Consider the following 55,000-nt stretch of genomic DNA (forward strand, 5'->3'; position numbering starts at 1 on the left):
TAGAGATTCATCACCATTATAAACCTCTCAATAACAAACCAGAGATTCATCACCATTATAAACCTCTCAATAACCAGCTAGAGATGCATCACCATTATAAACCTCTCAATAACAAACTAGAGATTCATCACCATTATAAACCTCTCAATAACAAACTAGAGATTCATCACCATTATAAACCTCTCAATAACAAACTAGAGATTCATCACCATTATAAACCTCTCAATAACAAACTAGAGATTCATCACCATTATAAACCTCTCAATAACAAACTAGAGATTCATCACCATTATAAACCTCTCAATAACAAACTAGAGATTCATCACCATTATAAACCTCTCAATAACAAACTAGAGATTCATCACCATTATAAACCTCTCAATAACAAACTAGAGATTCATCACCATTATAAACCTCTCAATAACAAACTACAGATTCATCACCATTATAAACCCCTCAATAACAAACTAGAGATTAATCACCATTATAAACCCCTCAATTACAAACTGGAGATTAATTACCATTATAAATATCTCAATAACAAACTAAAGTTAATCCTAGACAGTATCTTGTCATCCTAGACAGGGTTTTAATACATAATTTCCCTCTCCCAGTTTCAGCTGTTTCCCCTGCAGACCCTCCTGCCAACCCCTCTGCCCCCCCTGGTAGAGCCTTCATCAGAAGACACAGGATGGCTCTAGAGACTCGCCTGGGACTCTTACAGCCCATATTCCTGCGTCTCCAGGATCATGGAGTTCTGATTCACGAGGAGAGGGAGGAGGTGGACAGCAAATCCACCAAGACCCTACAGAACCAAGCCCTGCTGGACATGGTGGTAAGGAAGGGGTCTCGCGCCCAGGAACACTTCTACCAGGTCCTGAAGGAAGTAGATCCCTGCCTGGTCGAAGACCTGGAAGAGCAGACAGTCTGAGAGGTAACCATGGATACAACAGCATCAGGATATATTATATCACTATACTAATACATGCTCTGAAAGAGACAGACAGTCTGAGACAGGTAGCCATGGATACAACCTCACAACCTCAGAAGATATCAAAACATTTATCAGAGACAGAGAGCAGCACTTTGAGGAGGAGCCATCCTGATCAGAGGTGGTTGGTGTGTAACGTGATTGGACACCATTCTCACCAGCACTCCCATCAGCCTGTAGTTTACTATACAAGCCCCAGGTCTCAGGCAAGATGACATCACTGTGAGGCTACTGTCTACCAGACAACCTACCTGTGTTACTCTGGTACACTGGCTATAAACAACAAGATTTTTGAATTTCTATCTGGAACATGGTGAATGTTGAATCATCTTGGACAGGTCTCGGACAACAACATGTGAGACTTAACATCTACCAGACAACTGACTCGTACTGGACAGCTGTACTGGCTGAACACAAGATATATCTCTGTTTAGAAATAGTGTATACAGTGGGGCAAAAAAGTATTTAGTCAGCCACCAATTGTGCAAGTTCTCCCACTTAAAAAGATGAGAGAGGCCTTCATCATAGGTACACTTCAACTATGACAGACAAAATGAGAAGAAAAAAAATCCAGAAAATCACATTGTAGGATTTTTTATGAATTTATTTGCAAATTATGGTGGAAAATAAGTATTTGGTCAATAACAAAAGTTTATCTCAATACTTTGTTATATACCATTTGTTGGCAATGACAGAGGTCAAACGTTTTCTGTAAGTCTTCACAAGGTTTTCACACACTGTTGCTTGTATTTTTGCCCATTCCTCCATACAGATCTCCTCTAGAGCAGTGATGTTTTGGGGCTGTTGCCGGGCAACACAGACTTTCAACTCCCTCCAAAGATTTTCTATGGGGTTGAGATCTGGAGACTGGCTAGGCCACTCCAGGACCTTGAAATGCTTCTTACGAAGCCACTCCTTCGTTGCCCGGGCGGTGTGTTTGGGATCATTGTCATGCTGAAAGACCCATCCACATTTCATCTTCAATGCCCTTGCTGATGGAAGGAGGTTTTCACTCAAAATCTCACGATACATGGCCCCATTCATTCTTTCCTTTACACTGGTCAGTCGTCCTGGTCCCTTTGCAGAAAAACAGCCCCAAAACATGATGTTTCCACCCCCATGCTTCACAGGAGGTATGTTGTTCTTTGGATGCAACTCTTTGTCCTCCAAACACGACAAGTTGAGTTTTTACCAAAAAGTTATATTTTGGTTTCATCTGACCATATGACATTCTCCCAATCTTCTTCTGGATCATCCAAATGCTCTCTAGCAAACTTCAGACGGGACTGGACATGTACTGGCTTAAGCAGGGGGACACGTCTGGCACTGCAGGATTTGAGTCCCTGGCGGCGTAGTGTGTTACTGATGGTAGGCTTTGTTACTTTGGTCCCAGCTCTCTGCAGGTCATTCACTAGGTCCCCCCGTGTGGTTCTGGGATTTTTGCTCACCGTTCTTGTGATCATTTTGACCCCACGGGGTGAGATCTTGTGGAGCCCCAGATCGAGGGAGATTATCAGTGGTCTTGTATGTCTTCCATTTCCTAATAATTGCTCCCACAGTTGATTTCTTCAAACCAAGCTGCTTACCTATTGCAGATTCAGTCTTCCCAGCCTGGTGCAGGTCTACAATTTTGTTTCTGGTGTCCTTTGACAGCTCTTTGGTCTTGGCCATAGTGGAGTTTGGAGTGTGACTGTTTGAGGTTGTGGACAGGTGTCTTTTATACTGATAACAAGTTCAAACAGGTGCCATTAATACAGGTAACGAGTGGAGGACAGAGGAGCCTCTTAAAGAAGAAGTTACAGGTCTGTGAGAGCCAGAAATCTTTCTACTGCCAAGTTTACACCATCACTATTGCACTGAAATGTTTTGATCGGGAAGTTGTCTAAATGGGTTATCATTTTTTGTTAGCGAGTGAAGGAAAAGCAGCCAACAAGTGCTCAGTATATGTGGGAACTCCTTCAAGACGGTTGGAAAAGCATTCCTCATGAAGCTGGTTGAGGGAATGCCAAGAGTGTGCAAAGCTGTCATCAAGGCAAAGAGTTGCTACTTTGAAGAATCTCAAATATAAAATGTATTTTATGTTTAACACTTTTTTGGTTACTACATGATTCCATATTTTTTATTTCATTGTTTTGATGTCTTCACTATTATTCTACAATGTAGAAAATAGTACAAATAAAGAAACCCTGGAATGAGTAGGTGTGTCCAAACCTTTGACTGGTACTGTATATGACATGAGCTTCAGAGATGGTGACTGTTACATTTAGGAACTGTCATCATAATTGTATTGCTGTAGTAGTAGTAGTGTTGTTGATTTAATTGAATTATGATACAATTGATTATTTCACCATAGTAGATCACCATCTTTTAATCCACAGCCTCACCAACAGAAGTGAAGTCTGCAGGTAACTGGTCTCATCAAAACCTTATACTTTGGGGCGGCAGGTAACCTAGTGGTTAGAGGGTTGGACTAGTAACCGAAAGGTTACAAGATCGAATCCCCGAGCTGACAAGGTAAAAATCTGTCGTTCAAGGCAGTTAACCCACTGTTCATTGGCCGTCATCGAAAATAAGAACTTGTTCTTATTAACCGACTTGCCTAGTTAAATAAAGGTTAAATTTAAAATAAAAATACTTGTCTTAGTCTCATCAACTCAAAATCATAAGCAATAATAATAATATGAGGAATTAAATTGTGAAGTACTCATATTCTCCTCATGGTTCTGTGTTGTAAAATAAATTGTGTGTGCTCCATGTGTCACGGCCGTCGAAAGAAGTGGACCAAGGTGCAGCGTGGTGAGCGTACATTTTCCTTTTCATTAGATAATGTCACCAACAAACGAAAAACAACTGTGAAGGTTACAGGGCAAAGTGCCACTAACAAAGACAACTACCCACAAACACAGGTGGGAAAAATGGCTGCCTAAGTTTGGTTCCCAATCAGGGACAACGATAGATAGCTGTCCCTGATTGAGAATCATACCCGGCCAAAACAAAGAAATACAAAAACATAGAAAATGGAACATAGAATGCCCACCCCACATCACACCCTGACCTAACCAAATAGAGAAATAAAACGTCTCTCTAAGGTCAGGGCGTGACACCATGTTGATTCTACCTGCAGTTTAACCTAGCTCATAAACTGCACCACAAACTGTAACTACTATATTCTTTATGGTCTGGCACTTAATCAAGTGACTTCTTTTGTTGAAGGTCCTGCACAGTCAAAATCATGTTTTTCATGAAATGTGACAATATTTGGATTAAATCAGATCAGAAGTATGAAAAATTACTGTTGCTTCTGCATTGATAAAGTTGTATCATAAAGTCCCCTCTCCTTTGTCCACCATTTGGATTCAGGAGCTGTGGGTATATTAATGGCTTTTTGTGACATCGCAAAATCCTCAAATTTGAATACACCAATGGTAACATCTCATTTTCTTACCTAATTTAAATAACTACCGCCTTGTAACCAACATCGCAGAATGGTGTGGTTTACATAGCAGAATGGTGTGGTTTACATAGCAGAACGGTGTGGTTTACGTAGCAGAACGGTGTGGTTTACGTAGCAGAACGGTGTGGTTTACATAGCAGAACGGTGTGGTTTACGTAGCAGAACGGTGTGGTTTACATGGCAGAATGGTGTGGTTTACGTAGCAGAATGGTGTGGTTGACGTAGCAGAATGGTGTGGTTTACGTAGCAGAACGGTGTGGTTTACGTAGCAGAATGGTGTGGTTTACGTAGCAGAACGGTGTGGTTTAAATAGCAGAATGGTGTGGTTTACGTAGCAGAATGGTGTGGTTTACGTAGCAGAATGGTGTGGTTTACGTAGCAGAATGGTGTGGTTTACATAGCAGAATGGTGTGGTTTACGTAGCAGAATGGTGTGGTTTACATAGCAGAATGGTGTGGTTTACATAGCAGAATGGTGTGGTTTACATAGCAGAATGGTGTGGTTTACGTAGCAGAATGGTGTGGTTTACATAGCAGAATGGTGTGGTTTACTTAGCAGAATGGTGTGGTTTACATAGCAGAACGGTGTGGTTTACACGGCAGAACAGTGTGGTTCACGTAGCAGAATGGTGTGGTTTACGTAGCAGAATGGTGTGGTTTACGTAGCAGAACGGTGTGGTTTACGTAGCAGAACGGTGTGGTTTACGTATCAGAACGGTGTGGTTTACATAGCAGAATGGTGTAGTTTACATAGCAGAACGGTGTGGTTTACATAGCAGAATGGTGTGGTTTACATAGCAGAATGGTGTGGTTTACATGGCAGAATGGTGTGGTTTACGTAGCAGAACAGTGTGGTTTACATAGCAGAATGGTGTGGTTTACATGTCAGAATGGTGTGGTTTACATAGCAGAACAGTGTGGTTTACATAGCAGAACGGTGTGGTTTACATAGCAGAACGGTGTGGTTTACATGGCAGAACGGTGTGGTTTACATAGCAGAATGGTGTGGTTTACATGGCAGAACGGTGTGGTTTACATAGCAGAATGGTGTGGTTTACATGGCAGAACGGTGTGGTTTACATAGCAGAACGGTGTGGTTTACATAGCAGAACGGTGTGGTTTACATAGCAGAACGGTGTGGTTTACATAGCAGAATGGTGTGGTTTACATAGCAGAATGGTGTGGTTTACATAGCAGAACGGTGTGGTTTACATAGCAACGTGTTTGATGAATAGGGGGAACCTGTATATATATTTTCTAAGGCAAATATACTTATAGGTTTCCGCTTTCATCTGGGTCTGGTGTTAGCTAGTTACTGGCTAGCTAGGTTTTTCACCAGCATGAAACAAACGTGGGGGAAGGGTTGCCCAAAACTCAGACTAATTGTCAGGTCATTACATCAAGAGACACGCCAAACATGAGATTCATACAAACTTCTTGACATCATCGATGGTCATGATATATGAACGTTGTCTGACAGTCAATACACTGAGTGGACAAAACACCGGCTCTTTCCATGACAGACTGACCAGGTGAAAGCTACGATCGCTTATCAATGGCACTTGTTAAATCAACTTAAAACAGTGTAGATGAAGGGGAGGCTTGAGACATTTGAGACATGGATTGTGAATGTGTGCCATTCAGAGGGTGTTTCCTATGTGTATCAACAGTGGTCCACCACCCAAAGAACATTCAGCCAATTTGACACAACTGTGGGAAGCATTGGAGTCAACATGGACCAGCATCCCTGCGGAACGCTTTCCACACCTTGTAGAGTCCATACCCCCAACGAATTGACATTGTTCTAAGGGGGGTGCTTCTCAATATTAGGAAGGTGTTCTTAAATGTTTTCTACACTCAGTGTGTTTATACGTAAGGTACCCAGACCTCACCCTGTAAAGTTTCAACAAAAATTGTCCAAGATGATCTAGCTAGCTAAATTCCATTTGGGTTAGCTAGCTAAATTCCATTTGGGTTAGCTAGCTAAATTCCATTTGGGCTAGCTAGCTAAATCCCATTTGGGCTAGCTAGCTAAATTATATAGCCATCATTACTTCTTTATTGATGCTGTTACAATAACCAAACCATTTGTGAAACCATGCTATGAGTTGCTTTGTCTATCAGCAAATTTTCTTGATATAATCTCATCGCAACACTGCCTCCATGTTGCTTGACATAGGCGGTTCCCAAGGTGAGCTCCCCAGCCTCTCCTATAAGCCTGCGGTAAACACAGTCTTTATCAGCAAATGTCACTTTTTGTCAATTTGTGGACATTTATGTAATAATAAAAAACACATAAAGCATAAAGGCGTCATAATTCATAAAGTTAATGTTGACTGACTGATATTATCTCATAGAACAACATTTATAAGATCTCCAAAACCTGCGTTAACCTCGGGCTTATTTGGGGGTTTTATCCCAAAAAACTCTATTCATACCCCGTAGGGATGGTTGAAAGAACTAGAGGTAACTCATTTCCGGGTTTTTGGACTACAAGCTGGCGAGCTCTATTGCGGTAAAAATGCTGTGCCTGGTGACGTAGTGCACATATAAATAACTTGGCGTAGTGCACATAAAAATAAATTCCCATGTACTGAATGGAAAATCTAAGTTAAATGGGTTTCCATAGCATTTTCAGCTCTACTGATGATTTTGTCACAACAACTGTTGCGTTAAATAACAAATGTTCCCACTCTGGTCTTGGCAAGTGCGCTCTCGTCAACAGCTCACAGATAAAGTGGGGTTAGGACACCTACATTATGAGATAATTTGTATTAGTCAAACGGCAGCCAATCATAGATCAACATGCCCCCAGAATAAGACCCTCGATATTTATTGGAAATGAGCATAAAGCTTCACCATGCACATTCACCACCCTGTGAACTTTATCATACTTGATTTCATCTGAAGCCTAATAAACTGCGTGCTTTCCCGAGTCATAATGGAAGGACCACACAACATATCGCGTGACTACAAGTTTACCTTGATAAAATGGTTATTATATCAATATTTGCGCATAAAGGCGTTTTCCACCGCCAATTCTCACAATTAATTTTATCTACACAAAAAGAGCCCGCCATGTCGAAAGAACGTATTGTCTGTCGGCATTTATCAGTGTACGAGCATTTCCTGTTTCCATCAGCCCGGTCGTGACTATCTTTCATGCGTCAGGTAATTAATCCGCATGAAATGGTTGGATGGAGACCTGGTTACTCAAAATGCTATTTTACAGACTCAGAATGACTGTTCGGGACCTTTGGCAAGTGTAAACAAGTTATATTTTTATCCACAGTTACACCAGAAGATGGCGCTACAGCGGGTAAATATATATTTCCTGTCTTCACCGGGAGATTTAGTTAAGAGTTCCTTAATTTAATGCCTGATTATTGCAGCGAACACAATCGTGTATTTTATTTTTTGAATCCTAAACACGAGAAATAAAACATCAGTTACTAGATATAGTGTACATAGCCAAGTGCTCTGATATAGCAATATAAATACATTCATGTAGATATATTCACCTGACTAAGGTGCAGTCTCCCACTACAGAGACAACCATACTCACCACCTCGACATAGCCATGGCACAAACTGCTAACAGGAAGTCAGTGTGTTGGCACAATCTACAAAACCATAAACATTTTGAATGTCTTCAATTACAAGTATTTAATGTAGACTCATCACACACAACAGGGAACTTGTTGTTTCCATACATCAACATAAAAGGTGACATCACCGTGAAAATATCGTCTTATCAAACAACGTTACTGTGCTACACATGGGTAACGATGCTTCGAGGGTGACTGTTGTTTATGTGTGCAGAGGGTCCCTGGTTCAAGCCCGGGTCGAGCAAGGGGGACGGACTAAAGTTATACTGTTACATTGTCTCATCTGGGGTGCCAGCCGTGGCATTTGTGGAGCGATGGGTAACGATGCTTCGTGGGTGACAGTTGTTGATGTGTGTAGAGGGTCCCTGGTTCGAGCCCAGGTTGGGACGGAAGCAATACTGTTACATTGGTGACATCACCGTGAGAATGTCGTCTTATCAAACTACGTGACTGTGTTACTATGGTACACTGGCAGCTGACTGTTTTAATGTTGTGACCCAAACATTTTTATATATGTATATAGTGCAGAAGCTTATATAATGGTATTTCTAAGCTTTAAATTTTTTTTTTAAATGTCATATTTTTTTTTACATAAAAACTGTTGATGGATTGTCGATGATACCAATGAATTTATGTTTGCCGATTACAAGATCAACGACTGATATTTGAATGATCTTCTACTGTGACATGATACTTCTACTGTGACATGATACTTCTACTGTGACATGATACTTCTACTGTGACATACAGCATAGGCTAGCATTTGTATTGTTAATACATTAGTAGTTATTAATTAATGAATCTACATTTTCTTATTATGTACACTAGATGACCAAAGGTATGTGGACACCTGCTCGTCCAACATCTCATCACAAATTCATGGGCATTAATATGGATTTAGTCCCCCCTTTGCTGCTATAACAGCCTCCGCTCTTCTGGGAAGGCTGTCCACTAGATGTTGGAACATTGATGCAGGGACTTACTTACATTCAACCACAAGAGCATTAGTGAGGTCGGGTACTGATGTTGTGCGATTAGGCCTGGCTCACAGTCAGCATTCCAATTCATCCCAAAGGTGTTTGATGGGGTTGAGGTCAGGGCTCTGTGCAGGCCAATCATGTTCTTCCACAACGATCTCAACAAACCAGTTCTGCATGGGACTCGCTTTGTGCACAGGGGCAGTGTTATGATTAAACAGGAATCATCTAGAACTTAATTTTAGCGTTAAGATCTCCCTTCACTGGAACTAAGGGGCCTAGCACCGAACCATGAAAAACATCCTCATACCATTTTTCCTCTTCCACCAAACCTTACAGTTGGCGCTATGCATTGTGGCAGGTAGCGTTCTCCAAACCCAGATTTGTCCGTCAGACTGCCAGATGGTGAAGCGTGATTCATCACAGTTCTTATGCGGACGTTGCTTCCAGAGGCAGTTTGGAACTAGGTAGAGTGTTGCAACCGAGGACAAACGATTTATACGCGCTACGCACTTCAGCACTCCCATTCTGTGAGCTTGTGTGGCTTACCACTTCACAGCTGAGCCGTTGTTGCTCCTAGACGTTTCCACTTCACAATAACAGCACTTACAGTTGACCAAGGCAGATCTAGCAGGGAACACATTTGATGAACTGATTTATTGGAAAGGTGGCATCCTATGACGATGCCCATGTTGAAAGTCACTGAGCTCTTCAGTAAGGCCATTCTACTGCCAATGTTTGTCTATGGAGATTGCATGGCTGTGCGCTCAATTTTATACACCTGTCAGCAACGGGTGTGGTTGAAATAGCCGAATCCACTCATTTTAAGGGTTGTCCACATACTTTTGTATATATAGTGTATGTAATGCATATTGATCGTCCAACCCTCCGTAATAAAATGAGACAGCAGACGGAGCTTAATAATTGACATACAATGTATTTATTCATTTTTGGTTATTTTCTGCCATTTAGAACTTTCCGTTGTGTACATTTTGTCTCTGTAGCAACTGTTTTTTTAAAAAGTCTAAAAAGGAAAAGGAAAAATACAATCGTTGCTAAACACCTAAAAGGGACGACATGCATGGAAGACGAGAAACAGTAGATTTTTTTTTTTTTTTTTTTTTTGTTATGCATTTTTTTATTCTTCTTCTTCTTCTTTTTGAGTAACATGATGCGTCCACGTCAGGCTCCAACACACGCGGCTGGTGCTGCTTTGTGAAACAGTATTAGAAAAAAAAAAAACTACATGTGACTAAATTATCTTCTTTTTTTTAAACGAGAGAAAAATAAGTGGTTATAAAAATAAAGAAAAAGACTTGATGTCAGACGATGGAGGAAGAGAGAGAGGAGAGAGGTGTAGAGAAAGAGGAGAGAGAGAGGAGAGAGAGAGAGAGGAGGAGAGAGAGGAGGAGAGAGAGAGGAGAGAGAGAGGAGAGAGAGAGAGGAGGAGAGAGAGAGGAGAGAGAGAGGAGGAGAGAGAGAGGAGGAGAGAGGAGGAGAGAGGAGGAGAGAGGAGAGAGAGGAGGAGAGAGGAGAGAGAGAGAGGAGGAGAGAGAGGAGGAGAGAGAGAGGAGAGAGAGAGGAGGAGAGAGAGGAGGAGAGAGAGAGGAGAGAGAGAGGAGAGAGAGAGGAGGAGAGAGATAGAGGAGAGAGAGAGGAGGAGAGAGGAGGAGAGAGGAGAGAGAGAGGAGAGAGGAGAGAGAGAGAGGAGGAGAGAGAGAGAGGAGGAGAGAGAGGAGGAGAGAGAGAGGAGAGAGAGAGGAGAGAGAGAGGAGGAGAGAGATAGAGGAGAGAGAGAGGAGGAGAGAGAGAGGAGGAGAGAGGAGAGATAGAGAGGAGGAGAGAGAGGAGAGAGAGAGGAGAGAGAGAGGAGGAAGAGAGAGGAGGAGAGAGGTGTAGAGAAAGAGGAGAGAGAGAGGAGAGAGAGAGAGGAGGAGAGAGAGGAGGAGAGAGAGAGGAGAGAGAGAGGAGGAGAGAGATAGAGGAGAGAGAGAGGAGGAGAGAGAGAGGAGGAGAGAGGAGGAGAGAGGAGAGAGAGAGGAGAGAGGAGGAGAGAGAGAGGAGGAGAGAGGAGGAGAGAGAGAGAGGAGGAGAGAGAGGAGGAGAGGAGGAGAGAGAGAGGAGGAGAGAGGAGGAGAGAGAGAGGGGGATGGGGGAGGGAGGGAGAGGAGGAGAGAGAGGGATGGGGGGAGGGAGAGGAGGGGGGGAGAGAGAGGAGGGAAGAGCTAGGGGGTTATGTTGCATCGGGAGTGGAGGGGGGGAGGATGGGGGAAGAGAGAGGAGGGAAGAGCTAGGGGGTTATGTTGCATCGGGACTGGAGGGGGAGAGGGATGGGGGAGAGGAGGGGGGAGGATGGTGTGGAGGGAGAGGAGGGGGATGCTCAGGTACAGGTAAAGCAGGGGGAAGTTGTTTCAGTTTGAGGTACGACTGATATGTGGGGGGGGGGGGGGGGGTAGAGGGGTGGCTGTGTGAGGGTGGAGGAAGTGGAATTTGAAGGGTAGAGGGGTGGGGGGCGTTTGGGGTGAGTGTGTGTCTCAGTTTGAGGTGTCCGAGTGCACGCTGCCCGGTGCCCCGTGAGGGGGGGTGAGGGAGGGGGGGTCGGTGCTGTCCTGCCATCCACTATCAACCTGGAGAGAGAGAGAGAGAGAAAGGGAAGCGAGGAGGGAGAGAGAAAGAGAAGCGAGGAGGGAGAGAGAAAGAGAAGGAGAGAGAGAGATGAAAAGAGGGAGGGAAAATATTTTATAAAAGACATCAATTGAAGGTATTCACATGAGTTGGTCACCCACCTACAATATCTGTTTTAAAAAACTGGCATAGACAGTGGTGGTAAACAGAGTGTTACCATAGATACTGACATGAAGACAGTGGTGGTAAACAGAGTGTTACCATAAATACTGACATGAAGACAGTGCTTGTAAACATAGTGTTACCATAGATACTGACATGAAGACAGTGGTGGTAAACAGAGTGTTACCATAGATACTCACATGGAGACAGTGGGGAGGAAACAGAGTTCCTCCAGGCAGCTCCTCATAACATCCCGTCAGGAGTGTAGCACGGTGCTGGGTATCCACCTGGAGGAACAGACCAGCAGGGGGTGCTTTACACACTAGTACAGACTAATACTACATTTATACACACACTGGTACACACTAATACTACATTTATAAACACTAATACTACATTTATACACACTAACACTACATTTATACACACACTGGTACACACCAATACTACATTTATACACACTAACACTACATTTATACACACATTGGTACACACTAATACTACATTTATACACACACTGGTACACACTAATACTACATTTATACACACACTGGTACACACTAATATTACATTTATACACACTAATACTACATTTATACACACAAACACTACATTTATACACACACTGGTACACACTAATACTACATTTATACACACTAACACTACATTTATACACACTAACACTACATTTATACACACACTGGTACACACCAATACTACATTTATACACACTAACACTACATTTATACACACATTGGTACACACTAATACTAAATTTATACACACACTGGTACACACTAATACTATATTTATACACACACTGGTACACACTAATACTACATTTATACACACACTGGTACACACTAATACTACATTTATACACACTAACACTACATTTATACACACACTGGTACACACTAATACTACATTTATACACACTAACACTACATTTATACACACACTGGTACACACTAATACTACATTTATACACCCACTAATACTACATTTATACACACTAATACTACATTTATACACACTAATACTACATTTATACACAAACTGGTACACACACTAATGCTACATTTATACACACTAATACTACATTTATACACACACACTAATACTACATTTATACACACTAATACTACATTTATACACAAACTGGTACACATACTAATACATTTATACACACACTAACACACAGACTGTTGCACATTAACACTGCAAACTCAAACACTAATACACTAACACACACAGATACACACACAGATACACACACAGATACACACACACACACACACACACTACTAAAAGGTACAACTGAACAGGGGTCAGAGGGGCTCTATAGGGGCTGGGGGGTTGGTAGCTGATACTACTAAAAGATACAACTGAACAGGGGTCAGAGGGGCTCTATAGGGGCTGGGGGGTTGGTAGCTGATACTACTAAAAGGTACAACTGAACAGGGGTCAGAGGGGCTCTATAGGGGCTGGGGGGGTTGGTAGCTGATACTACTAAAAGGTACAACTGAACAGGGGTCAGAGGGGCTCTATAGGGGCTGGGGGGTTGGTAGCTGATACTAAGGGGTACCAATGATACCACCGGGAACACAGGTGGCAGTTTGGGGGGATTGAGGGGGGGCAGGAGAGAGGAACAAGCAGCTATAACAGGGGAACCATTTTGGGGAGGGGGATCAGGGGGGTCTTACTGCAGGCCTACCTGAGGCTGCAGAGGAGGGTTGAGAAATAACCCCTCCCCATTGGTCGGGTGTAAACCGGGGTGGGCGTGGCCTGTGTTGGGCCGACTGTACGACCCTGGCGAGCCTGCGGAATGTCATAACCAGCCAATCAGGAGAGAGGCTTTTGTGGCAGGGAGCGGTTGATTGGTGGGGCGGGTAATAAGAGGCGGGTTTAAACTTTGTTAGAAGGGAGACTATGGAAGAGGTAATTGTGTGAAAAAGATGTGGCTGGTCTTGGTGGTGCCGCTGTGTGTGTTTGTATGCGGGCGAGCGCGTGAAATGCACCCCCACGTGGTCTACGACTGTGTGTGTTTGTATGCGGGCGAGCGCGTGAAATGCACCCCCACGTGGTCTACGACTGTGTGTGTTTGTATGCGAGCGAGCGCGTGAAATGCACCCCCACGTGGTCTACGACTGTGTGTGTTTGTATGCGAGCGAGCGCGTGAAATGCACCCCCACGTGGTCTACGACTGTGTGTGTTTGTATGCGGGCGAGCGCGTGAAATGCACCCCCACGTGGTCTACGACTGTGTGTGTTTGTATGCGGGCGAGCGCGTGAAATGCACCCCCACGTGGTCTACGACTGTGTGTGTTTGTATGCGGGCGAGCGCGTGAAATGCACCCCCACGTGGTCTACGACTGTGTGTGTTTGTATGCGAGCGAGCGCGTGAAATGCACCCCCACGTGGTCTACGACTGTGTGTGTTTGTATGCGAGCGAGCGCGTGAAATGCACCCCCACGTGGTCTACGACTGTGTGTGTTTGTATGCGAGCGAGCGCGTGAAATGCACCCCCACGTGGTCTACGACTGTGTGTGTTTGTATGCGGGCGAGCGCGTGAAATGCACCCCCACGTGGTCTACGACTGTGTGTGTTTGTATGCGGGCGAGCGCGTGAAATGCACCCCCACGTGGTCTACGACTGTGTGTGTTTGTATGCGGGCGAGCGCGTGAAATGCACCCCCACGTGGTCTACGACTGTGTGTGTTTGTATGCGGGCGAGCGCGTGAAATGCACCCCCACGTGGTCTACGACTGTGTGTGTTTGTATGCGGGCGAGCGCGTGAAATGCACCCCCACGTGGTCTACGACTGTGTGTGTTTGTATGCGGGCGAGCGCGTGAAATGCACCCCCACGTGGTCTACGACTGTGTGTGTTTGTATGCGGGCGAGCGCGTGAAATGCACCCACACGTGGTCTACGACTGTGTGTGTTTGTATGCGAGCGAGCGCGTGAAATGCACCCCCACGTGGTCTACGACTGTGTGTGTTTGTATGCGAGCGAGCGCGTGAAATGCACCCCCACGTGGTCTACGACTGTGTGTGTTTGTATGCGGGCGAGCGCGTGAAATGCACCCCCACGTGGTCTACGACTGTGTGTGTTTGTATGCGGGCGAGCGCGTGAAATGCACCCCCACGTGGTCTACGACTGTGTGTGTTTGTATGCGGGCGAGCGCGTGAAATGCACCCCCACGTGGTCTACGACTGTGTGTGTTTGTATGCGGGCGAGCGCGTGAAATGCACCCCCACGTGGTTTACGACTGTGTGTGTTTGTATGCGAGCGAGCGCGTGAAATGCACCCCCACGTGGTCTACGACTGTGTGTGTTTGTATGCGGGCGAGCGCGTGAAATGCACCCCCACGTGGTCTACGACTGTGTGTGTTTGTATGCGAGCGAGCGCGTGAAATGCACCCCCACGTGGTCTACGACTGTGTGTGTTTGTATGCGGGCGAGCGCGTGAAATGCACCCCCACGTGGTCTACGACTGTGTGTGTTTGTATGCGGGCGAGCGCGTGAAATGCACCCCCACGTGGTCTACGACTGTGTGTGTTTGTATGCGGGCGAGCGCGTGAAATGCACCCCCACGTGGTCTACGACTGTGTGTGTTTGTATGCGGGCGAGCGCGTGAAATGCACCCCCACGTGGTCTACGACTGTGTGTGTTTGTATGCGGGCGAGCGCGTGAAATGCACCCCCACGTGGTCTACGACTGTGTGTGTTTGTATGCGGGCGAGCGCGTGAAATGCACCCCCACGTGGTCTACGACTGTGTGTGTTTGTATGCGAGCGAGCGCGTGAAATGCACCCCCACGTGGTCTACGACTGTGTGTGTTTGTATGCGAGCGAGCGCGTGAAATGCACCCCCACGTGGTCTACGACTGTGTGTGTTTGTATGCGAGCGAGCGCGTGAAATGCACCCCCACGTGGTCTACGACTGTGTGTGTTTGTATGCGAGCGAGCGCGTGAAATGCACCCCCACGTGGTCTACGACTGTGTGTGTTTGTATGCGAGCGAGCGCGTGAAATGCACCCCCACGTGGTCTACGACTGTGTGTGTTTGTATGCGAGCGAGCACGTGAAATGCACCCCCACGTGGTCTACGACGGTGTGTGTTTGTATGCTAGCGAGCGCGTGAAATGCACCCCCACGTGGTCTACGACTGTGTGTGTTTGTATGCGAGCGAGCGCGTGAAATGCACCCCCACGTGGTCTACGACTGTGTGTGTTTGATGTCCAAATGTGTGTGATGTCCGAGCGTGAGTGATCCTGGCGCGGACGCACACGTATGTGTGTGTGTGTGTGATGTCCGAGTGTGTACCTGAGTTGGGCGTGGCGGGGGAGTTGGCCTGGCTGGCCTGTGAGGAGACGCTGGCTGCATCTACAGCTGTTTTCACAGCATACAGGTTCGCTTCCTCCTGGAACTTCCCTATGTTCTTCTTGTACCTGATCCTCTTGTTCCCAAACCAGTTAGACACCTGAAAGAGAGAAGTAGAGGGGAGGGGGAGTAGAGGGGGAGAGAGAGAGAGAGAGAGAGAGAGAGAAGTAGAGGGGGAGGGCAGGGAGAGAGACGTAGGGGGGGCAGTGAGAGAAGTAGGGGGGAGAGAGGGGGGGAGACGTAGGGGGGACAGGGAGAGAGAAACGTAGGGGGGCAGGAAGAGAAGTAGGGGGGGAGAGGGAGAAGTAGGGGGGGGAGAGAGAGAGAGAGAGAGGGAAGTAGGGGGCAGGGGAGGGAGAGAGGGGGGGGCAGGGGAGGGAGAGAGGGGCGGGCAGGGAGAGAAGTAGGGGGGGGGGAGAAGTAGGAAAGGGAGAGAGAGAGAGAGAGAGAGAGAGAGAGGGAAGTAGGGGGCAGGGGAGGGAGAGAGGGGGGGGCAGGGAGCAAAATAGAGGAACGTAGGGGGCAAGGAGAGGGAGGGGGGAGAAGGAGGGATGGGAACAGTAGTGACAATATGAACAGCAGTATTAATATCTCCTATAACCCCCTACCCTGACCTCAGACATTGACCCCTGTCACCCCTGTGTGACCCCAGTTTGACCCTTATGTAGCAGACATGAGCCGGGCTCACATTCTCGTGATGAGGTAGCAATGCCTGCAACTTCAAAATCATTGTCACCAAGGGGGAATTTCCTCTTGGGCTAACAGTCAAGTCGTTGGTTTCTCCCATGGGAGACCAGGGTTCAGATCCTACCTCCCACAACCCTCTACCCTAATATTAACAGTAGTATTAATACCTCCCATAACCCTCTACCATAATATTAATACCTCCCACAACCCTCTACCATAATATTAATACCTCCCATAACCCTCTACCATAATATTAATACCTCCCATAACCCTATACCATAATATTAATACCTCCTATAACCCTCTACCATAATATTAATACCTCCTATAACCCTCTACCATAATATTAATACCTCCTATAACCCTCTACCATAATATTAACAGTAGTATTAATACCTCCCATAACCCTCTACCATAATATTAATACCTCCCATAACCCTCTACCATAATATTAATACCTCCCATAACCCTCTACCATAATATTAATACCTCCTATAACCCTCTACCATAATATTAATACCTCCTATAACCCTCTACCATAATATTAATACCTCCTATAACCCTCTACCATAATATTAATACCTCCTATAACCCTCTACCATAATATTAATACCTCCTATAACCCTCTACCATAATAGTAATACCTCCTATAACCCTCTACCATAATATTAATACCTCCTATAACCCTCTACCATAATATTAATACCTCCCAGAACCCTCTACCATAATATTAACAGTAGTATTAATACCTCCTATAACCCTCTACCATAATATTAATACCTCCCATAACCCTCTACCATAATATTAACAGTAGTATTATTACCTCCTATAACCCTCTACCATAATATTAATACCTCCTATAACCCTCTACCATAATATTAACAGTAGTATTAATACCTCCCATAACCCTCTACCATAATATTAACAGTAGTATTAATACCTCCCATAACCCTCTACCATAATATTAATACCTCCCATAACCCTCTACCATAATATTAATACCTCCCATAACCCTCTACCATAATATTAATACCTCCCATAACCCTCTACCATAATATTAATACCTCCCATTACCCTCTACCATAATATTAATACCTCCCATAACCCTCTACCATAATATTAATACCTCCTATAACCCTCTACCATAATATTAATACCTCCCATAACCCTCTACCATAATATTAATACCTCCTATAACCCTCTACCATAATATTAATACCTCCCATAACCCTCTACCATAATATTAATACCTCCTATAACCCTCTACCATAATATTAACAGTAGTATTAATACCTCCTATAACCCTCTACCATAATATTAATACCTCCTATAACCCTCTACCATAATATTAATACCTCCTATAACCCTCTACCATAATATTAATACCTCCTATAACCCTCTACCATAATATTAATACCTCCTATAACCCTCTACCATAATATTAACAGTAGTATTAATACATCCCATAACCCTCTACCATAATATTAATACCTCCTATAACCCTCTACCATAATATTAATACCTCCTATAACCTTCTACCATAATATTAACAGTAGTATTAATACCTCCCATAACCCTCTACCATAATATTAACAGTAGTATTAATACCTCCTATAACCCTCTACCATAATATTAATACCTCCTATAACCCTCTACCATAATATTAATACCTCCCATAACCCTCTACCATAATATTAATACCTCCCATAACCCTCTACCATAATATTAATACCTCCCATAACCCTCTACCATAATATTAATACCTCCCATAACCCTCTACCATAATATTAATACCTTCTATAACCCTCTACCATAATATTAACAGTAGTATTAATACCTCCCATAACCCTCTACCATAATATTAATACCTCCTATAACCCTCTACCATAATATTAATACCTCCCATAACCCTCTACCATAATATTAATACCTCCCATAACCCTCTACCATAATATTAATACCTCCTATAACCCTCTACCATAATATTAACAGTAATATTAACACCTCCTATAACCAAAGGTCAAGACGTTGGTTTCTCCCATGGGAGACCAGGGTTCAGATCCCGCCCGTGATACTTCTGTGACCCTAGTTTGACCCCTATTTGACCTCTGACCTGAGAGACGGTGATGGCACACTTCTTGGCCAGTTCCTCCTTGGCCTCCTCACTGGGGTAGGGGTTAGACAGGTGGGAGTAGAAGTACTCATTCAGCACCTCAGTAGCCTGCTTGTTGAAGTTACGTCTCTTCCGTCTGACCAGAGAGAGAGAGAGAGAGGGAGGTCAGAGAGAGCGAGAGAGAGAGGGGAGGTGAGAGAGACACAGAGAGAGGTGAGACAGATGGAGAGAGTGAGAGACACAGAGAGAGTGAGAGACACAGAGAGAGAGAGATTTTATTTTATTAGGATCTCTTTTAGTCCCCATTTGGACTAATCTTCCAAGAGTCCTTAACATTAAAATACAATTTATAATACAAACACACTTTCACATATAACACACTATTACAAACAGACATAATACACTAGCATAATGACCCAATAAATACTCAATCTAGAAAATAAAAAATATTTTTAAAAAAATATACAAAAAACTCTAGTCCCACAACATTTCTATATACTATATTTAAATTGTTTTTAAATAATGTTTAAACTTTAGGTTTCTAGTTTCCTCAGTTAATTTATTGCATTTCTTTATTGCTCTAAATGGAAATGTTATTTTGCCCATTTCTTTTTTCTGTCTGGATAACGCATAGATGGTGGACAATCTATTCCTAGTATTTACGGAGAGAGAGAGAGAGAGAGAGACAGAGAGAGAGAGAGAGAGAGAGAGACACAGAGAGAGAGAGAGAGAGACAGAGAGAGAGAGAGAGAGACACAGAGAGAGAGAGAGAGACAGAGAGAGAGAGAGAGACAGAGAGAGAGAGAGAGAGACAGAGAGAGAGAGGAGGGGGGAGGTGAGCGAGAGAGACAGAGAGAGAGAGTGAGAGACACAGAGAGAGAGAGAGAGAGACAGAGAGAGAGAGAGAGACAGAGAGAGAGAGAGAGAGACAGAGAGAGAGAGGAGGGGGGAGGTGAGAGAGAGAGAGAGAGAGAGAGACAGAGAGAGAGAGAGACACAGAGAGAGAGAGAGAGAGAGAAAGAGAGACAGAGAGAGAGAGGAGGGGGGAGGTGAGAGAGAGAGACACCCACAAACACACACACACATCCACACTGTCTCTCTCCGTCTCTCTCACCTGGCGTCGAGGAATCTGGAGCGCAGGATCATGACGGCCTCACAAGTGCTCTGTTTGAGCTGCATCTGAATGGAGCTGAACTTGCGGTGGATGATCCCCACCATGCGCTCGATCTCCTTGGGAGAGATGGGCCGCGTGCGACTCTGCTCCCTCAGCAGGTTCATCACGTGGTTGGTGAACTCACTGCACGCCTGGGGAGGGTGGAGAGGAGAGGAGAGGAGAGGAGAGGAGAAGGAGGAGAGGAGGAGGGAGGGGAGAGGAGGGAGAGGAGGAGGAGGGGAGAGGAGGAGGAGAGGAGAGGGAGGGGAGAGGAGAGGAGAGGAGAGGAGAGGAGAGGAGAGGAGAGGAGAAGGAGGAGAGGAGGAGGGAGGGGAGAGGAGGGAGAGGAGGAGGAGGGGAGAGGAGAGGTAGGGGAGAGGAGAGGAGAGGAGGAGAGGAGAGGAGAGGAGAGGAGAGGAGAGGAGAGGAGAGGAGGAGGGAGGGGAGAGGAGGAGGGGGAGAGGAGGAGGAGGGGAGAGGAGGAGGAGGAGGAGGGGAAAGGAGGAGGAGGAGAGGAGAGGAGGAGGAGGAGAAGGAGGAGAGGAGGAGGGAGGAGGAGGGGATGAAGGAAGGAGGAGAGGAGGAGGAAGGAGGAGAGGAGGGAGGAAGGAGAGGAGGAGGAAGGAGATGTCATTTTTTTCTGAAGGGGAGGTACTGGTCGTGTCTGAATACCCATACTGAGTTCTAAATAGTAGTCTGTGAAATCTCTAAATGCCAGGAGGTCATCAAGCTTTTCATCTCCTAGAATTCACTGCACCCTACTCAGGAAGAGACGGATCCTTTCATCTAGTAGAATTCACTGCACCCTACTCAGGAAGAGACGGATCCTTTCATCTCGTAGAATTCACTGCACCCTACTCAGGAAGAGACGGATCCTTTCATCTAGTAGAATTCACTGCACACTACTCAGGAAGAGAATGATCTTTTCATCTAGTAGAATTCACTGCACACTACTCAGGAAGAGACGGATCCTTTCATCTAGTAGAATTCACTGCACCCTACTCAGGAAGAGACGGATCTTTTCATCTAGTAGAATTCACTGCACCCTACTCAGGAAGAGACGGATCCTTTCATCTCGTAGAATTCACTGCACACCACTCAGGAAGAGACGGATCCTTTCATCTAGTAGAATTCACTGCACACCACTCAGGAAGAGACGGATCCTTTCATCTAGTAGAATTCACTGCACACTACTCAGGAAGAGACGGATCCTTTCATCTAGTAGAATTCACTGCACCCTACTCAGGAAGAGACGGATCTTTTCATCTAGTAGAATTCACTGCACCCTACTCAGGAAGAGACGGATCCTTTCATCTAGTAGAATTCACTGCACACTACTCAGGAAGAGAATGATCTTTTCATCTAGTAGAATTCACTGCACACTACTCAGGAAGAGACGGATCCTTTCATCTCGTAGAATTCACTGCACCCTACTCAGGAAGAGACGGATCTTTTCATCTAGTAGAATTCACTGCACCCTACTCAGGAAGAGACGGATCCTTTCATCTAGTAGAATTCACTGCACCCTACTCAGGAAGAGACGGATCCTTTCATCTAGTAGAATTCACTGCACCCTACTCAGGAAGAGACGGATCCTTTCATCTAGTTGTCACATTCTGACCATCGTTCGTGTGTGTTTTCCTTGTTTTAGTGTTGGTCAGGACGTGAGCTGGGTGGGCATTCTATGTTGGATGTCTGGTTTGTCTATTTCTATGTTTGGCCTGATATGGTTCTCAATCAGAGGCAGGTGTTAGTCATTGTCTCTGATTGGGAACCATATTTAGGTAGCCTGGGTTTCACTGTGTGTTTGTGGGTGATTGTCCTTAGTGTCCTGATGTCATTGTTCTGTGTTAGGTTACACAAGTATAGGCTGTTTCGGTTTTCGTTAAGTTTATTGTTTTGATAGTGTTTGTGTTTAGTGTGTTACTTCATTAAACATGGATTGCAATAGACACGCCGCATTTTGGTCCGACTCTCCTTCTCAAACAGAAAACCGTTACAGAATCACCCACCACAAAAGGACCAAGCAGCGTGTCAACAGGCAGGAGCAGCGCGAGGAGATGCGCAATAAGGATTTCTGGACATGGGAGGAAATCCTCGACGGGAGAGGACCCTTATTGGGGGGGGGGCTAACAGGGAGTATGGCTACGCCAGGTAGGAGACCTGGGCAGACTCCCTGTGCTTACCGGGGGGCTAGAGAGACCGGACAGGCACCGTGTTATGCAGTGGTGCGCACGGTGTCCCCAGTGCGGGTGCATAGCCCGGTGCGGTATATTCCAGCTCCGCGTGTCGGCCGGGCTAGATTGAGCGTCGAGCCTAATGCCATGAAGCCGGCTCTACGCAGCTGGTCCCCAGTGCGTCTCCTTGGGCCGGCTTACATGGCACCAGCCTTGCGCTCGGTGTCTCCGGTTCGCCTGCATAGCCCAGTGCGGGCTATTCCACCTCGCCGCACTGGCAGGGCGACCGTGTGCATTCAACCAGGTAAGGTTGGGCAGGCTCGGTGCTCAAGAGCTCCAGTGCGCCTGCACGGTCCGGTTTTTCCAGTACCACCTCCACACCCCAGCCCTCCGGTAGCAGCTCCCCGCACCAGGCTTCCTGTGCGTGTCCTCGGCCCAGTACCACCAGTGCCAGCACCACGCATCAGGCCTACAGTGCGCCTCGCCTGTCCAGCGCTGTCGGAGCCCTCCTCCTCTCCAGCGCTGTCGGAGTCTCCCGCCTGTTTAGCGCTGTTAGAGCCTTCCTCCTCTCCAGCGCTGTCGGAGTCTCCCGCCTGTTTAGCGCTGTTAGAGCCTTCCTTCTCTACAGCGCTGCAGGAGTCTCCCGCCTGTTCAGAACTGCCAGTCTGCACAGAGCTGCCAGTTTGCAAGGAGCTGCCAGTCTGCAAGGAGCTGCCAGTCTGCAAGGAGCCGCCAGCGCTGCCTGTCTGCAGGATGCCGCCAGAGCTGCCAGTCTGCAAGGAGCCGCCAGAGCTGCCAGTCTGCAAGGAGCCGCCAGAGCTGCCAGTCTGCAAGGAGCCGCCAGAGCTGCCAGTCAGCATGGAGCAGCCAGGGCCGCCAGTCAGCATGGAGCAGCCAGGGCCGCCAGTCAGCATGGAGCAGCCAGGGCCGCCAGTCAGTAGGGAGCAGCCAGGGCCGCCAGTCAGTATGGAGCAGCCAGGGCCGCCAGTCAGTATGGAGCAGCCAGGGCCGCCAGTCAGTATGGAGCAGCCAGGGCCGCCAGTCAGTATGGAGCAGCCAGGGCCGCCAGTCAGCATGGAGCAGCCAGGGCCGCCAGTCAGCATGGAGCAGCCAGAGCTGCCAGTCAGCATGGAGCAGCCAGTCAGCATGGAGCAGCCAGAGCTGCCAGTCAGCATGGAGCAGCCAGTCAGCATGGAGCAGCCAGATCTGCCAGTCGACCAGACTCTTCCAGATCTGCCAGTCGACCAGACTCTTCCAGATCTGCCAGTCGACCAGACTCTTCCAGATCTGCCAGTCGACCAGACTCTTCCAGATCTGCCAGTCGACCAGACTCTTCCAGATCTGCCAGTCGACCAGACTCTTCCAGATCTGCCAGTCGACCAGACTCTTCCAGATCTGCCAGTCGACCAGACTCTTCCAGATCTGCCAGTCGACCAGACTCTTCCAGATCTGCCAGTCGACCAGACTCTTCTAGATCTGCCAGTCGACCAGACTCTTCCAGATCTGCCAGTCGACCAGACTCTTCCAGATCCGCCAGTCGACCAGACTCTTCCGGATCCGCCAGTCAGCCATGATCTGGCGGATCCAACCACCTGCCTGAACTTCCTCTCAGTGCTGAGCTTCCTCTCAGTGCTGAGCTACCCATCAGTCCCGAGCTACCTCTGTCCCGAGCTGTCCTTCTGTTCCGAGCTTCCCCTCTGTCCCGAGCTGTCTCTTAGGAGGGTCACCTATCTAGGGACGCTAAGGAGGTGGACAAAGACTATTATGGAGTGGGGTCCACGTCCAGCGCCAGAGCCGCCACCGCGGACAGATGCCCACCCACACCCTCCCCTATAGGTTTAAGTTGTGCGTCCGGAGTCCGCACCTTGGAGGGGGGGTACTGTCACGTTCTGACCATCGTTCGTGTGTGTTTTCCTTGTTTTAGTGTTGGTCAGGACGTGAGCTGGGTGGGCATTCTATGTTGGATGTCTTGTTTGTCTATTTCTATGTCTGGCCTGATATGGTTCTCAATCAGAGGCAGGTGTTAGTCATTGTCTCTGATTGGGAACCATATTTAGGTAGCCTGGGTTTCACTGTGTGTTTGTGGGTGATTGTCCTTAGTGTCCTGATGTCATTGTTCTGTGTTAGGTTACACAAGTATAGGCTGTTTCGGTTTTCGTTAAGTTTATTGTTTTGATAGTGTTTGTGTTTAGTGTGTTACTTCATTAAACATGGATTGCAATAGACACGCCGCATTTTGGTCCGACTCTCCTTCTCAAACAGAAAACCGTTACACTAGTAGAATTCACTGCACACCACTCAGGAAGAGACGGATCCTTTCATCTCGTAGAATTCACTGCACCCTACTCAGGAAGAGACGGATCCTTTCATCTAGTAGAATTCACTGCACACTACTCAGGAAGAGACGGATCCTTTCATCTAGTAGAATTCACTGCACCCTACTCAGGAAGAGAATGATCTTTTCATCTAGTAGAATTCACTGCACACTACTCAGGAAGAGAATGATCTTTTCATCTAGTAGAATTCACTGCACACTACTCAGGAAGAGAATGATCTTTTCATCTAGTAGAATTCACTGCACACTACTCAGGAAGAGAAGGATTTTTTCATCTGTTTGAAAACAGCTGATTATCAGATTAGGGGAGGAGCAACGAATGGCGAGGAACAAGCGTGATTGGATGATGCCTTCTCAGTATGGAGTAGTATGTTGATATTTCAGGATTCCTGCATTCGTTGTCACAAAACAGTATCTTCTAAATGGTATGTAGTACTACTAATACACAGTATGTAGTTTTAGTAAGTAGTAGGCAAGACAGATTTCAGAGACGCCCCCTCCACCCCCCTCCACCTCTCAGCTGTTTTTGGATAGTGTGTGTTCCCTCCTACCTGTTCATATTTCTCCAGTTCAGAGTGGTATATTCCTCTGATCTGAGTCAGCTTGGCCCTGTAGTCTGAGTGTTCTATACTGCCGTCGTTAGGGGAACCGCCTGCGGCCGCCGCCGCCACAGCCGCTGCCGCCGCCGAGGCCCCGCCCTTCTCTGGGCCGGACACGCCCTCTGCCAGCAACATGTTGTCCAATCGCATGATCTGAGGATCTGGTGGATCCTCATCCTGGATGCCACGGATACTGAGGACTGGAGAGGAGAGAGAGAGACAAGCACAAGGGTTAGAAAGATGAATAGAGAGAGAGATGGAGAGAGAGAGAGAGACAAGCACAAGGGTTAGAAAGACGAATAGAGAGAGAAACAAGCACAAGGGTTAGAAAGATGAATAGAGAGAGAGACAAGCACAAGGGTTAGAAAGACCAATAGAGAGAGAGACAAGCACAGGGGTTTGAAAGATGAATAGAGAGAGAGACAAGTACAAGGGTTAGAAAGACGAATAGAGAGAGAGACAAGCACAGGGGTTAGAAAGATGAATAGAGAGAGAGACAAGTACAAGGGTTAGAAAGATGAATAGAGAGAGAGACAAGCACAAGGGTTAGAAAGATGAATAGAGAGAGAGACAAGCACAAGGGTTAGAAAGACCAATAGAGAGAGAGACAAGTACAAGGGTTAGAAAGATGAATAGAGAGAGAGACAAGCACAGGGGTTAGAAAGATGAATAGAGAGAGAGACAAGTACAAGGGTTAGAAAGATGAATAGAGAGAGAGACAAGCACAGGGGTTAGAAAGATGAATAGAGAGAGAGACAAGCACAAGGGTTAGAAAGATGAATAGAGAGAGAGACAAGCACAAGGGTTAGAAAAACGAATAGAGAGAGAGCGAGGGAGGGAGGGAGAAAAAGATGATTAGAGAGATGAACGTGGGGGTGAGAGATGGAGAGAGAGAGAGGTTAGAGAGATGAACAGAGAGGTGAGGGAGAGAGTAGAAATCGACAAAGAGGGAGAGAGCACATTTCTTCAGTGAAAACAATGTACTGAGCAAATGTTGAATTGGCTTTTTACCAAATTACTGTACGACAGACCACGTATTCACCCTGCACACTAGACGTCGACCGATTAATCGTAATGGCCGGTTAATTTGGGCCGATTTCAAGTTTTCATAAAAATATAAAAAAATGACACCTTTATTTTATCTTTATTTAACTAGGCAAATCAGTTAAGAACACATTCTTATTTTCAATGACAGCCTAGGAACCGCGGGTTAACTGCCTGTTCAGGGGCAGAACGACAGATTTTCACCTTGTCAGCTCAGGGGATTCAATCTTGCAACCTTACGGTTAACTAGTCCAACGCTCTAACCACCTGCCTCTCATTGCACTGTTATGCGAATGCAGTAAGCCAAGGTAAATTGCTAGCAAGCATTAAACTAATCCCATAAAAAACAATCAATCAATCAATTATAATCACTAGTTAACTACACATGGTTGATGATATTACTAGTTTATCTAGCGTGTCCTGCGTTGCATATAATCGATGTGGTGCGTATCGTTGCTCCAATGTTTACCTAACCATAAACATCAATGCCTTTCTTAAAATCAATACACAGAAGTATATATTCTTAAACCTGCATATTTAGCTAAAATAAATCCAGGTTAGCAGGCAATATTAACCAGGTGAAATTGTGTCACTTCTCTTGTGTTCATTGCACCCAGAGTCAGGGTATATGCAACAGTTTGGGGCGCCTAATTTGCCAGAATTGTACATATTTATGACATAACATTGAAGGTTGCAATGTAACAGGAATATTTAGACTGAGGGATGCCACCCATTAGATAAAATACAGAACGGTTCCATATTTCACTGAAAGAATAAACATTTTGTTTTCGAGATGATAGTTTCCGGATTCGGCCATATTAATGACCTAAGGCTCGTATTTCTGTGTGTCATTATGTTATAACTAAGTCTATGATTTGATAGAGCAGTCTGACTGAGCGGTGGTAGGCACCAGCAGGCTCGTAAGCATTAATTCAAACAGCACCTTCATGCGTTTTGCCAGCAGCTCTTCGTTGTGCGTCAAGCATTGCGCTGTTTATGACTTCAAGCCTATCAACTCCCGAGATCAGGCTGGTGTAACCGATGTGAAATGGCTAGCTAGTTAGCGGGGTGCGCGCTAATAACGTTTCAAACGTCCCCCGCTCTGAGACTTGGAGTAGTTATTCCCCTTGCTCTGCTCAATATTGTTGTAATTGTCATTATTACAAATACATTTTTAAAAATCGTCTGATTAATTGGTAAATGGCGTTGAAAAATCATAATCGGTCGACCTCTAGTACCAGCCCATCTACTGAACACCCTAATTGACAAACAAAACAAAGGCAAAGTCTTCTCATGCATTGTTGATTTCCAAAAAGCTTTCGACTTGGGGGAAAAACAACATAATATCAATGTACATCAACAACAAGTGTGAAGCTTGAGGATGCAGCTTGAGCCCCACCCTCTTCAACATATATATCAATGAATTGGCGAGGGCACTAGAACAGTCTGCAGCACCCGGCCTTGGAATCTGAAGTCAAACGTGTCTCCTGTTTGGTGATCTGGTGCTTCTGTCCCCAAACAAGTAGGGCCTACAGCAGCACCTAGATCTTCTGCACAGATTCTGTCAGACCTGGGCCCTGACAGACCTGGGCCCTGTCAGACCTGGGCCCTGACAGACCTGGGCCCTGTCAGACCTGGGCCCTGTCAGACCTGGGCCCTGTCAGACCTGGGCCCTGACAGACCTGGGCCCTGTCAGACCTGGGCCCTGACAGACCTGGGCCCTGACAGACCTGGGCCCTGTCAGACCTGGGCCCTGTCAGACCTGGGCCCTGTCAGACCTGGGCCCTGACAGACCTGGGCCCTGACAGACCTGGGCCCTGTCAGAGCTGGGCCCTGACAGTAAATCTCAGTAAGACAAAAATAATGGTGTTCCAAAAAAGATCCAGTTGCCAGGACCACAAATACAAATTCCACCTAGACACCGTTGCCCTAGAGCACACAGAAAACTATACATACCTCGGCCTAAGCATCAGCGCCACAGGTAACTTCCACAAAGCTGTGAACGATCTGAGATACAAGACAAGATGGGCCTTCTACACCATCAAAAGGAACATTACTTTTTTTTAACTTGAATCAGTTATAGAACCCATTGCCCTTCATGGTTGTGAGGTCTGGGGTCCGCTCACCAACCAAGAATTCACAAAATTGATACTCTGCAGACAGACAGGCAGACAGTTGTAGTCCCAGCTGTGACCAGCAGAGTGCACCCTTCCCCTGTTTCTAGCCCACTAGTGAGCAGACATAAGGGCCACTATAGAAGCCAGTATTGTTTCCTCCTCCATGCTCTTACATTCAGGCCTCATAACCAGTTACCAGGCTGGAAACTAATTAAGACAACTGATTGTGGGCTGATTCACCTGGTCAAGGGCTTGATCTAGCTCACCTGGTTCACCTGGTTAAGGGCTTGAACTAGCTCACCTGGTTCACCTGGTCAAGGGCTTGATCTAGCTCCCCTGGTTCACCTGGTCAAGGGCTTGATCTAGCTCCCCTGGTTCACCTGATCAAGGGCTTGAACTAGCTCGCCTGGTTCACCTGGTCAAGGGCTTGATCTAGCTCACCTGGTTCACCTGGTCAAGGGCTTGATCTAGCTCACCTGATTCACCTGGTCAAGGGCTTGATCTAGCTACCCTGGTTCACCTGGTCATGGGCTTGAACCAGCTCGCCTGGTTCACCTGGTCAAGGGCTTGATCTAGCTACCCTGGTTCACCTGGTCATGGGCTTGAACTAGCTCGCCTGGTTCACCTGGTCAAGGGCTTGATCTAGCTCACCTGATTCATCTAGTCATGGGCTTTAACTAGCTCACCTGGTTCACCTGGTCAAGGGCTTTAACTAGCTCACCTGGTTCACCTGGTCAAGGGCTTTAACTAGCTCACCTGGTTCACCTGGTCAAGGGCTTTAACTAGCTCACCTGGTTCACCTGGTCAAGGGCATAAACTAGCTGACCTGGTTCACCTGGTCAAGGGCTTTATCAGTAGTTAACAAGTTGAATCAGATGTGTTTGCTCTGGAATAGCTACAATACATGGAATGACTGGCGGGCCCCGTGGAGAGGTTTGAGAACCACTCGTCTGATAGGTGTAGTAACGCTGTAGGAGTTAGTGGTCTCTTGGTGCGTCCCAAATGGTACTCTATTCCCCCTAGACCCATAGGGTTCTGGTCTGAATGGTACTCTATTCCCCCTAGGCCCATAGGGTTCTGGTCTGAATGGTACTCTATTCCCCCTAGACCCATAGGGTTCTGGTCTGAATGGTACTCTATTCCCCCTAGGCCCATAGGGTTCTGGTCTGAATGGTACTCTATTCCCCCTAGACCCATAGGGTTCTGGTCTGAATGTTTAATGTGTCTTACTGACTGGTGAATGACCGGTATGCTGTCTAAATATATGTCTGTCTGGTGGTTTAATGTGTCTGTCAGTCTGGTGTATTGCTGATTACTGATTGGTTCTCAAAAAGGCTTCTGTCAGACTGGTGTATTGCTGGTTACTGATTGGCTCTCAGAAAGGCTTCTGTCAGACTGGTGTATTGCTGGTTACTGATTGGTTCTCAGAAAGGCTTCTGTCAGTCTGGACCCGTCAGACATATTTAGACAACTAGCCAGTAATACACCAGTCTGACAGGGTACTTGGTTAGGGTCCAGACTGACAGGGTACTGGTTAGGGTCCAGTCTGACAGGGTACTGGTTAGGGTCCAGACTGACAGGGTACTGGTTAGGGTCCAGACTGACAGGGTACTGGTTAGGGTCCAGACTGACAGGGTACTGGTTAGGGTCCAGACTGACAGGATACTGGTTAGGGTCCAGACTGACAGGGTACTGGTTAGGGTCCAGTCTGACAGGGTACTGGTTAGGGTCCAGTCTGACAGGGTACTGGTTAGGGTCCAGACTGACAGGGTACTGGTTAGGTTCCTGACTGACAGGGTACTGGTTAGGGTCCAGACTGAGAGGGTACTGGTTAGGGTCCAGTCTGACAGGGTACTGGTTAGGGTCCAGTCTGACAGGGTACTGGTTAGGGTCCAGTCTGACAGGGTCCAGTCTGACAGGGTACTGGTTAGGGTCCAGTCTGACAGGGTACTGGTTAGGGTCCAGACTGACAGGGTACTGGTTAGGTTCCTGACTGACAGGGTACTGGTTAGGGTCCAGTCTGACAGGGTACTGGTTAGGGTCTAGTCTGACAGGGTACTGGTTAGGGTCCAGTCTGACAGAAGCGGTTCTGAGAATCAGTCTTACAGGGTACTGGTTAGGGTCCAGTCTGACAGGGTACTGGTTAGGGTCCAGTCTGACAGGGTACTGGTTAGGGTCCAGACTGACAGAAGCGGTTCTGAGAATCAGTCTTACAGGGTACTGGTTAGGGTCCAGTCTGACAGGGTACTGGTTAGGGTCTAGTCTGACAGGGTACTGGTTAGGGTCCAGTCTGACAGAAGCGGTTCTGAGAATCAGTCTTACAGGGTACTGGTTAGGGTCCAGACTGACAGGGTACTGGTTAGGGTCCAGTCTGACAGGGTACTGGTTAGGGTCCAGACTGACAGAAGCGGTTCTGAGAATCAGTCTTACAGGGTACTGGTTAGGGTCCAGACTGACAGGGTACTGGTTAGGGTCCAGACTGACAGGGTACTGGTTAGGTTCCAGACTGACAGAAGCGGTTCTGAGAATCAGTCTTACAGGGTACTGGTTAGGGTCCAGACTGACAGGGTACTGGTTAGGGTCCAGTCTGACAGGGTACTGGTTAGGGTCCAGACTGACAGGGTACTGGTTAGGGTCCAGACTGACAGAAGCGGTTCTGAGAATCAGTCTTACAGGGTACTGGTTCACAGAGAATTCACCCAACAAAGGACAACATAAGAAACTTAACCATATCCTTCTTTACTGTGTGTGTGTGTGTGTGTGTGTGTGTGTGTGTGTGTGTGTGTGTGTGTGTGTGTGTGTGTGTGTGTGTGTGTGTGTGTGTGTGTAAGCCTTTGGTTGTAAGAAGATCAGGTTTAAGTAGCATCTGTTAGTATTTACTGAAGATTGACACGCACACATTCTGAGATGGAGATGAGACAGGGATAGAGAGACAGAGCGAGAGAGAGACAGACAGAGCAAGAGAGAGACAGAGCGAGAGAGCGAGTCAGAGAGAGCGAGAGAGACAGAGCGAGAGAGAGACCGAGCGAGAGAGACAGAGAGAGAGAGAGAGAGAGAGAGAGAGACAGAGTGAGAGAGAGAGAGAGCGAGAGAGACAGAGAGACAGAGAGAGCGAGAGACAGACAGAGCGAGAGAGAGAGACAGAGCGAGAGAGCGAGAGAGACAGAGAGAGCGAGAGAGACAGAGAGAGCCAGAGAGAGCGAGAGAGACAGAGAGAAGCGAGAGAGACAGAGAGAGCCAGAGAGAGCGAGAGAGACAGAGAGAGCGAGAAAGACAGAGAGAGACAGAGAGAGTAGCAGTGGTTTGTGTGGCTGTTGCTATGGTAGCATTGCCAGCTTTCCCTGGCATCCCCTTACTGCCAAAACAACTGATACGACACACACACACACACTCTCTCCCTCACACACACACACAGAGGCGTTAATTAGGGCGTCTCTTAAGGAGCCACTAAAGACCCTGTGAAAAATGAATGCTCATTTGAGAGGTCATTAATTTGCACAGTTATGCAAATTAGGTGGCAATTACAGCGTAGTTCCCTGGATCAGCTCACATTTATAATCACACAATGAGGGATATGACAGCATCCACATCTGGCAACCGGCCAGTCTACAATACACACACACAGACACACACAGTCGACAATACACACACACAGACACACACAGTCTACAATACACACACACACAGTCTACAATACACAGACAGACAGACAGACAGACAGACAGACAGACAGACAGACAGACAGACAGACAGTACGAGCTAACCTCTGCTGGTTGCTGACCCAACCTGGCAATTAACAGAAAACAGCCCAATATGATAAATGACAATACTGTTACTGTAATTGTATAGGTCTTGGTGCTGAGTTACAGTTACTGTAATTGTTTAGGCCTTAGTGCTGAGTTAGTTACTGTAATTGTATAGGTCTTAGTGCCGAGTTGGTTACTGTAATTGTATAGGCCTTAGTGCTGAGTTAGTTACTGTAATTGTATAGGCCTTAGTGCTGAGTTAGTTACTGTAATTGTTTTGGTCTTGGTGCTGAGTTACAGTTACTGTAATTATAGGCCTTAGTGCGGAGTTAGTTACTGTAATTATAGGCCTTAGTGCCGAGTTGGTTACTGTAATTGTATAGGCCTTAGTGCTGAGTTACAGTTACTGTAATTGTATAGGCCTTAGTGCTGAGTTAGTTATTGTAATTGTATAGGCCTTAGTGCTGAGTTAGTTATTGTAATTGTATAGGTCTTGGTGCTGAGTTACAGTTACTGTAATTATAGGCCTCAGTGCGGAGTTAGTTATTGTAATTATAGGCCTTAGTGCGGAGTTAGTTACTGTAATTGTATAGGTCTTGGTGCTGAGTTACAGTTACTGTAATTATAGGCCTCAGTGCGGAGTTAGTTATTGTAATTATAGGCCTTAGTGCTGAGTTAGTTACTGTAATTGTATAGGTCTTGGTGCTGAGTTACAGTTACTGTAATTATAGGCCTCAGTGCGGAGTTAGTTATTGTAATTATAGGCCTTAGTGCTGAGTTACAGTTACTGTAATTGTATAGGCCTTAGTGCTGAGTTAGTTACTGTAATTGTATAGGTCTTGGTGCTGAGTTACAGTTACTGTAATTATAGGCCTCAGTGCGGAGTTAGTTATTGTAATTATAGGCCTTAGTGCGGAGTTAGTTACTGTAATTGTATAGGTCTTGGTGCTAAGTTACAGTTACTGTAATTGTATAGGCCTTAGTGCGGAGTTAGTTACTGTAATTATAGGCCTTAGTGCGGAGTTAGTTACTGTAATTGTATAGGTCTTGGTGCTGAGTTACAGTTACTGTAATTGTATAGGCCTTAGTGCGGAGTTAGTTACTGTAATTATAGGCCTTAGTGCAGAGGTACAGTTACTGAAATTGTATAGGTCTTGGTGCTGAGTTAGAGTTACTGTAATTGTATAGGCCTTAGTGCGGAGTTAGTTACTGTAATTGTATAGGCCTTAGTGCGGAGTTAGTTACTGTAATTGTATATGTCTTAATGCTGAGCAATTAACCCACATTTGTCATTTGTCGTTTTTTAAAGAACTAATTGACTGATGTCGGTTCAATTATTTCAATTACAGTCTGTTTTTTGTTTTTTTAAATGTAAACTCAATGAGCAGTTTCTCTAGCAAAAAGAATAAGATGAAGCCCAAACTGTGCGATGTAGCAGGGAGTTGTAGTTTCCGAACAGGCCAATATTCTACATAGTTTAGCGCATAAAACATGGTAATTAACTACAATGACCATAACCCATTGCGCATCTACGTGTCCGGTCCGTGTTCGTTTTACGCCTGCTACGTCAGGTTAGTGTGGACACCGAGACAGAGAAGAGATGGGCGACTCACAGGGATAGAGAGCAGTTTCTTCACAAGGTTTCTCTCTACTTGATCTAAGTGATTGATAGTTGCTATTCAGCAGTCACAAAAGTATACCTTAATAACGTCGAAGAACTACTAAAATAGTGATTTTGTCAGACAGCACAGGCAGCAGGTCTATAGAGATGAGATGATGACTCGGAATGAAATAAAGTCATTAAATAAATAAAATATACACAACAATTTCAATATTGTATTAAAGTAATGTGAACAAATGATGGTTAATACGTGATAAGCAGTAATGGGGAGGCAGGGTAGCCTAGTGGTTAGAGGCAGGGTAGCCTAGTGGTTAGAGGCAGGGTAGCCTAGTGGTTAGAGGCAGGGTAGCCTAGTGGTTAGAGGCAGGGTAGCCTAGTGGTTAGAGGCAGGGTAGCCTAGTGGTTAGAGGCAGGTTAGCCTAGTGGTTAGAGGCAGGGTAGCCTAGTGGTTAGAGGCAGGGTAGCCTAGTGGTTAGAGGCAGGGTAGCCTAGTGGTTAGAGGCAGGGTAGCCTAGTGTTTAGAGGCAGGGTAGCCTAGTGTTTAGAGACAGGGTAGCCTAGTGGTTAGAGGCAGGGTAGCCTAGTGGTTAGAGGCAGGGTAGCCTAGTGGTTAGAGCGTTGGACTAGTAACAGAAAGGTTGCAAGTTCAAACCCCCGAGCTGACAAGGTACAAATCTGTCGTTCTGTCCCCGAACAGGCAGTTAACCCACTCCTAGGCCGTTTAAAAAATAAGAATGTATTCTTTACTTGCCTAGTAACCGAAAGGTTAAAAAATAAATAAAATGGGCAGTCACTGCCCTCATGGGACTTTTATCAGCGGTTTCATTCTGTTACAGCATTCAATGTAGAAAATAATTATCAAAACAAAAAACAACTTCAAAAAGCTCTAATCGCTCAGCACTAGTGGGCCTATTTCTGAAACTGGCAACCAAACACAGTTACTACTACATCTTTCCCCAACTGAAACTCTGCTGAAACTGGGAACACCCAGGAAATTCAACTGGATCAGGAACTGAAACTGGGAACACCCAAGAAATTCAACTAGATCAGGAACTGAAACTCTGCTGAAACTGGGAACACCCAGGAAATTCAACTGTATCAGAAACTGAAACTCTGCTGAAACTGGGAACACCCAGGAAATTCAACTGGATCAGGAACTGAAACTCTGCTGAAACTGGGAACACCCAGGAAATTCAACTGGATCAGGAACTGAAACTGGGAACACCCAGGAAATTCAACTGGATCAGAAACTGAAACTCTGCTGAAACTGGGAACACCCAGGAAATTCAACTGGATCAGGGACTGAAACTCTGCTGAAACTGGGAACACCCAGGAAATTCAACTGGATCAGGAACTGAAACTCTGCTGAAACTGGGAACACCTAGGAAATTCAACTGGATCAGGAACTGAAACTGGGAACACCCAGGAAATTTAACTGGATCAGGAACTGAAACTCTGCTTAAACTGGGAACACCCAGGAAATTCAACTGGATCAGGAACTGAAACTCTGCTTAAACTGGGAACACCCAGGAAATTCAACTGGATCAGGAACTGAAACTCTGCTTAAACTGGGAACACCCAGGAAATTCAACTGGATCAGGAACTGAAACTCTGCTTAAACTGGGAACACCCAGGAAATTCAACTGGATCAGGAACTGAAACTCTGCTTAAACTGGGAACACCCAGGAAATTCAACTGGATCAGGAACTGAAACTCTGCTGAAACTGGGAACACCTAGGAAATTCAACTGGATCAGGAACTGAAACTGGGAACACCCAGGAAATTTAACTGGATCAGGAACTGAAACTCTGCTTAAACTGGGAACACCCAGGAAATTCAACTGGATCAGGAACTGAAACTCTGCTTAAACTGGGAACACCCAGGAAATTCAACTGGATCAGGGACTGAAACTCTGCTGAAACTGGGAACACCCAGGAAATTCAACTGGATCAGGAACTGAAACTCTGCTGAAACTGGGAACACCTAGGAAATTCAACTGGATCAGGAACTGAAACTGGGAACACCCAGGAAATTTAACTGGATCAGGAACTGAAACTCTGCTTAAACTGGGAACACCCAGGAAATTCAACTGGATCAGGAACTGAAACTCTGCTTAAACTGGGAACACCCAGGAAATTCAACTGGATCAGGAACTGAAACTCTGCTTAAACTGGGAACACCCAGGAAATTCAACTGGATCAGGGACTGAAACTCTGCTGAAACTGGGAACACCCAGGAAATTCAACTGGATCAGGAACTGAAACTCTGCTGAAACTGGGAACACCTAGGAAATTCAACTGGATCAGGAACTGAAACTGGGAACACCCAGGAAATTTAACTGGATCAGAAACTGAAACTCTGCTGAAACTGGGAACACCCAGGAAAATCAACTGGATCAGAAACTGTAGTATCTTTATATCTAATTAGGTACAACATGTCTAACCCCATCCATCCTTTCCCCAACATCCCAAACCATACTCACACTGCTCTTCGCACACAAGTAACATCAACAAATGTGTGATGTGCAAACGACAACCCCAGACAAACACTCACCAGCACACACACAAGGCAGTCAAGGCCATTAGTCTGAGACAGCAAAGCTATGTTGTATGTATTATACATGTAGCAGCTCATTATTACCACTGCACTATGATGCATTACAACATCTAAACATGTATTGACAATTACCGTGGCCATCTGCATGACAATTAAACGTTACTCAAAAATGTCAATGGTCACAGCCCTACCCCACACACCTTTTGACAGATTAACTAGATTACTATACAATCCAACAACGCAATCCAAAGAAACACCTGTACATTAACTCACAAACATACAGGGACGTGCGTGCACACGCACACACACACAAGTATGGGGCCTCCCGAGAGGCGCAGTGGTCTAAGGCACTACATCGCAGTTGCTAGCTGTGCCACTAGAGATCCTGGTTCGAGTCCAGGCTCTGTCGCAGCCGGCCACGACCCAGAGACCCATGGGCCAGGTGTACGGTGTTTCCTTCCGACACATTGGTGTGGCTGGCTTCCGGGTTAAGTTGGCATTGTGTCAAGAAGCAATGCGGCTTGGCTGGGTTGACCCTCGCCTCTCCCGAGTCCATACTGGAGTTGCAGCGATGAGACAAGACTGTAACTACCAATTGGATTCCACGAAATTGGGGAGACAAAGGATTATTTTTTTAAAAGTAACTTAAAAAGAATGTAAATACATCTAAGTAATATCAGTACCGTAACGTCTGCAGTGATTGGATGTTAGTGTGTGGATGTGCGTTTACAAGGATATGAAATGGAGGTGAGGGTGTGATATGGTTTATCAGGGTGTGTGTGTCACATGGCTCAACTTAACAGACAGGAGGATTAGAGCTTACACAGAAATCCCCTCCATTCTTTCCGTCCTCTCTTACGCCCTGTCACTCGGATCATTCCATCATTCAGTTGATCATAATCCCACTCTGCTAATAACTCAGGTAGAGAAAGAAAGAGACGAGAGGAAAGGTCAGAGAGAGATGGAGGATAGACACTAACAGATGTGTTGCTGAGACAGAGAGAGGGAGGATAGACACTAACAGACATGTTGCTGAGACAGAAAGGGAGGGAGGATAGACACTAACAGACATGTTGCTGAGACAGAGAGAGGGAGGATAGACACTAACAGACGTGTTGCTGAGACAGAAAGGGAGGATGTGTTGCTGAGACAGAGAGGGAGGGAGGATAGACACTAACAGACATGTTGCTGAGACAGAAAGGGAGGGAGGATAGACACTAACAGACATGTTGCTGAGACAGAGAGAGGGAGGATAGACACTAACAGACATGTTGCTGAGACAGAGAGAGAGGGAGGATAGACACTAACAGTAATGTTGCTGAGACAGAGAGAGGGAGGATAGACACTAACAGACATGTTGCTGAGACAGAGAGAGAGGGAGGATAGACACTAACAGACGTGTTGCTGAGACAGAGAGGGAGGATGTGTTGCTGAGACAGAGAGGGAGGGAGGATAGACACTAACAGACATGTTGCTGAGACAGAGAGAGGGAGGATAGACACTAACAGATGTGTTGCTGAGACAGAGAGAGGGAGGATAGACACTAACAGACATGTTGCTGAGACAGAGAGAGGGGGGATAGACACTAACAGACGTGTTGCTGAGACAGAGAGAGGGAGGATAGACACCAACAGACGTGTTGCTGAGACAGAGAGAGGGGGGATAGACACTAACAGACGTGTTGCTGAGACAGAGAGAGGGGGGATAGACACTAACAGACATGTTGCTGAGATGAGGAAAGGTCAGAGAGAGAGGGAGGATAGACACTAACAGACGTGTTGCTGAGACAGAGAGAGGGGGGATAGACACTAATAGACGTGTTGCTGAGACAGAGAGAGGGGGGATAGACACTAACAGACATGTTGCTGAGATGAGGAAAGGTCAGAGAGAGAGGGAGGATAGACACTAACAGACGTGTTGCTGAGACAGAGAGAGGGAGGATAGACACTAACAGACATGTTGCTGAGACAGAGAGAGGGGGGATAGACACTAACAGACATGTTGCTGAGATGAGGAAAGGTCAGAGAGAGAGGGATGATAGACACTAACAGACGTGTTGCTGAGACAGAGAGAGGGAGGATAGACACTAACAGATGTGTTGATTTGACAGAGAGAGAGGACAGACACTAACAGACGTGTTGCTGAGATGAGGAAAGGTCAGAGAGAGAGGGAGGATAGACACTAACAGACGTGTTGCTGAGACAGAGAGAGGGAGGATAGACACTAACAGACGTGTTGCTGAGACAGAGAGAGGGGGGATAGACACTAACAGACGTGTTGATTTGAAAGAGAGAGAGGACAGACACTAACAGACGTGTTGCTGAGATGAGAAAAGGTCAGAGAGAGAGAGGGAGGATAGACACTAACAGACGTGTTGCTGAGACAGAGAGAGGGAGGATAGACACTAACAGACGTGTTGCTGAGACAGAGAGAGGGAGGATAGACACTAACAGACGTGTTGCTGAGACAGAGAGAGGGACGATAGACACCAACAGACGTGTTGCTGAGACAGAGAGAGGGAGGATAGACACTAACAGACATGTTGCTGAGACAGAGAGAGGGAGGATAGACACTAACAGATGTGTTGCTGAGACAGAAAGGGAGGATGTATTGCTGAGACAGAGAGAGGGGGGATAGACACTAACAGACGTGTTGCTGAGACAGAGAGGGGGGATAGACACTAACAGATGTGTTGCTGAGACAGAGAGAGGGAGGATAGACACTAACAGATGTGTTGCTGAGACAGAAAGGGAGGATGTATTGCTGAGACAGAGAGAGGGGGGATAGACACTAACAGACGTGTTGCTGAGACAGAGAGGGGGGATAGACACTAACAGACGTGTTGCTGAGACAGAGAGAGGGAGGATAGACACTAACAGACGTGTTGCTGAGACAGAGAGAGGGAGGATAGACACAAACAGACGTGTTGATTTGACAGAGAGAGGGAGGATAGACACTAACAGATGTGTTGCTGAGGAGAGAGATAGAGGGAGCGAGGTGGGGAGAGGAAGAGAGATCAACCAGTAGTCTACATGCAGCCCAGTGAGTAGTCTACACGCAGCCCAGTGAGTAGTCTACACGCAGCCCAGTGAGTAGTCTGCACGCAGCCCAGTGAGTAGTCTACACGCAGCCCAGTGAGTAGTCTACACGCAGCCCAGTGAGTAGTCTGCACGCAGCCCAGTGAGTAGTCTACACGCAGCCCAGTGAGTAGTCTACACGCAGCCCAGTGAGTAGTCTGCACGCAGCCCAGTGAGTAGTCTACAGGCAGCCCAGTGAATAGTCTACACGCAGCCCAGTGAGTAGTCTACACGCAGCCCAGTGAGTAGTCTACACGCAGCCCAGTGAGTAGTCTACACGCAGCCCAGTGAGTAGTCTACACGCAGCCCAGTGAGTAGTCTGCACGCAGCCCAGTGAGTAGTCTACGCGCAGCCCAGTGAGTAGTCTACGCGCAGCCCAGTGAGTAGTCTACGCGCAGCCCAGTGAGTAGTCTACACGCAGCCCAGTGAGTAGTCTACACGCAGCCCAGTGAGTAGTCTACACGCAGCCCAGTGAGTAGTCTACGCGCAGCCCAGTGAGTAGTCTACACGCAGCCCAGTGAGTAGTCTACACGCAGCCCAGTGAGTAGTCTACACGCAGCCCAGTGAGTAGTCTACACGCAGCCCAGTGAGTAGTCTACACGCAGCCCAGTGAGTAGTCTACAGGCAGCCCAGTGAATAGTCTACACGCAGCCCAGTGAGTAGTCTACACGCAGCCCAGTGAGTAGTCTACACGCAGCCCAGTGAGTAGTCTACACGCAGCCCAGTGAGTAGTCTACACGCAGCCCAGTGAGTAGTCTACACGCAGCCCAGTGAGTAGTCTACACACAGCCCAGTGAGTAGTCTGCACGCAGCCCAGTGAGTAGTCTGCACGCAGCCCAGTGAGTAGTCTACACGCAACCCAGTGAGTAGTCTACACGCAGCCCAGTGAGTAGTCTACACGCAGCCCAGTGAGTAGTCTACACGCAGCCCAGTAAATAGTCTACAGGCAGCCCAGTGAGTAGTCTACACACAGCCAGTGAGTAGTCTACACGCAGCACAAAAAGGAAGAAGGAAAAAGGAGAGAAAACTTGCAAAAAGGAGAGAGACAGAAAGGAGAAAACGGAAACAGAGAGAGAGAGAGAGAGAGAGAGAGAGGAGGATGAAAGAGAAACAGAGAGAGGGACAGAAAGAGAGGATGGGGAACCAGGTCCCATTAGTTTTAATTAATCCTTAATTAGTATGGATTATGGTCCAGCCTCCCAGACTGCCCACCACACACACGTCTATGTTTCAGACAGATACCTCTACGTTTCAGACAGACACGTCTACGTTTCAGACAGACAGACACCTCTACGTTTCAGACAGACAGACACATCTACGTTTCAGACAGACACCTCTACGTTTCAGACAGACACGTCTACATTTCAGACAGACAGACACCTCTACGTTTCAGACAGACACACACGTCTACGTTTCAGACAGACAGACACGTCTACATTTCAGACAGACAGACACCTCTACGTTTCAGACAGACACGTCTACGTTTCAGACAGACAGACACCTCTACGTTTCAGACAGATACCTCTACGTTTCAGACAGACACGTCTACGTTTCAGACAGACAGACACCTCTACGTTTCAGACAGACACGTCTACGTTTCAGACAGACACGTCTACATTTCAGACAGACAGACACGTCTACGTTTCAGACAGACAGGTCTACGTTTCAGACAGACACGTCTACGTTTCAGACCGACACGTCTGCGTTTCAGACAGACACGTCTACGTTTCAGACAGACACGTCTACATTTCAGACAGACAGACACGTCTACGTTTCAGACAGACAGACACGTCTACGTTTCAGACAGACAGACACGTCTACGTTTCAGACAGACACGTCTACGTTTCAGACAGATACGTCTACATTTCAGACAGATACGTCTACATTTCAGACAGACAGAAACGTCTACGTTTCAGACAGACACGTCTACATTTCAGACAGACAGACACCTCTACGTTTCAGACAGACAGACAAGTCTACGTTTCAGACAGACACGTCTACGTTTCAGACAGACACCTCTACGTTTCAGACAGACACCTCTACGTTTCAGACAGACACCTCTACGTTTCAGACAGACAGACACCTCTACGTTTCAGACAGACAGACACGTCTACGTTTCAGGCACCCCATATTGTGCGAACACATTCACACACACATTTGTACCTCTCTAATACACAGGCTGCCACTGTACAACACACACACACTCCTGCTTACAGACATGCTGAGTTAATAACCCCACTTTATTACTTTTTTATAAACCAGCTTCATGCCACTGTGATCCAGCAGAGTAGGCTATTACCAGATACCACCAGGTGTAGGCCAAAGCCAGGGCAGCGGGTGAGCCACCCCCCCCCCCCCCCCCCCCCCAGTGAGAGTGAGTGTTGGTGGGGAGGAGGCCAGGCTGACAGGGGTCTGGAGCATATCACCAGTCTGCCAATCCACAGACACAGTCATTACTGCCTCTCCCTCCATCTCATCAATCAATCTGTCGCCCTCTTTCTCTCCCTCCCTCTCTTTCTGTCCATTTTCTTTTATTTCCCCCTTCTCTCCATTGCTCTTATTTCCCTTTGTCTAATTCCAAATGCCTTTTCTTATTTTACTCTCTCTCTCTCTCTCTCTCTCTCTCTCTCTCTCTCTCAGGAAAGGGCAGGAAACCAGATGATATAGTCAGAAGGAGAGAGATCAACAGAGATCCTGTGCTGTGGTTATTTATACTAGTTCTAACGTGGGACAGAAAGGGAGGGAAGGAGAGAAGGTCTATGGGGAGAGAGGAAAAGAGAAAGAGGACAATGGCAAGAGACATGGTGAAACCAGAGGTGAAAAGGGGAGGAATACAGATAAATATTTAGGACATTATGAAATCCGAAAGCAAGAGTGTGACAGAATGAGAAGATAAAGGGGATGAAAGAATGAAAATAAATGAAAGATAGCAGGAATGGAGAGTACCTGGCATGTGTTTCAGATGATAATGATTACACTAAAATACCCCCCACTAACACTATCATTACCTAGATCTACCAACCCCCCTCTCATCTCTCTCTCTCTCCCTTCCTACCTACCTCCCTCCCTCCCCCTCTCTCTCTCTCTCTCTCTCTGGACACAGAGTGCAAATGTGAAAATCAAAGTGAATGACATTAGGTAAATAAGACAGCTAGTTGCCTTGACAACCATAACCCCTTACTCTGCCTCGGGCCTCCCCCTTTCCCCCCCTGGACCAATCGGGAACAAGCAACACCGGGTGATTGACATATCGTCATGGCAGCCAGCAGAGGATGCCTCTCATAATGTTTTCCATCATGAGAAGAGGGGAGAGGGAGCGAGAGAGAGAGAGAGAGGGGGAGAGAGAGAGGGAGGGGGGATGCGTGAATGAAAGAAGAGGAAGAGGACAGTAAAGAGGACTAAAATGAAAAGATAAGACCAGTTTTAGTGTCAGTTTCATTCAATGCAGTCATATGGCTATTGTTGATAGGGCCAGGTGGAGGGCTGACTCTAGATCAGTGCTTAGGGAAACTCTGTACTACCATGTAAACAACGTCAACCCCTTGGAGGAATAGCAGAGAAGAGTCAACCAAAACACGAGACACCACTACAGACACCCTGGTTCGAATCAAGACTGTATCACAAACGGCCGTGATTGGGAGTCCCATTGGGCGGTGCACAATTGGCCCAGCATCGTCCAGGTTTGGCCGGTGTCGGCCATCATTGTCAATAAGAAATTCTTCTTAACTGACTTACCGAGTTAAATAAAGGTTAAATAAAAAATGTCATAAAAGTCCCGAGACAAGAGTCAGATAGTAATGTATAGTGTAGAGCAGTTATAATGCTCTGTTGTGTTGAAAAAAGGCTCTATACATTACATTTCTATCTGCGACGTTCAAAACATTTCTGAGTATAACTCAAGACATCAGTGGTAGAACAGAGAATGGGATTGGCCAATCATAGAGGAAGTCAGGAACTGATTGGCTGACTGGCTCACCTGTCTTTTCTTTGATCTCACACAGCACACTGAAGAGGGCGGGCTTCATTCTGTGGCAGTTTAACGCATGTTTCCTGTGTGAGAGAGAGAGAGGGAGAGAGAAAGAGAGAGAGAAGGGGGAGAGAGAGAGAAGGGGAGAGAAGGGGTGAGAGAGAGAAGGGGAGAAAGAGAGAGAGAGAGACAGAGACAGAGAGAAGGGGAGAGAGAAAGAAGTGAGAGAGAGAGAGAGAGAGAGAAGGGGAGAGAGAGAGAGAAAGAAGTGAGCGAGAGAGAGAGAGAGACAGAGAGAGAGAGACAGAGAGAGAGAGAGACAGAGAGAGAGAGACAGAGAGAGAGAGAGGCAGAGAGAGAGAGAGGCAGAGAGAGAGAGGCAGAGAGAGAGAGAGAGAGAGAGAGAGAGAGAGAGAGAGACGGGGAGAGAGAGAGAGAGAGAGAAAGAAGTGAGAGAGAGGGGGGAGAGAGAGAGAGAGAGTAGGGGGAGGAGAGATTCATTAGCTACAAGACAGAACCAAAACTATGATAGGAGCACAGCTGTCAATCTTCCACTGAACCAGGGTTAAAAGTGCACCTTCTCAACACACACACACAAACAGACACACGCGCGCACACACACACACACAGACAGACACACGCACGCACACACACACACAAACAGACACACGCGCGCACACACACACAGACACACGCACGCACACACACACAGACACACGCGAGCACACACACACAGACACACGCACGCACACACACACACAAACAGACACACGCGCGCACACACACACACATTCTGGAGGGAATTCCAGCTGACATGTGACCACAAGGAACATTCTTTCAGCTGGCATTCTTTTCTTTAACTCAGAGAGGAAAGAAAGAAAGAGATCTTACTAGATAAGCTTAATTACAGAACAATAATATTTAATCAAAACACCTTTTAAAACACACACACAGCCACTGTGGTTTAGCCATCACAGAGTACGTGGTCTGACCAACCAGTTAGTACTGTGTTTCAGTCGTCTGAGACAGTGTGGTCTGACCAACCAGTTAGTAATGTTACTGTGTTTCACAGTCGTCTGAGACAGTGTGGTCTGACCAACCAGTTAGTACTGTGTTTCACAGTCGTCTGAGACAGTGTGGTCTGACCAACCAGTTAGTGAAGTTACTGTGCTTCACAGTCGTCTGAGACAGTGTGGTCTGACCAACCAGTTAGTAATGTTACTGTGTTTCACAGTCGTCTGAGACAGTGTGGTCTGACCAACCAGTTAGTACTGTGTTTCACAGTCGTCTGAGACAGTGTGGTCTGACCAACCAGTTAGTGAAGTTACTGTGCTTCACAGTCGTCTGAGACAGTGTGGTCTGACCAACCAGTTAGTACTGTGTTTCACAGTCGTCTGAGACAGTGTGGTCTGACCAACCAGTTAGTACTGTGTTTCACAGTCGTCTGAGACAGTGTGGTCTGACCAACCAGTTAGTGAAGTTACTGTGTTTCAGTCGTCTGAGACAATGTGGTCTGACCAACCAGTTAGTGAAGTTACTGTGTTTCAGTCGTCTGAGACAGTGTGGTCTGACCAACCAGTTAGTACTGTGTTTCAGTCGTCTGAGACAGTGTGGTCTGACCAACCAGTTAGTGAAGTTACTGTGTTTCACAGGAGAGGAAGAGATGAGGGAGGAGAGAGAGGAGTGAGGCTGGAGACCTATGACATCTGCCTCAACTCAGAAGAGAGAGGGAGGAGAAAAAGGAGGCGAGGGAGGAGTAGGAATAGAGAGGAGCGAGGAGAAAACCAAACTGTCCGGAGCTCCTCCATTACCAGAGTATGGGGACAGAGCGAGTTTCCCAAAGGCTGGAGCGTCGGCCTTCTCACCCGCTCCAATTACGCTCAGTGCACTTCACGAGCTCAGGGCTTGCCTGGCCCAGCATGCATCTGTAGTCTACTGGTGTGCTGCTATAGTCCCTAAGCTTTAGCTACTGACATGGAGTTCACTAAATATTTTCATAAAGAAACTGATAACACACACAGGTGCAAAATCAAGATGACTTACAAAGATGAGGAGGACCAAGAGAGGGAGTGTGGTGACGTAGTGTCCAGAACCAAACGGTAGGTCCAGGTAGTCACCCAAATAGATGGGTGTTGGTTAAATGGGGATTTTAATGAATGGAGCCAATTTGGAGCGCCAGTTTTTTATTTTTTGTGAGCGCGGAGCGTTTTTCCCCGTGAGGCGGTGGGCGGTGGAATATCAGTAGAGCGCCGGAGAGATGAGCGGAATTTCCGACCGCTCAACTTTGCTCACATACTCTGCTTCTTACATAATCTATGCGAGAGAAACCAGAGAAACCAGAGGGACGAGAGAAACCAGAGAAACCAGAGGGACGAGAGAAACCAGAGAAACCAGAGGGACGAGAGAAACCAGAGGGACGAGAGAAACCAGAGGGACGAGAGAAACCAGAGAAAACAGAGAAACCAGAGGGACGAGAGAAACCAGAGGGACGAGAGAAACCAGAGGGACGAGAGAAACCAGAGAAAACAGAGAAAACAGAGAAACCAGAGGGACGAGAGAAACCAGAGAAACCAGAGGTACGAGAGAAACCAGAGAAACCAGAGGTACGAGAGAAACCAGAGAAACCAGAGGGACGGGAGAAACCAGAGAAACCAGAGAAACCAGAGGGACAAGAGAAACCAGAGGGACGAGAGAAACCAGAGAAACCAGAGAAACCAGAGGGACGAGAGAAACCAGAGGGACGAGAGAAACCAGAGAAACCAGAGAAACCAGAGGGACGAGAGAAACCAGAGAAAACAGAGAAAACATAGAAACCAGAGGGACGAGAGAAACCAGAGGGACGAGAGAAACCAGAGGGACGAGAGAAACCAGAGAAAACAGAGAAAACAGAGAAACCAGAGGGACGAGAGAAACCAGAGAAACCAGAGGTACGAGAGAAACCAGAGAAACTAGAGGTACGAGAGAAACCAGAGAAACCAGAGGGACGAGAGAAACCAGAGAAACCAGAGAAACCAGAGGGACAAGAGAAACCAGAGGGACGAGAGAAACCAGAGAAACCAGAGAAACCAGAGAAACCAGAGAAACCAGAGGGACGAGAGAAACCAGAGGGACGAGAGAAACCAGAGAAACCAGAGAAACCAGAGGGACGAGAGAGCATGGAAAAGAAGAAGAAAAAGGGAGCATAAATAAACTGACCAGCCTGTACAGCCTCTACTGTCACCACTGACCAGCCTGTACAGCCTCTACTGTCACCACTGACCAGCCTGTATAGCCTATACTGTCACCACTGACCAGCCTGTATAGCCTATACTGTCACCACTGACCAGCCTGTACAGCCTCTACTGTCACCACTGACCAGCCTGTATAGCCTCTACTGTCACCACTGACCAGCCTGTACAGCCTCTACTGTCACCACTGACCAGCCTGTACAGCCTATACTGTCACCACTGACCAGCCTGTACAGCCTCTACTGTCACCACAGACCAGCCTGCACAGCCTATACTGTCACCACTGACCAGCCTGTACAGCCTCTACTGTTACCACAGACCAGCCTGTACAGCCTATACTGTCACCACTGACCAGCCTGTACAGCCTATACTGTCACCACTGACCAGCCTGTACAGCCTATACTGTCACCACTGACCAGCCTGTACAGCCTATACTGTCACCACTGACCAGCCTATACTGTCACCACTGACCAGCCTGTACAGCCTATACTGTCACCACTGACCAGCCTGTACAGCCTATACTGTCACCACTGACCAGCCTGTACAGCCTATACTGTCACCACTGACCAGCCTGTACAGCCTATACTGTCACCACTGACCAGCCTGTACAGCCTATACTGTCACCACTGACCAGCCTGTACAGCCTCTACTGTCACCACTGACCAGCCTGTACAGCCTATACTGTCACCACTGACCAGCCTGTACAGCCTATACTGTCACCACTGACCAGCCTGTACAGCCTCTACTGTCACCACTGACCAGCCTGTACAGCCTATACTGTCACCACTGACCAGCCTGTACAGCCTATACTGTCACCACTGACCAGCCTGTACAGCCTATACTGTCACCACTGACCAGCCTGTACAGCCTATACTGTCACCACTGACCAGCCTGTATAGCCTATACTGTCACCACTGACCAGGATGATACTGCAGCCACACACCACCATAACACATCCATGAATGAGTAATACACAGCTAGTCTTTAATATGGGGAATTCACTGAGTGGACGAAGGCTCCAACAACCATACAATAGGTATCCTTAGGTCTTTGGAGCCTAGCTATATTGGTAACGGAGTGTGTGTGTGTGTGTGTGTGTGTGTGGACAGCTGCTCTCTCGTGCAGTCTTATCAGAGAATTGATTGCATCCCTCCTCTCACAATGAACAGGAGGGACGATAGGAGAGGGAGAGAATGTCTGTCTGTGTGTCTGTCTGTGTCTCTGTGTGTCTGTCTGTGTCTCTCTGTGTGTCCGTATGTGTATCTGTCTGTATTTCTGTCTGTGTGTCTTGTCTGTATTTCTGTCTGTGTCTCTGTGTGTCTGTCTGTATTTATGTCTGTGTGTCTGTCTGTGTCTCTGTGTGTCTGTCTGTCTGTATCTGTCTGTATTTCTGTATGTGTATATGTCTGTCTGTCTGTCTGTGTGTCTGTCTGTCTGTCTGTATCTGTCTGTATTTCTGTATATGTCTGTGTGTGTGTCTGTGTGGTGATACTGGCAGAACAGCAGCACAGATGTAGGTGATACATCACACTACTATGAAAGGAGCCAATTCACCAATACAGCTTCAGCAATGTATTTATTAATATTGTAATAAGATGGTAATAGAAGTGTGATTCTACAGTTCAGTCCATTTGTTTGTAACGGTGAGACCTATAGGTCTGCCAGTAAAGTAATAAACCTCACCATAGAAAATAAACACTGTGTAAATGGTTCATTCTAGTTGTATTGGTTGGACCTGTAATCCTATAACTAACCTAAAGTAAATCGCAGATTAACAATGTTAATGTCAGTGGTTCATTCTATAGTTCAGTAATGGGTTTACAGGCCTATAAGTAAAGTAATAAATCCATCACAGATTAACACATATTACGTAAATGTTTCTGTGAAGCCCCTCGCCGGGCTGCGACACGTAAAACAGACACCACCGGGGTCAGCAGCATCATCCAGCAGGCTATTTACAGCCACTGGGGGGGGTCAAGCCGTGTGAAATCCGATCCGAGTTTCCATCACGGACAAGAAAACTCACACCAACCGCTGACTAAAACACCTCCAGCCCACCACCATACTGGCGACCTAAAGCACCTGACACACCGCCACCACCAGACCCAAAACGGCCATCTCCATTTCAAATGCGGGGCCATCCCCCTCTCCAGTCGCGGTAAGATCCTTTGTCATTATTCCATGTTAATGACGTGATGACCGATCAATCAAGGCGACCTCAGCAAACTCATTGTGGTTAATTAGTCCGCCGGGCGGTCGTCAAAGTTAACAATATTTATATAAAGGAGGAGGGGAGGAGGAGAGAGAATAACAACAGAGAGAGAGAGAGATGGAGGGAATAAAAACAGAATAACAACAGAGAGAGGAGAGACAGAAGGAAAACAGACTGAAAGCATACTGCTAATAAAAATGTAATCGCCCAGTGTATATTTTAAAACGCGGCAGGTGCAAATTACACGGTCTTGAGTGTGGAGCTCAACGTTACGTCACGGCGCAGTAAAGTACAGCAAATAAAAGCGAGGTCAGTCTGCGCACACAGACTGGTGCCATAACGACACGAGAGACTATTAATTAACCAGCCTGAATTAATGACCACTGCTGTAACCGACCAGCGCACTGGGACTGGTGGTGTGTAGCCTGTGTGAGTGTCAAAGAGACGATGTGAAATCCGTTGTTATTATGGCCAGAAATTCACCACGCAGGCTCCTCTCCCCTGGATCCACGTACTCCATCATGTGCCCTGCTTCTTACTATTCACCAAGCAAAGAGGTGCCCCTAATATCTGATCTTGGGTCAGTTTTATCTTTACACCACATAAAACATAAGCTCGGGTCTAATATGTCGTATAACGATCCTGGATCATATAAGAGTGGTGACATCAACATGGATCCCCTGTCTACATGGATCTCTTCCCTGTGCTCCAGCCCTCCTCTCCTCGGGGAAGGTGTTACCTGGCCTGGGCCTCGTCGAGACTCTCGTCCGTGATGGCCATGATCTGCTGGAGGATATCCCCGATGTCCTGCTGCGGCTGGCCGAGGGAGTGCTGCTTCCTCCCGGCGTCATGGTCCCCCACGTCGACCTGAGACAGTCCGGACAGCCCGACGAGACCCGACATCATGCGGGCCTGGTCCTCCATGCCTTTCAGAAAAATCTCGCCGTTTTTGCGACAAAACTAGGGAGGGAAAAGGTGACCGTTGTCCGATGAAGGGAGGAAGATGAGAAGATAGTATGTGTTTTTCCCCAGAGGTAGCCCAGGCCAGTTGCCTTTTACAGTTTAATGTCCCTGACTCGAAACACCGAGTGTTTCAAAGTAGCCAATAAACAAAGGAAGACAAACTAAACTATGAAAAGTAGCCAATAAACAAAGGAAGAAATCAAACTAACTACAAAATGCCATTGCTCGTTCAAATGACCAATAGCAGCAAGCAAGCTGTAAACATGCAATTGTCTATGTTAAACAAAAAAGCAAGTAAACGGTCGATCTGGGCCTACACAGTATTTGTAAACAAATAAACACTATTTTCTTTGGCATAACCCGGCCTAGATTTATTTTGCATTCCGAGTCGAACACGGATGCAGGGTTCTAACAGTAGTTCCACGGTCGAGGCAGATAGAGGGAGCGAGGAGGCCACGGGGGGGAAAATAAAGCCTGGAAAGGTAGAGCTGCCTTTAAAATGGTCAGCTTGGCGAACGACAAAGAGGGGGAGGGAGAACGAACCGAGCTGCCGCTGCCAGGGAGAAAAATGGCAACAATTAGCAGACTAGCTTGTCACAAATGTTACTCCTGCGTTCGACAAATTAATAATCCGGCCGATATCCAAGCGCGGTCTCGTGGAAAGCGACGGGGAATGTAGGCGAACCAGTTTGGAATCCAACCACCATGTATCTCCGTGTTTTTCTAACAATGAGAAAGAAGAGTAGCGCCACACTAGCCTACAACAGCTCGGCTAACGTTACTAGTCCACAGAAATCCCCGTGTCCGTTTTCGTTGCCTTCTTTTCCCAGGAAAAACCTGCACGGCTGGGAAGAAGTATTGTAGCTAGTAGCCTACAGGATCAAATAAAACGAAGGAATAAAATACATATTTTTAATAAACTCCAACCCGTCCGACCAGCCGTGGCTGGCCTTGTCCTATCCGTTGGTCGAATAGCGCTGCTTTGCTCCCCTCTCTTCTCGGCAGTTTTTTTCCTTCTCCTCTGCTCTCCTTTCTTTATCCGGCTCCCTCGCCTGGCCCGTTCTCCCACTACACACACACACACACACACACACACAGCGCACGCTGGGGAGGATAATATGCAATTCCACATCTCACCGCGGGGGGTGGGCTCCTCTCAGCTCTCATATGGTGTTCAGCAGCGGCAGCAGCAGCACCATGGAAACAAGCAGCATTGTTGACAGTGTTATTGTTGTTGTGATGGCTTGGAGGGCCTTCTCATGTAGCCTAACTGTCCCACCCCAAGACAGCCATATGAAAGCTTCACGTTTCAAGGAGCCCGTTCACTATGAAGTCAGGAGCCCGTTCACTGTGAAGTCAGGAGCCCGTTCACTGTGAAGTCAGGAGCCCGTTCACTATGAAGTCAGGAGCCCGTTCACTGTGAAGTCAGGAGCCCGTTCACTATGAAGTCAGGAGCCTGTTCACTATGAAGTCAGGAGCCCGTTCACTATGAAGTCAGGAGCCCGTTCACTATGAAGTCAAGAGCCTGTTCACTGTGAAGTCAGGAGCCCGTTCACTATGAAGTCAGGAGCCCGTTCACTATGAGGTCAGGAGCCCGTTCACTATGAAGTCAGGAGCCCGTTCACTGTGAAGTCAGGAGCCCGTTCACTGTGAAGTCAGGAGCCTGTTCACTATGAAGTCAGGAGCCCGTTCACTATGAAGTCAGGAGCCCGTTCACTGTGAAGTCAGGAGCCCGTTCACTATGAAGTCAGGAGCCCGTTCACTGTGAAGTCAGGAGCCCGTTCACTATGAAGTCAGGAGCCCGTTCACTGTGAAGTCAGGAGCCTGTTCACTATGAAGTCAGGAGTCTGTTCACTATGAAGTCAGGAGCCCGTTCACTGTGAAGTCAGGAGCCTGTTCACTATGAAGTCAGGAGTCTGTTCACTATGAAGTCAGGAGCCCGTTCACTGTGAAGTCAGGAGCCCGTTCACTGTGAAGTCAGGAGCCCGTTCACTATGAAGTCAGGAGCCCGTTCACTATGAAGTCAGGAGCCCGTTCACTATGAAGTCAGGAGCCCGTTCACTATGAAGTCAGGAGCCCGTTCACTATGAAGTCAGGAGCCCGTTCACTGTGAAGTCAGGAGCCCGTTCACTATGAAGTCAGGAGCCCGTTCACTATGAAGTCAGGAGCCCGTTCACTATGAAGTCAGGAGCCCGTTCACTATGAAGTCAGGAGCCCGTTCACTGTGAAGTCAGGAGCCCGTTCACTGTGAAGTCAGGAGCCTGGGTGAACCAGAGCAATAGTTTCAGGCCGACCAGCCTACCAAGATGTCTGGAATGGAATTTGACTTTCTCTCAACTCATTGCAAACGACCCTAAAATGCCGCACTGATCCCACTGCTGCCACCAGTGTAGCAGACGGAGACGGGCTTGATCCAGAGAACACAGGTTGTGGGGAGAGCAGCCCTGCCACCTATACCATAAAGATTACGCACATAGTCATAGTTACCCAGTCAGACACAGACACATGTTACAGACACAGTCTACATTCACAGACACTTGCTACAGACACAGTCTACAGTCACAGACACATGCTACAGACACATGTTACAGACACAGTCTACAGACACATGTTACAGACACAGTCTACAGACACATGTTACAGACACAGTCTACATTCACAGACACATGCTACAGACACAGTCTACAGTCACAGACACATGCTACAGACACAGTCTACAGTCACAGATACATGCTACAGACATAGTCTACAGACACATGTTACAGACACAGTCTACAGTCATAGACACATGTTTACAGACAGTCTACAGTCACAGACACATGCTACAGACACATGCTACAGACACATGTTACAAACACATGCTACAGACACATGTTACAGACACATGCTACAGACAGTCTACAGTCACATACATGTAGAGGCGGTGAGTTGGTCTCACGCTCTCGTGACGAGGTAGTGCCTGTCACTTGAAATCAGTGTCACCCTTTCGGTCCAAGAGAGAATTTCCTCTTGTTCTCATGTTTGAGACGTTGGTTTCCTGAGCAGGAGACAAGGGTTCAGGACCCATCAGTCATACATAGACACATACAGACACTGATGCAGGTTGGCTACAACAGCCTACACTTGGTCAAATGGCACCCTATTCCCTACATAGGGCATTACCTTTGGCAAGAGCCTTACGGCAGGGGCCTGCCAAATGGCGCAGAGGTCTAAGGCACTGCACCCCAGTGCTTGAGGCATCACTACAGACCCTGGTTTGATCCCAGGCGGTGTCACAGCCAGCCGTGACCGGGAGACCATGAGGCGGCGCACAATTGGCCCAGCGTCGTCCGGGTTACGGGAGGGTTTGGCGGGCCGGGATTTCCTTGTCCCATCACGCTCTAGCGACTCCTTGTGGCGTTCCGGGCGCCTGCAAGCTGACTCCAGTTGTCAGTTGTACTGTGTTTCCTCAGACACATTGGTGCGGCTGGCTTACGGGTTAAGCGAGCAATCTGTCAAGAAACAGTGTGGCTTGGCAGGGTCGAGTTTCGGCTCTCGACATTCGCCTCTCCTGAGTCCGTACGGGAGTTGCGGCGATGGGACAAGACTGTAACTACCAATTAGACATCACGAAATTGGGAAGAAAAAAGGGTACAAGTTAAAAAATAAAACACTTTTAAAAAAGCCCTATGGCCAATTCCCTACATAGGGCACTAGTTTTGACCTAGGCTTTTTTCACTAAAATAAATGGGTTGCAATTTGGGACACTGGAATACTAGCCTAAATGGTTCTGTTATTTATCCTCTTGCTAAATGGTATCCATGTTGATGTCTCCTCAGCTTTGTAGATGTGACGTAGCGTGTGCGTGATTAGCCTGCTAACGTTGAACACAAAACAAAGCCGTGTCACTCGACCATCATCATCATTACCATCACTCACCCCTTCTCCGCCAATCACAGCCTCCACTCGTCTTTGACCCCCTTGGTTGCTAGGCGTTATGCTAATGGTGCCTATAGAGTTTCTACCTAAACAGTGGACCAACTGAACAACGTGGAACATGTAGAGTGGATATCCAGGTCTGAATGTACACAACACACACAGCGTTAGGCCTAGTCCTCCTTATTGAATCATTATAAAAGGACACAACAGGTATCTGTCGTGTGTGAATATTCCTGTTTAAATACAGTACCAGTCAAAAGTTTGGACACACCTGCTCATTCAAGGGTTTTTCTTTATTTTTGACAATTTTCTACATTGTAGAATTAATAGAGAAGACATCAAAAATATGAAACAACACATATGGAATCACTACTTTTGACCAGAGCCCTTTAGGTCCTGGTTAAAAGTAAGTAGTTCACTTCACAGGGAAAAGGGTGCCATTCTGGTTAAAAGTAGTTCACTTCACAGGGAAAGGGTGCCATTCTGGTCAAAAGTAGTTCACTTCACAGGGAAAAGGGTGCCATTCTGGTCAAAAGTAGTTCAGGATTCCAAAAGGGTTCCATTTGGGCCGTGTGTGTTCAGATTGAGTCATGGTGTCTTTGTTTAGCTGCCGTTGCCAATAGAGACAGCAGACTGACAGAGACCACGCCTTCAGCTAATGACTCAATTATACATCACTCTCTCTCTGTGTGTGTGTTTGTGTTTGTGTGTGTGTGTGATGTACTTTGTGCTTGCTGTAAGATCATACTGGATCAGTTTGAACCATAAATGAAGCAGAGGGAATGTCAGAAAGCCTCGTCCTCCTCACTCTCCTGCTAGATTGACAGCTGGGTTGCCATGGCAGGAGGGGGGAGGGGGGAATAGAACATTGGGTCATTAGCCCGCCTCCTTTCAGGATGATTGACGTCCGGGCTGGGAGAGGGGAGAGGGAGGGGGGAGTAGAAAGGAAAGGTAGAGGAAGGGGAAGGGGAGGGGGAGAGGAAAGGGGAAGGGGGGACTGGGGAGAGCTCCCGGAGATGGGGACTGGGGAGAGGAAAGGGGGGACTGGGGAGAGGAAAGGGGAAGGGGGACTGGGGAGAGGAAAGGGGAAGGGGAGAGGGGGGACTGGGGAGAGGAAAGGGAGAGGGGGGACTGTGGAGAGGAAAGGGGGAGGGGGGACTGGGGAGAGGAAAGGGAGAGGGGGAGACTGTGGAGAGGAAAGGGGAAGGGGGGACTGGGGAGAGGAAATGGGAAGGGGGACTGGGGAGAGGAAAGGAGAAGGGGGACTGGGGAGAGGAAAGGGAGAGGGGGAG

At 47.0% G+C, this 55,000-nt stretch overlaps 2 protein-coding genes across 4 annotated transcripts in view; one reads left to right on the forward strand and one right to left on the reverse strand.

Moving 5' to 3' along the window:
* The window catches only part of LOC110510389, an 84,850-nt gene extending 83,319 nt beyond the window's left edge, over positions 1 to 1,531 (forward strand). For both annotated transcript variants that reach the window (XM_036948845.1, XM_036948846.1), the window contains exon 22: positions 615 to 1,531. In XM_036948845.1, coding sequence (XP_036804740.1) covers positions 615 to 931 — 317 coding nt within the window. In that variant the 3' untranslated portion in view covers positions 932 to 1,531. The remainder of the gene's footprint in view (positions 1 to 614) is intronic.
* A 9,637-nt stretch (positions 1,532 to 11,168) lies between these two features.
* Positions 11,169 to 50,852, reverse strand: LOC110494887 (pre-B-cell leukemia transcription factor 1). 2 transcript variants are annotated; one of them, XM_036948848.1, is made up of 8 exons: positions 49,567 to 50,849; positions 43,398 to 43,471; positions 25,213 to 25,460; positions 20,111 to 20,301; positions 18,997 to 19,132; positions 16,140 to 16,296; positions 12,016 to 12,102; positions 11,169 to 11,655 (listed from the first exon to the last, which is right to left on the reverse strand). In XM_036948848.1, exons 1-7 carry the CDS (start codon positions 49,749 to 49,751, stop codon positions 12,059 to 12,061), a joined length of 1,035 nt encoding a protein of 344 aa, XP_036804743.1. In that variant the 5' UTR covers positions 49,752 to 50,849; the 3' UTR covers positions 11,169 to 11,655; positions 12,016 to 12,058. The 2 variants fall into 2 exon arrangements, with proteins under 2 accessions (XP_036804743.1, XP_036804742.1); XM_036948847.1 differs by lacking the exons at positions 11,169 to 11,655; positions 12,016 to 12,102 and adding an exon at positions 13,443 to 13,636 and having other exon boundaries at positions 49,567 to 50,852.
* Between the last annotated feature and the right edge of the window lie 4,148 nt (positions 50,853 to 55,000).

The sequence above is a fragment of the Oncorhynchus mykiss genome, chromosome 17 (genome assembly GCF_013265735.2).
Source record: "Oncorhynchus mykiss isolate Arlee chromosome 17, USDA_OmykA_1.1, whole genome shotgun sequence".
NCBI classification, from domain to species: Eukaryota; Metazoa; Chordata; class Actinopteri; order Salmoniformes; family Salmonidae; genus Oncorhynchus; species Oncorhynchus mykiss.

What these genes read in the sequence shown, in the direction of transcription:
- LOC110494887 (XM_036948847.1), bottom strand. Translation starts at nt 49,751, where the DNA reads ATGGAGGACCAGGCCCGCATGATGTCGGGTCTCGTCGGGCTGTCCGGA. An exon ending in AACTGGAGAAATATGAACAG is followed by an intron (nt 20,302 to 25,212) that starts GTAGGAGGGAAC and finishes CACCCTCCCCAG; the next exon opens with GCGTGCAGTGAGTTCACCAA. An exon ending in GTGCCATCACCGTCTCTCAG is followed by an intron (nt 16,297 to 18,996) that starts GTCAGAGGTCAA and finishes TCTCTCTTTCAG; the next exon opens with GTGTCTAACTGGTTTGGGAA.